Source organism: Gopherus evgoodei, chromosome 24 (assembly GCF_007399415.2).
Source record: "Gopherus evgoodei ecotype Sinaloan lineage chromosome 24, rGopEvg1_v1.p, whole genome shotgun sequence".
In the NCBI taxonomy this organism is placed as follows: Eukaryota; Metazoa; Chordata; order Testudines; family Testudinidae; genus Gopherus; species Gopherus evgoodei.
In genome coordinates, this window is record NC_044345.1 from 2,347,232 (window position 1) to 2,419,320 (window position 72,089).

The window sequence follows — 72,089 nt, forward strand, 5'->3', positions numbered from 1 at the left end:
AGGCAGCACCATTTACACAACATTGTTTCATTTCCTTGATTTAACAGGCAGGAAGTGTCCCATCAAAGCCTGAAAGGAGCTCCTAATATGAACAGTCCCACCTCGAGAAAACTCCCTTAAAAGCGTACGCCTACAGGGGGGTTTCCACCTCCAGGGAGGTGTGCACGGATCTGTCAATAGGCCGTAGCTAATGCTAACACTTTAGCTGGACTGTCTAATAACCATAACTACACATTGCTTGTTGCCTTGATCACTTTAATGAGGAACTAGGCCAGATCTTCCCTCTTGGCTTCTGCTAAACATGTCTCTCTAGTTAAAGGGTGGTGCACTGAAAGCCAGTTAGAGATCTTTGGTGATTCTTTCTCTTGTTTTCTAACACTTTCAGGGCTGCATTTTGCCATGTATTTCTGGACGGCCTGACCCCAGGGGCATCCCAGGAATCTATATTTCTCTCCTAGCTCCTCTCATGCTCCTGGGTGCTGGGTGTGATTCACCACTAGCCTTTGCCAGCAGGAAATCAAAATCCTTCACCCGCTGGCTCAGATGCACGGGCCAGGGAATAAGAGAGGGGTGTGTGTAACTAAGGTTCCACTCGTTGCTTGCCTACTTGCCCAGGCAGGTGCAGCCCCGTTTAACTCTGCACACTCAAACCTACAGTCCAGGTAGCTTGTCTTTCTTTGGCCAAGGAGTAATTCTGCACCTACTGGCTGTAGCAGGCATGTCGTGCTCTGACGTTCTGCCTGCAGGCTCAGTGCTGAAAAGCACCGTCCAGGGAGGTAAGAGAGGTTCTTGCTCTCTTTACGAGGGTGTAGTCCATGCATTAATCAAGCGCTCCAGGAGAATTAGCCCTCGATATCTAACAGGCACAGCCGTCCTGGGTCAGCAGTTGTTGCATGTGCTGGCCAAGTCTCTCTGGGAGCATGTGCTGTTTAATATGGAAAGGACTCTTTAATTAAAGGGTAAAACTGAGGACTAACAAGCTGAGTCACTGTTAGTTCAAGCACTCCAAAGGGCTTGTCTATGCTAGAGAGTTTTGCTGTGTTAACGTCACCAGTAAAGTGGCTGCCCTCCTGAGTGTGGATGGAGTGATGCTGGTATAAAAGTGCTTGTAGCTGTTCAGATTATTCCAGATCAGGAAGGGGAACAAGAGATCTCAGTAGAGGACACCTGTCTGGGTCCTCATTGGGGCCATTGCAGTACCAAATCACACACAACTGACACGGTTATACCAGTAGAACTTTTCTAGTGCAGACTAGGACTCAGTTTCCCCACACCATGAAGTGTCCTGAAAGGCCCCTCAGCCCATGTGCCAGCCTCTGTAGCATGCCCGGAAGGCCAGCGAACTCCCTCGTTCTCAGAGCAGAGAGAGAGAGAGAGCGGAGTAGGTTATCACACAAGGGATCCATCTTGCTGCCCTGCTCTGTTTAAAATCTAGGGGCTCTTAGCTTCAAAGGCTAAAGTGAACTGCAGTAGGAGAAATTTGTAGGAGAGCTGGAAGTTGAACTGGGACCTCCTGAGTCCCAGTCCTGCCTTACACTCATTGAGTAGCACTTACTCCAGGAGTAGCACTGGTGTCTTCAGTGAGAATACCTATGTGGTAAGGAACAATTCAATGTGTATCGGGGCTCGGAATCTGGTCCTTTCCCGTGTAGTCCTGGAGGAGATGCAGTAGATGCTGCGAGGCCATGTTAGGAAGCATGACAACACCCATTTATGTCAGCTGAGGATCGGACCTTCCGCCTTCTGGGATTTCTAAGTGACACAACAGCTGTGTTAATCAGAGGTCAGTTTCTAGTCCGACGGCAGGTGAACGGCTGGCAGGGGAGCAAAGACTAAAGCGAACACCCCGACACTCTGGTTTTCATGCACTAGACGTTTTATTTTTTTCTCACATGCATAATTGGAGATCAAAGCAGGGAACTGAGGAAAGGAATTTTTATCCCAGCCTTGAAGCACAATTCACATTTCTTGGGGGCATCGGCAATAGGTCAGTGATCCGGGGTTCAGCTGGCCAAGAGGAGAGAGAACCTGCAGCTTAGGACAGAAACAAGCCTGGCAAAGCGTTGGAAATTAAAACAGCTTCATGAGAACAAGGAGTCAATTGGCACGTTTATGTTCTGGGATTTTTTCCCTTGTTGCTTCCACGGCTGCTACTTCTTCAGGTTTGGGGGCCACCGGAAGGCTGCTTGGTCTGCTGCTGCTCCACGCATGGGATCACAGTGGGCATTTCTGCTGCATCGACTGCAGGGAACCTCCACTGCCGAAGTCATCTGAGCCACCACTGCAGTAGCCAGCTGAGCCTCCAGAGCCGTAGCTGGATCCCCCTCCAGTGCAGCCATTGGACGACCCCCCACTGCCACTGCCTGATCCCCCTCCAACACTGCAGCCGTATGATCCCGCACTCCCACCCCTTGATCCAGCTCCAGTGCAGCCACTGGATGACCCCCCACTGCCACTGCCTGATCCCCCTCCAACACTGCAGCCGTATGATCCCGCACTCCCACCCCTTGATCCAGCTCCAGTGCAGCCACTGGATGACCCCCCACTGCCACTGCCTGATCCCCCTCCAACACTGCAGTTGTATGATCCCACACTCCCACTGCCTGATCCCCCTCCAGTACAGCCACTGGATAACCCCCTACTGCCACTGCCTGATCCCCCTCCAACACTGCAGCCATATGACCCTGCACTCCCACTGCCTGATCCCGCTCCAGTGCAGCCACTGGACGACCCCCCACTGCCACTGCCTGATCCCCCTCCAACACTGCAGCCATATGATCCTGCACTCCCACCACCTGATCCCGCTCCAGTGCAGCCACTGGACGATCCCCCACTGCCACTGACTGATCCCCCTCCAACACTGCAGCCGTATGATCCTGCACTCCCACTGCCTCATCCCCCTCCAGTGCAGCCACTGGACGACCCCCCATTGCCACCTCATGCGATGCTAATCTTTTGCCCTGATCCCCCACTCCCACCGTCTGATCCGCCTCCAATGCAGCACCCAGATGATCCCCCGCTCCCACCACCTGATCCCCCTCCAACACTGCAGCCGTACGATCCCTCACTCCCGCTATCTGACCAACCTCCAGTGCAGCTGCTGGACGACCCCCCACTGCCCCAGCCTGCAATGATAATCTTTTGACCTGATCCCCTGCTCCCACCACCTGATCCCCCTCCAACACTGCAGCCGTATGATCCCGCACTCCCACCACATGATCCCGCTCCAGTGCAGCTGCTGGACGACCCCCCACTGCCACCGCCTGCAATGATAATCTTTTGCCCTGATCCCCCACTCCCATCACCTGATCTCCCCCACTCCCACCACCTGATCCACCTCCAGTGCAACTGCCTGATGACCCCCCACTGCAACTGCCTGCTATTATAATCTTTTGCCCTGATCCCCCACTCCCACCACCTGATGCCCCTCCAATGCAGCACCCAGATGATCCCCCACTCTGACAGCCTGATCCCCCTCCAGTGCAGCTGCTGGACAACCCCCCACTGCCACCACCTACAATGATAATCTTTTGCCCTGATCCCCCACTCCCACCACCTGATCCCCCTCCAACACTGCAGCCGTACGATCCCTCGCTGCCACTGCTTGGGCTTCCACTGCCACCCCCAGCGATGATAATCTTCTGGCAGGACTCTGCGGAGCCGCAGCACGACAAGCCCCCTCCAACACCATAGCTCGAGGACCCTAGAATGTGCTGGCCCAGCAAAGCTCCATGGCCGCTGCCCGAGGACCCCCCACCACTCCCGTGGCATCCTCCAGTCTGAGCTGGGATCTCATGGCAGTCCTGTTTCTCTTGATAAGAATACATCTTCTAGCAGGCTAGGGAACCCTGAAAGGAACAAAAGCTCTCAGGGTTGGCAAAAGCAGGAGACACTGGCTTTTATTGTCCTGAGCTAATGTACAGTAGCAATTTTTTAAATTTTGCTCTACCTGTGGGCCATGAACTTGTCAGAGGGTCGCTAGCTGCTAGCTGTGTGGGTGCAGTGATGGGGATTTTCCCCAGCTGGTCTCTCTAGAGGCCAGATAGGATCGTACATATTGACACTCAGATGGACCAGTTGCAAGTGGCTGAATGGAAAGTCCCATTGCAAACAGAGTTAGAGGGATTGACAGATATGAAAAAAAAGTCACTGAAAACTTGTGAACCTCATTTTCCCATTGTGGATTCACAGCATCTTCAGCTGTTCTTAAGCCATGGGGGCTTTGAGGCCAAAAGCCGCAATAGAGTTGAGTTTTCTCAGTCGCTCTAAGTATGACAATGGAAGAGGCCGTCTTGCATTCCAACACTGCACATAAAATGTCAGAAGTAAAATAAAGCCCTCTGTGATGTAGACTGGGGTTGTGCTCGGAGCAGAACCTGGAGGCTGTGTTGGGGAGGAAGAGGCACTTGGCCACCTGTCCAGCCCCCTGACTCTACATCCAATCAGTGGACTTCAGGCCAGCTCAGCCCACCATGGAGAAGTTGAGCCTGGTGTGCCTGTGATGATGAATAGAGAACACAAAGTAATCAGAGAAGAAATAAGCATAGAATATTGTGAGAAACCTCTTGGGTCAGGCCTCCAGCAACATGAATGGGTTTTCTTGGATTGGGATTGGCTGAAAGCAGCTCGGATCAAATAATACACGGGATGCCAACAGGGTCTCCTGCCTCCACACAGGCAGCTCAGAGCGCCCCTCGCCCCCAGCCTGGTCCCTTCCTGTAGACCTTGCAGAATAAAGAGTTTGTTTTACTCTCCCAATGTGCCACATAAGCCACTTTCCCTAGACGTAAACTCTTTTGCAACCCCCTGCCTGGAGCCATGTTACACTCCCTGATAACAGCTGTTACTTCTTGCCAGCTGCCAAGCCGGCACCTGTCTTGACACCCCTCCTGCTTTGTGGTCAGATCACAGAAGGCGATGGAGCCCAGGGGGTCAGCCCGGTCTGGTGCAGACCAATGCCACCCTCAGGAATGCCTGTCCCAGGAAGCTTCACCGAGTTACACTGAGTTACACGGGAGGTAATTACTGCAATACCAGTAACTGGACTGGGTGCTGTTATGCTCTACTGACCAGCCCATTGAAGTGGGCGGGAATGGCTTCCCTGCTTCCCCTTCCCTCTCTGCCCCCTTCTCATCCACCTGCTTGAGTGGAGACTGAATCCAGAGCACGTGCCCCCCATCCTTCCCCAGTGTTTGTAGCTACCATGGAGACAGTGCTCATGGCATTGTGTGTGTGTCTATTGGTGGCATCTCGCTCCCAGGAGTGATCCTGCGGGGCCGGGCCACAATCCTTTATTGAAGGGTCTAGAGAGGCTGGCCCCTCTCCCCACACAGGCCATGTAAAGAAATGCTGTAGGCATTGTAGAGTGCCTAGATGTTGTAGAGATTAATGCTGTCCCTTGGATAAAGAGAGCCAGCGAGATTTTAGCCCTGCTGTCTTTAGTATGTGGCATCCAGCTGGGATCCCGCATGCCCCTGGATATTAAAGATGCCATAGAGCTGTTCTCCAAGCGTGGGGTTGTTGGCTGCGGCATCCGGATTGATTTCCAGCTCAGGCCACATGTATTCGGAACTGCCCAGGCACCCTCCGCTTTGCATAGGGATCTCCATTATCTGTCTGCCGTTGTTGGGCTGGGGGAACAGAGCCCTCTGGGTCCGTTTACCCTGCAGCTGGAAGCCGTAATGTCCAGCTCCAGGAGACATACCCGTTCTTGCTCTGATCGAGCTCATGTGCTAAAAATGGCGGTTGTGGTGGCGTGACGGGCTAGCTGCCCCTAGTACATAACAAGTAGTTTTTAAGCAAGTGAGGTGTAACTTGGGTGTACACAAGACAAATCAGCCTCCTGAAAGGGCTACAGTAGTCTGGAAAGGTTGAGAGCATCTGGATGGAAGAGGAACCTGATGGAGGTGATGGGGCAGATCACCATTCCAGACCACTGAGGCCTGAAGGTGGGAAGAGGTGGAGATGTTACAATGCTGGGTCTTGCTGTGAGGATGTGCTTCCGGGACGGTGAGTTGTGCACTGTCGGGTTAACGCTAACAGACCAGGATCATGTGCAAGAGCAGCATGGAAAAGAGAAGATTTTCTTTGTTTTTGCTGTCTCTCTTGTCTCATGTCTGTTCCCATCCTTCCTTTTGCTTGTGGCTCATTGTCCCTTCTCATGGTAAAAGCAGCAAAGAATCCTGTGGCACCTTATAGACTAACAGACGTTTTGGAGCATGAGCTTTCGTGGGTGAATACCCACTTCCTCAGATGCATGTAATGGAAATATCCAGGGGCAGGTATATATATGTGTGCTAGCAAGCAAGCTAGAGATAACGAGGTCAGTTCAATCAGGGAGGATGAGGCCCTGTTCTAGCAGTTGAGGTGTGAAAACCAAGAGAGGAGAAACTGGTTCTGTAATTGGCAAGCCATTCACAGTCTTTGTTCAATCCTGAGCTGATGGTGTCAAATTTGACACCATCAGCTCAGGATTGAACAAAGACTGTGAATGGCTTGCCAATTACAGAACCAGTTTCTCCTCTCTTGGTTTTCACACCTCAACTGCTAGAACAGGGCCTCATCCTCCCTGATTGAACTGACCTCGTTATCTCTAGCTTGCTTGCTAGCACACATATATATACCTGCCCCTGGATATTTCCATTACATGCATCTGAGGAAGTGGGTATTCACCCACGAAAGCTCATGCTCCAAAACGTCTGTTAGTCTATAAGGTGCCACAGGATTCTTTGCTGCTTTTACAGATCCAGACTAACACGGCTACCCTCTGATACCTTCTCATGGTAACGGCCTTAGCTTGTCAACTTCCCTCAAAAATTTAGGAAAGAGATTTTAAACTAGCTTCAGGGCTTAAGCTGATCTCTGGCTATCAGAGACCAGGATGAGACTGTGTCTACACATGGAAGCTATTCCAGAATGAAGCACAAAGCCCTCCAAATATGTCTCAAGTGGGAATGAAATGCTGGTCCCAAACTACCCCCTCCATGTGTTACTGAATGTGGTGCCTCCAAAGAAGCTCTGCATGTCATTGACAGCAGAGTGGAGCCAGGATCTGGGAAGTATTAAGAACCCCTGGAAGAGGCCTACATAATCGTGAAGAAGAAGGAGGCTCTGGGGAATTTAGAACTGCATTTGCTCTGGCAAGTTCATTTTTTCCATTGCAATTAAACCATTTGGTTTCCCGGCAGGCCCGGCTCCAGGCAGTAGCTTAGCAAGCAGGTGCTTGGGGTGGCCACTCCGGAGAGGGGCAGCACGTCCAGGTATTCGGCAGCAATTCAGCGGAGGGTCCCTCGCTCCTGCTCGGAGAGAAGGACCTCCCGCTGAATTGCTGCTGACCGTGATTGCGGCTTTTCTCTTTTTTGGGGGGCTGCTTGGGGCGGCAAAACCCCTGGAGCCAGCCCTGTTTCCTGGTCTAAGGCAATAAGGCTATCGGGCCTGACCATGGGAACACAGGAAAACACTTTTTCATGACCATTTTAGGCAGAAACGCTCCTAGTTCAGGTGAGAGAGGTTTGCCTGAGTTGCCTAACTTGAGTGTACTAGCATCCCTCCTGGGGTGAAGACGAGCCCCGAGTCTGCTGAACTGAGCTGGAGACCTTGTGATCAAAGGTTTTCTTGTGAAGTTACTGGTACTTCCCACTGCCTTAGAGCCACAGAAATTCAAATTTGTCCGGAGGCAGAAAAAAACCTTGTGAACCCTTCAGAACTTTTAAGATCAAATTGTGCTGGCCTTACTCACATAAGCAGGCCCAATGATTTCAGTGGTATTACTCATGTGAGTAAAACAAGCATAATTCCTCCTTAAGGAAGGCTGAGTCTGAGTTCAGTTCTAGAACCTTGATTAGGGCAATGGGAGTTACTCTACCAATTCATTATCTAGTTAAATTACATTTTCTCTCACTGCATCTCCTAGCACTAATGGGCTGGTGCTTGTGGTGAATTATTAATTTGAACAGACAACCTGCCATGGAAAAAGGAAGTAATATAGTGGGGCTGATTTGTTGTCACTGGCTGGAATATCTGCCCTTGGGGTAGTCTAGCCTTCAAACAGTGACATGAACGCAGATGTAAACTAGCATCATCAAACCCATGCCACGCGGCCCATGAAACACTCGTAGGGCATGAAGGATGGGAAGCCATGTCCAACGTCCCCTGGTCCGAATTCAGAGGTGGTGTAATGCGGGTGCTGCTCCATGGAAGTCAATGCATGGGTTTGCCTCACTGTGTTGTGATAGCATCAGGGTTACAGGGCTCGGTCTCTGAGGGCAGCTGCTCAAGTCTAAGAGTGGAGGTGTGGATTCTTGCAATACCTCCACTCCTAGACTGTGACCCAGGTATGCTGCCCCATGTACCAAAGGATGATCACCTAGCATGTCTGACTGGCTTTTGGTCACCTGCATTTCGCCCTTCAAGAACCTGTGACCAGGGTGGTAACAAACAGCTTCCTTGAAACAAAGGATTTTTATTTAGCAGTTGGAACAAAACAGAGAAAACAGAATGATCGACCCACAGCCTGCATGACCTTTTCAGTTCATCTGGTCTTCTGCTACTCCAAGAGCTAAGCGAGATCTGCTATCCCAGATCCTGTGAATCTCTCATTTAGGTTATCCCCTCTGATTTACTCTGTTCAAACTGGTTTCAGTGGACAGTGGGTCAGTGCCATTCCTTGCTCTGACATGGTCCCTTGAAGAGTAAACCGTTAGGTGATGAGTAGAAAGGGAGTAGTGTTTTTTTCTCCCTCTTCTCCTAAGGGGCCATGCTGGCTCTGCTACCCTATGGTGAAAGAGCCAGGCCGTGAGACAGTACGGGCACATCACGCAAATGACAGACATTGTATTAGATTTTTAAAGAGCATTTCAGAACCGTTGGTCCTCTGGGCAGAGATCCAACAGAAGGAATATGCACCACTCAGGACCATTTAAACCAGTGGTCCCCAAACTTTTTACCTTGTGCCCCCCCGTTTGCATCTCCTTTCCCCCTGGGGTTGGGAGCGGGGCTGCAGTTCTAGGAGGGGGAAACGCAGACAAGGGTAAAGGGGGGGGGCAAGGCTGGGACCACAGCAGAGGTTAGGGCTGCCTCAGGAGCAGGGCTGGCAGAGGAGAGGAGCTGGGTGGTGCTCCCTCCCACTGGTCTGGGTTCCAGTGATGCCCCCCTAAGTGTTCCTCCATGTCCGCTAGGGGGGCATGTCCCACAGTTTGCGGACCTCTGACTTAAACCTTATTTTGAAAACTTGAAGTGTTGCCTAGGCCTGATGCTGCCTTGTTGTGTGGGGTGGAATTTCACCTGCATTGTATAACGATGACTTTTCCAGCTGTAATCTCACTTCTGTAGGAGTATTTACTCCTCAGCTTCCCTCCCCTCTTTCCTCATCTGTTTGCATGTGACCCAGTTGGAGTCTTATGTATTCATGCGTCTGTGCTGGCTGATCCCAGGGCAGAATGGAGTCTTCCTCTGTGTTCTGGGCCTGCTATCCTGCTGTTTCACCTGGTTGCATATGACCTGTATTAATAATGTATCCAGCTAGGAGTCCATAGCGCTATGTACTTGCTCTTCTCCACCTGTAAAGTGCTGATCATGTCCCGCTGCAGTCTCTTGCGTATGGTTTTTTCTCCAACTAGCTCAACAGCTTCTGTCTAGTCTCAAATCCTCTGCTTCTTCCTTGGAATCCTTCCTCCTCCCCCCACAGATCCTGATTCAGGAACGTACTTGAGATTGTGCGTCCCTGCTGCCCTGGATAGTAACGCTTTCCTGACCCAAGTCGTGATGCTGTGTCACTTTTCCTCCATATCTGAGCTGCTCACGCTAAAGCTAGTTGCAATCCAATGTCATGACTACAGTGTAGAAACACCCTACGGTGCTTGTGTTTGAGTCTCCTGTGCTGTACTGGGCAGCGTAAAAATAAATAAATTACAGGTACAGGAACAGGAACTGATTCATAAATCCTAGAAAGCCAGATGGGGTGTTTCTGATGACCGCCATGAACCAGGAGATAAGCAGATAAGTTCTAAACTTTCATTTTGCCAGTATTAATCACAGACATAACCACAGAAGAATCTAAACCACGATTACTCAATTAACTCAGAGAATCCCCTGAGTTGTATGTAAAAGCTCAATAATGAAGGAAATTATAAAATGAGGGTAATGATGATGTATTAATGTAATTGTTCTTAATTTGTATTACCAGAAAAAGGAGCAAGGATTAGATGGCACAAGACATCGTATCATTGCGTGGTGGAGAGGAAGGTGCTGTTTATGTAAATGATGTTGTCATTCATCGGATGACATGGTTGACAGTACACTGTGTTCTCAGTACGGCTCCTACGAGAACACAAGATCTGGTAGCAATGGAGGACTCAAAGGACCCAGACATCTGTTGGAAAAGTTATATGGCAAAACTCAAAGTTTCCAACAAGCGCTGGGAAAGTAATGGGGACAAATTGTAGGCAAGGTGCCATGGGATGAAAATCTAAGGGACAAAAGAATTCAGAAAAACAGGCCGTTTCTCCAGGAGACAGTTTGCAGTTATGCCTTTAATAGGATCTTGCTGCAAAGCAACTCTAGGAAGAACAGTAAGAGGCCAATATGGTTTCACCAGGAACTTTCTGATGACTTGGAAATCAAAAAGCACTCTCACAAAAAGTGTAAATTTAGACAAATTGCTAAGGAGTATAAAACTAGCCCAAGCCTGCCAGGACAAAATCAGATAGGCTAAGGCACAAAATGAGTTGAACCTAGAAAAGGACATAAAAGGCAATAAGAAGTGCTTTAAATATATTTGGATTAAGAAAAAGACAAAGGAAAGTATGTAGATCCTCTGCTTAGCAGAGAAACAGGTCTAATGACACCAGGAAAACTGAGGTGTTTAATGCCTGTTTTTGCTTCAGTCTTCACTTAGAAAGGTTGATACTCAACATAATTAATATTAACAAGAAGGGAGAAGAAATGTAAGATAAAGCAGGAGCCGATTAAAGAATATTCAGATGTATTCAAGTTGGCAGAGCCTGATAAAATTCACCCTAAGGTACTTAAGGAACTAGCTGAAGCAATCTTGGAATGGTTAGCGATTCTCTTTGAGAACTTGTGGAAGCGGGATGAGGTCCAAGAGGACTGGAGAAGGGCAAACACAAGCACCTATCTTTAAAATGGTGAATAAAGAGGATCTGGGGAATTCTAGACCAGTCAGTCTAACTTGATACCTGGAAAGGTATTGGTACAAATCAGTAAAGAATCTGGAAGTGTAACACCAACAGACTCTGGTTGTCAGTGGGTGGGATTGAACATGGGACCTCTGGAACTTAGTGTGTGAGCCTCTACTGCATGAGCTAAAAGCCGACTGGCTGTTAGCTAAGGCTGTGGAGCAGACTCATTTTATCTCTCTCGCTGCTTGGTCTCGGTGCCACTAGATGGGACAGAACACCACACCCAGGAGGTGTGTGGCTTTACATAAGCAGCTAAGGGACAGACTATACATTTCCTTCTTTTGCAGGGTTATTGGCCTAATGGATGGGGGAAAGCTGTAGATGTGGTAAATCTTAGGAGGTTTTTTCAGTCAGGCTTTTGACAAAGTCCCCCATGACATTCTCATTAGCAAACTAAGAAAATGTGGTCTAGATAAGTTAATATACAATGGGTGCATAACTGGCTGAAAGACTGAAGGTGGAGTTAGCAATAGTTCGCTATCAAACTCAGAGGACTTATCTAGTAGGGTCCTGCAGGAGCGAGTCCTGGGTCCTGTACTGGTCAATATTTTCATTAATGACTTGGATAATGGAGTGGAGAATGTGCTTATAACATCTGCAGATGACACCCAGCTGGGAGGGTGATTATATTAGTCACAGATCTTCCCTGGTGAAGGTCTTTGGAGGTCAGGCTAGATGATGACAATGAGCCTTTTGGTACTGGCATCTATAAATCTATTTTTTAAAGAATTTATGCATTCTGCTAATAATAAATCAACTAGTAAAAATATGTTGCATGTAAATGGTGGAAAGGGAGAGATAATACCTTCTGCTCGCAATCATAACTTCAATTTCCATCTGCAGTGGCGCAAGGACTATAATGACCTTGACACAAGACACCTCCTCCGTGGAGCTGGCAGCACAGGAGGATAACAATGCCTGAGTTAATCATCAGATGATGCAGGCAGACCAATTTATAAGCCACCCAGCTCTTTACTCATGTTGATTCATGGCATTCACCCACCTTCCTCCTCATATGATCCAAATAGTTTGCATGTGTTTTAAGGGACATGCAGTCACCAAAGGGAAACTACTAATTGGCTCATTATCATCTCTGGCAGCATCCTGCCACTGGTTTATGGCAGAATACATACTTCAATGGTGAGGTCTTAGTTTATTTTCAGGATTATCCTGTTCATGAAGTACAGACACTAGGGATGGGAAGGTAGTTCTGATCCAATAAGGACTGGCCCAGAGCTTGACCAGCACTAGAACCAATCTGAGGCCCCCAATTCAGGATACCACTTAGGCACATGCTGAACATTAAGCTCTCCTGCATTAAGACCTGAAGTTCTAAAACATTCAGTACATTTTAAAAATGAAATGACATCCTCCATGGGAGAATAGTTCCTCAGCACAAGAAACCTCATGAAAAGGAGAGGATTTGCCTTTTACAGAGGAGTAAGAATCTCTGACTTGGCAAGATTTCCCAGACACTCCGTATCAATGAGAAGCATGGGCCCATATTTTCCCAAAGCAGGTGAAATTTAGTTGGGGATTGGTCCTGATTTAGTTGAGGATTGGTCCTACTTTGAGCAGGGGGTTGGACTAGATGAACTCCTGAGGTCCCTTCCAACCCTGATCTTCTATGATTCTATGAAATTAGTGGGAGTTAAGTACCTAAATACCTTTATATATCTGGCCCTAAGTGAGTTTGGAGCACAAGTCTCACTGGAAGCCAGTGGCGCTTGTGCTCCTAAGATCTTGTCCACTCACAAATTGTACCACTTAACCCTACTGGTGTAATTAAAGTGGCATTTGCCTAGTGTGGACACAGTTATGCCAGTGTGAATGTACTCACACCAGTATAGTTTGTACCCATATGGGAAGGGGTTAAGCTATACCAAAATAAGGCATCTTGACACTGGTGTTATTGTATTGAAACCAGGGCTTGTACTGATAACTAGATCAGTGTAAACTCCACCCCCCAAAAAAAACAAACATTCTCCTGCTTCACTTCCCTAACTCACAGCTACACTGTTCTCAAACCTGTGTAGACCAGGTCTATCTTTTTCTAGGCACCTATGTTTCAACATCCCAGGCACACATTTTTCAGGTACTCAGTTTGATGTTGGGTAATGTGTTTTTTAACAAGTATTATATCCTTGTTTCCTCTAACCCATCATTCTTCTGCATCTTGTACAATGTAACACAACTGCTTCCTTTAAAAGAAATATTTAAAAAATAAATAGTTCATGTCTTTCTGCCCCTCCTGGTGTCAGCTAGAGAGCACGGTGGGGACACCGAGTAAGGCTATTCTCGTGGGCATGTCCCAGATGAAACCAAGAGTTATATTTTTGGATTTATAGAAGTTTCAACAAGCCTATCCTACGCCTTTGTTCTTTCATCTGAAGGAGAAAGGGAAATGTCAATATGGTGCCCACATCTGGTGGAGAAGGGACAAGGAGAAGTCAGGATTCCCATCTCGGGGCTCAGCTGGAGGCAAGACCACCCTACTGCTCACTGAGGGGCTTTTGTAGGACAGGCGGACCTTGGTGGGCGCACCACTTCACAACTATTTGCAGAAGGTTTCCTTTGTATATGGCTCTCTAAGGGATGATTTCTACCCAAACGGCTTTCTCTTTGGTGATAAAAACAGACTCTTCCAGGCGACCCGTGTTTCAATGTAGATCATTCTCCTTTCCCCACTTCTCCTTAGACCACAGCTAAGGCCACGTCTATACTACAAGCAGTACGGCTGCACAGCTATGCCACTGTAGCACTATAGTGTAGATACTGCCTACAGAGACGGAACATTTTTTCGCCTTCCCGAGCAAAGGTACCTAGGTCGATGGAAGCATTCTACTGTCAGCCATCTGCATCTGTGTCAATGTAACTCCCTGCATCACTGTGGCAATCAAGGGTGTGGATTTTTCACACCCTTGAGAGCTGTTGCTATGTCATCCCAATCTAAGTGTAGATCAGGGCTAAGACGAAGTGTATCTAGGGTGGGGAAGGAGAGAATGAACACACCAATCCCAGACCCCGACCCCCGCAGAGCAAATTGTGCTAAGCTGCGTGCTGCACAAGTTGTGACATGTACACTTGTCCTTTCACAACCTCCAGCTGCTCATAACCCATGTGATCAAACTGGTGTAATGATTAGAAAAAGAGCCGCAGTCTTTCATCACTTTCTGAATGAACATAAAAGGTGTCAGGTGTAATAAGGAGCTGAAGGCTGAGTGCAATGTCAATTAATACCTGGATGTCACATGGGAGCAATGGTCTCCACGGGCTGTAGGTGTAATAAGCAAGCAAAACAGACAGTGTCAGAGTCTGCCATCCTTCCTGTGGAGTGGTGCCTTTCTGCACGGAAATCAACGGCTCATAGTTACATCTGTCCCATTTCATGGATGACTCCTCGCTTGGGTACTCCTTGTTGTAAGGAAGGTAGAATCTAGCCTCCAGGAGTTTTTGGCTCTTACAATAATAAAGTCAATTAGTAACGACTGTCAGTTTCCCGAGCCCAGTTTATTCATGCTTTGGCTTGATCCAGCCCAGCGTGGCTGTGAGTGCTGGTGAATAGTTAAGGTAAAGACGGCTGAACAAGATAGAATGTGTTAGTGAGAAGCCTGCTGCAAAGCCATGGAGTAACTCCTGCCAAGAAGCAGGACTTGGACCTGCCGTTCCTGTTGAATTTCTGGGCACTTCCACTGAAGTCAGAAGGAGAATAGCCTTGTGGCCAAAGGATGAGGCTGGGATTTCAGAGATGTGGCTTCACCCCAGACTCCTGCTATGACTTTGGAAAAGTCATTTAGGGTCAAATTTTTAAAGGTCTTTAGGCCCCTAAAGATGCAGGCAGGCTGATGTGCCTCATCCCCACTAAAATCAGTGCCCGTTAGGTGCCAAGGCAATTTCAAAAATTTCACTAGCTGTGGTTTAGACACCTAAATACAATTACAAATCTGGTCCCTTCAGTGTTCTGTTCCTTGGCGCCCCATCTGGAAAAGGGGACTGACGAGGTCACTGGGGCAAGGACTGTCTCTGGCTCTACCAGTGCACCGCCCACCACGATGGGACCTCAATCTCGTTTGGGCCCCCCCAGGCACTATGGGAATAGAAATAACAAGAGCAGTAAGTGTTAAGATGCTTTTTAAATCATTCTCCTGGCATCTTGGATTGAGTCCCTTTTGAGTATACTGGTCTCAGGAACTGGACCCCTTTATTTTCACTGCTAATAGGAAACAGGGTTAGCATTAGGGTAACCAATTAGCAAGTGTGAAAAATTGGGGCAGGGGGGTAGGGTGTAATAGGAGGCTATATAAGACAAAGCCTCAAAAATTAGGGCTGTCTTTATAAAATCAGGACATCTGGTCACTCTAGTTAGCACTGCTTTCCTTTTAAACATGACCTATTTTTCTGCTGTTTCACCTAGTTGCACATGACCTGTATTAATAATGTATCCACCTAGGAGTTCATAACACTTGCTCTTCTCCACCTTCACAACTGGCCAGTGTTGCAACAATTTACCTCTGTATTTTCTGCCTACAGTTTTCCAGCTGCATGAAACATAGCTATAACAACTCTACTACAAGAATGTTCTCTTCTGTTTTGTCTTCTCTCACTTACATTCATTCTTCACCTGCTGAAACCACCTTGTGCAATATTCCAGCATCTCCTGTGCAAATGCAAGAGGGAAATTTATGTATGATTCAACTGTGTGTGTGGCATAGTGCGTCTTACTGAGGGTGGTTTCAAGGTCTGAGCCTAGGAATGCTGGGTTTGTAACTAGAAAAACAATTTCACAGGAGAAATTCTAATATATAAAAGATCATAGAATCATAGAAGATCAGGGTTGGAAGAGACCTCAGAAGGTCATCTAGTCCAACCCCCTGGTCAAAGCAGGACCAACCCAAACTAAATCATCCCAGACAGGGCTTTATCAAGCCGGGCCTCAAAAACCTCTAAGGATGGAGATTGCACTACCTCCCTAGGGAACCCATTCCAGTGCTTCACCCACCTCCTAGTGAAAAAGTTTTTCCTAATATCCAACCAAGACCTCCCCCATTGCAATTTGAGACTATTACTCCTCATTCTATCTTGAGAGATCGCGCTCTCCCTTCATCTCTGCTGGATTTCAGCCACAGCATGCTCTGAGACAGCCTTTATAAGCCTTACTAGGTTGGATTGAGTCAGTTTAATTAGTTGTATTTGTGGTCTGCTTTGAAGGTGAGACGCACGCTAAAATGTGCTGTATATCTTTATTTATGAATATTCCTGCTTGGATAGGAGACCTCTGAAGGATGCTTGAAAGATGTAAAAATTTGCATTAGTGAGTCAGTCGGGGGCGTTCTTTCATCTAATTCCATTCTGATTCAGGCCCATAGTGAGCATGCCATTAGTCAGATGAGATGGAAAACCAACGCCTAATCTCTTGTGATCTCCAAGGATCCCATGACAACTTTTGCAAGAGCCTGGCAGTTAATTCTCATGCTCCAGTCAAATTCCAATCTGGATAATTATATTTGCAGCACCCTAAACTCCTCCTGCAGTTTCAGTTCATTGCTGGTGGCTTCTTCACTTTCTGAGCTAAACACTTGTGCGATGCTTCTGTGCCCTGTTTAAACAGTTGCCCACCCCAGAGGTGGCTGCATTTCATAGGTGAATTAAGCCCTTATTACTTACACACTCTGTCCGTCTGTCTCTCTAGTTTTAGGAATGAAAGGCTCAGCATATATGCAGAGTGCTTATTGGGTGTAACTAATATTGTAGACTGAGCATGCTCAAATTAGCTTTCAGGTCCATCCCTTTTATTTTTAAATTTCATGCCCCAAACTGACCGAGTTAAGGCATCCCCTTTCTAGCTTGTGGCCAGGTAGACTCCTTCCACCATGTGGCTATATTGAGATGCATGTTTCAAACTGCAAACACTTCTGCAATAGTCTTGTTAAAAAAAATTGGAATCTCTTACACTGGGAAAACTGTGCACGTACATACAAAATATCACTTTTCTAGAATTCAGAGACAGCTCATGGGATATGCTGCTCGGCTGTCCAGAATCATTCCCTGTTGATCAGAGACCACAGGACAGGGTCTGATCTAGAGAGACCTTCACAGGAGACCCCAGGGTAAGCAAAGGAAATCCTTATGATAGGGTTTGTGGGTCATATTCTTGTTTGGATCTCAAAAGCAGTAAAATCTCTAGCCATATTCTCGTACTGCATCCTAGTCTACTGTAGGTTCTTATATCACAGTTATCACCCTAATATCTGACAATCTCAGATAACCCACTGGGGGCTAGGACCAGGGCTAGTTCAGAGTCCTTCGGTCAGTGCCACATTGATCACAAAGGATTTATATGCAGAAGGGGTTCTCAAGAGGGGCCAGACAATCTCAGCTACCTCCAGAGCTTCCAAACCTGGATTCTAACCCGCAAACCCCCTCCTTCTCCCACAGCCCCTTGAGTAAAGTTCTGAGCCCGGCCTCAGTTGCCCCTAAGTGCTTCATCTCAGGGAGTCTCTGCTGTTGAAATGTGGGGCAGGGAAGCAGGGGAAGACCTTGCTGGCACCTAATCCCTCCAGATCTATGTGAATGCCTGTCTTGAGAAGGGCTTCTACTAGGTGGTACTGTTGGGCAGGTGAGGCCGGGTTGAGCAATCGGCTCTAGGAGGCAGCAAAGAGCCAGAACCACTCAAGGATGGGACTTTTCATCCCATATGGTGAATGTTTGAAAACAATGAGTCCGAATAGAAGGAGATTTAATCAAAACTTGTAGTGGACTCAGAATTCTCAGACTCATTCCAAGGCACTCCAGGGTGAGCTGGAGGGAGGCCATTAGCTGGCAGAAATTTGTTAAAACAAGCTGTATACTGCTGTTGGCTCAAAATTTGGACAATGTTGATGAAATTTCCAAAATCTGAGGAAAGAATTTGAATGAAATCTTGGTAAATTTCCCTCCTACTTCTTGATGAGTTATATTGCCAGTCAAAATTTTTTGTAGTTTTGAAATTCAAAGGGGAAGGGGCAGGAGGGGGGTATTTTTGGATTTTTTTTTCCCTTTTAAAAAACCAGTTCAGTTGTGTGAACCAGCTAGAGCTGGGCAAAACTTTTCACACAACTTGTTTTCAGTGGAAAAATGCAGATTGGAGACACAAACATTTTGTAGATTCATGTTAATTTTGCCAATTTTTTTATTTAAAAAACAGAAAAACTTGAAACGGGCAGTTTTGCAAATTTTCAATATGAAACTTTCTGATTTTGCAGTTTGATATGAGTTTTATTTGTGACATTTCAAAAAAACTTTGAAAAGCTCCTTCATGCTATTAGAGCAGCTAATGGGGGCCTGAGTGAAATCCAGGCCCCACCATTCTGAACTGGCAGAATTTTATACTCACTTTGCACTAGTCTCTGGTGACTCCAGGTACAGAGCAACAGACTCAGACCCACAGCCTCCGTCAAATCACTTTCAAGTGGTGCGATGGCTGATGCAGGGCTTTCTCCTAATCCCATTGTTTGGGTGACATAAACAGTTAATTATATAATTAAAAAAGCCCAAACATGGCTACTTGACAGGGGACCATGAATAAATTCATCTTCACAAAGCTCTTTGAAAATGCAAAGCAGCCTAAAATGTTAATATTCTCAAGGGGGCACATCCACGCTTTCGCCACCCAGGATGCATAATGCTTAGTCAGCTACAAACATCATGCAGCTTTGAATCGTAGGCATATGGTATTATGTGGAGTCTCCCGAGGGCTCTTTCTTCATTCAGAATTCTGAGCATCTTTTAGGTGGCAGCTTTCCAAACTCCAGGGTTAAACTGCCGTAATTACAACTGCTTAGCTCATCAGTTTGTCTGTTAAATGCTCTTGTGCCACTTTGAATCAGGCCAAATGTTTTAAAAAGTGAATATTTAATTTGACAACTTGCATGAAGGAAAAGTTGAATGAATTGTTCAGGAAACGCCTTGCAGAGATGGTGGAATTATATGGCCAAATGTCATTGACTACAAATGCCAACATTTTTAAAAGTCTTTAATGAGCATGAATTTAGCTGGCTATACTCCCACTTCAACCTCAGTCAGTTGGCTGCAGTGACTTATAGTAACTCAATAATGCTGCATAGGATGTCTAAATCCCCTGCCACTGCGGGGGCTTCAGGTATTGGTTCACCTCAATCCCTCCTTTGCTCTGCTTATGGCACATAATAATTTACTCTCATTAGCTGCTGATTGCTGGGTTTAGTGTGCAGGTGGATAGCTTTGGTGGCCTCGGACAGACAAGAGGTCAGACTATCTGGTGGTCCCTTCTGGCTTTATATGTTGAGACTATGAAATGGGTCTTATTGTAAAAATGTAGCAAGAGGCACTAGCTGTCACTGTCTTGCACTCAGAGGATAGCTCGCTGCTCTGGGAACCGGTGAATGTGGGTTCTATTCCTAGCTTTGGCTGTGGGGCATGTGGCATGACTTAGTTTCACCACGGAGTTAAGGATGCTGTTATAGGGTGGGTGTAATGGCTGACCTTCATGTATGAGAGCTGTAAGAAATAATTAAGCTGCTTTGTAGCAGCCCTCATCTAAAACAAAGGCTGCTCAGGAGTCAGAACTGTGTGGGTGGGTACGCTTTGATGGGTGTTTTTTTGAGTAACAATGTGGGTTGTGGGGGAGAAGCACAAAAGAACAGACTCAGAAAGAAGTGGCAGACAAAGTCGGGACAGGCCCAGCGTGGAGGTTCTAAGAGAAGCCCTCAAAGGTTTGGGGCTGGATGCTGTGAGCTTGGAAACTGTCTCCTGTTTGGTTCCTCCTCTGTTCTGGGAAATGGGCCTTTGTAAATAAACAAGAGCGAGTCAAAGAAATACTTGACTCCATCACCTGTTTCTCCTCTCAGTGGGAACACCCTGCAGGACCCTACATTTCTGTTAGCAGCTCATGTCAAAAGATGTTATATACTGACCTTCCTTCGTAAAGGGGCTTTAAGATCTATGGATGCAAAGCAGCTGTAGAAAGTTGTGTTATCATGAGAACACGCACAGACCAAAGTCTCACCAGCTGTAAGTTTTCACTTTTCGCATGCAGTTGGAGACTTGCCATCCTGCACTTAAGCAGGGTGGGCAAAGGAGCAAGAAAGTTGAAAAGACGACATGGTGTAGGTTAGATAGCTGTTGGGTGTAAACAGTGCAACAGAAGAACAAACTCAGCCAATCGCAATAATAAGACACTGAAGTCTGGCAATTCGTCTGTTTTTATTCTAGCTGTTATCACTGGATATCAGTTTAGGAGATTCCTGTTTTACTCTGATTTGTTCATGTCCTAGGAATTTCCAGAGCTTTGTCTAGACACAATCAAATGCATACATGTGTGCTCAGAACTATACAACTTCTGAATTATGTATTTAAAGGCCAATACACTCCCATGGGTTGCTGCCCTAACCTATTAACAGAACCAATTCTGAACTTTATAAAGGCAAGATGCATAAAGCTAAAGCAATTAAAAGTTACATGACTTGGCTTACTGCGTTTGGGATTTGCTTTTTCCTTGCAAGGCTGCTGCGGATTGTATTTATAATGCTGCTGTTTCTAGCACTGCTGTACAGGTGGTCATTTTGGAGAACACGTCTCCGCCCATTTTGGAGGATGTGACTTTGTGCACTGCTGGGGACATGGCTCTGTGCACTGCTGGGGACACCGATCTGTGGTTTTAGGATGATCTGGCTGTTTGCACGGAGGTGGCATGCTTGGCTGTTTACATTGCTGCTGATGTTGGTGGCAACACATCTTTCAGTGCAATGGCGCTAAACCTGAAACAAATGTTAGGACAGCTTTTACATACATTTTACTGCATCGGCCACTGGTGAAATAAAAGGCTAGTGGGCAGATCTTCCACTGGCCTGTGAAATGTTTTGATGGCTCTTTAATAAACAGTGAGAGGAAAACACCATTGAAACCCACTGGGGCTCTCCAATTAGAGCATAGGTGCTCTCCAGGTATTGGGTGGGATCTCTGCTCACAGATGATGTTCCTCCTTCCATGTGTGTTAACTCCATTGCCTTCAGTGCAGTTTCTCCTGACTGACACTCACACAAGTGGAGAAACGAGCTCATTAAATTTTGCCATCATTAACGGCCACTTAAACCAACCAGGATCTGTCCTCCCAAGAACTAGATGCCCATAGTCTGAACTATAGGAAACACTAGCCATGAACTTAGAGCTCTACATTATTTTAAAAACAATTAACATTGACTTACCTGGTTCGATGCCACAGAGAAACACAACGAGGAGAACACAGGAGGCCTCTGAGGGAAAGACCTTTTATATAGTCCCTGAGCTCGCCTCCTTGCAACAGAGAAATGTGTGGCATTTTCAGTCTTACTTTTACTATTAATTTTTATTAGAAACTCTCTCTTGAGTCACTGCTTGTGACGCTGCTGAATGAAAACACTCAGTTGGCAGCTGCTCTTTCTAGGTTAACTTTCTTATCCCCTCCAAAAAGTTGCTCTAACTAAAGAAAATGACTGATCTAGGGTGAAGTTTACAGAAGTACTGTAAGCATTTAGCAGCCAAAGTCCCATTCACTTAAAACGCTTAAGTGCCTAAGTCACTTTCAAAAACAAGAGCCAGGCTTCTAAGTGTTGTAGGCCCTTTTGGTGGGGGATCTTAGTGCAATGAAGACAAAGCATTCCATATTTTTAATTATGAATATTCCTACTGGGACAGGAGACATCTGAAGAATACCTGGAAGAGGCAAAATGCCAGGATAAATGACTTTTCAGGCTCAAGCTTTCAAACTTGTAGCTAAAGTTAGGCACCAAACCTCATATTTAGGAATTCACATTGACTTTGGTGATCTTTGGATTAGGACTGTAGATGTGGGATCTGATTTCCAGCTCCCATTGCCAGCTAGGTTCTCTTTCATAGGTATTGATAGGGTGACCAGATAGCAACTGTGAAAAAATGGGTTGGGGTTGGGGGTGTAATAGGTGTCTATATAAGAAAAAGTCTCCCAAAATGGAACTGTCCCTTTAAAAATGGGACATCTGGTCACCCTAGGTCAGTGGTTCCCAAACTGGGGTTCGCAAAATATTCCAAGGGGTTCTCGGGAAAAAATTCCTTACCGGCGGATGGAGCTGTCCCTAGGGACTCCAGCAGCAGGGGGCCAGCAGCCCGGAGTCCCTGAACTTCCAAGAGCGAAGCAGATCAAAGCGAGCATCTCTGTCACACTGAGGAGATTCTAACTTCAAGACTCCTTATAAGAAATGGAAAGGGAGGTTGATATTTTTTGCTGTTTTTAAAATTACATAGGCAGCTAGTATTGTTTTAAAAATTATTATGAAGAACACTTTAAGCTTTGTTGTAACGTGTGTTGTTTGCCGGCACCCCTCAAGACTTGAATGCTTGTGTAGGAGGAACTCTTTGAGTTGGCTTCTTAAATACCTTCCTGCTGTTTCACATCTGCTACTCCTTGCTGAAACATAGGCGCCTTGTCTAATAACAGGCTTATTCAAAGTGATACAGGCTACGAAAGTGAGAACTTGACAGAGTGTTGCCGTTTTCATAATGTAATAATAGTACTATAATGATAAATAATTAATAATAAACAGTGTGTAATAAGCATGTCATAAAAACAAATTTTATATTTCCAAGATCACTGAATTTATAATTTATACTCAAGTAAAGGAGAAAATCCCTGGAAAGATTCATTATTTTTGGGCAGGGGGTCACGAGCCTTGACATTTTAGTGAAAGGGGTTCACAGGTTGTTAAAGTTTGGGAATCACTGCCCTAGGTACTGAACACTTCTGAAATTTGGGCCTCTTTGTTTTGTTTTCTTTTGTTTAGGTGCCTGAATTTAGGCACTCAACTCTGAAAATCTCTGCCTGAGTTCCTGTGCGCTTTTATGACACTCGAACCCAATAGCCGGCTCCTGGAATTCATTTCTGCGGAGATATCCTTGTACATGCCCAAAGCTGAGCAGTTATAGGAATTGCTAGACTGGATCAGAGCAGGGATCCAGGTATTCGAGGTTCCTGGCTTCAACAGTCACCAGTACCAGATACTTTCAGAATAAGGTTAATGCGCCCTGCATTAGGCAGTTCTGGGACCATCTCCTCCCCAGGATTCTTCCTAACTCCCCTAAAACAGAAGTTGGTTTATCTCCTGAATGATGGAAGTTTAGCTCCCTTCCAAAACTCTTGTATGTTTTTTGTTTTATAATCTTATTATACTTTGGGATATCCTTGAATTTCCTAACCGTAGGCTAGATTCCTGCTACCCTTATTCACTGTAACTCCACTGTAGTCCTGTTAGGTAAGGGTATCTGAATTGCACTGTGTTCTTTAGCTAAAGAGTCAGTTGTGTGTATATGATGGGCCAGATCCTCATCTCATAGAAACTGACATGCCTCCATTGACTTCAGTGGAGCTGTGCTGATTTACATCACTTGGGGACCTGGCTCCCTAATTCTAAATAGCCTTTCTCTATATTCAGAATATGATAAATAAAAATATTTCTATGCGGAATATTCCAAACAGGTGTCTCTTTTTTTTTTTTTTTTACTAATGCACTTCATTAGCACACAGGATTTATCTTCCTTGCTGACAAAGATGCTGGCATCACGGGAGCCGCTTGGTGTAATTTTCAAGGTGTGGAGGGAGGGATTATTGTGCAAACAGCCTCTGAAGGGATCCTTTGTTCAGGTTGTTAAAAGAAACACAAGTTGCTGATGTTGCAGCACTGTAGCTATACCAACGAACGGCAAAAATGCTCAGTTTATTGGTAACACATACAAAGCTCAGCTCTACTTTTTAACCTGACCGCGTGAGCAGATTCAAGCTACCTGCACACAGCTTTGCTCTGCAGCCACTGGTGGAGATCATTGTTTATCCTTTCCGTCACGGTGGGTCAGATCCTCAGCTGGCGTACGTCATAGTAGGTCCACTGACTTCACTGGAGTCATGCCAACTAGCTTTGGCCGACGACTTTAGGTCAGGTTCATGAGGGTGTGGGGAGATTAGACAACAAAAAAGCGAAAGCAGGTCATTTTCTCTCTGGGTGAAACTGAATTCTGACACTGGGCCTATTGCTTATTAAATCCTCAAACCAGGGGTTAAGCTGCATTTAAGTCTTGCAAGAGACCTTTATGTTGGACCTCTGCCTTGGAGTCAGTTTCCTTTGTGTGCAATATAAAAAGCAAGAATGCTTTCTGGCCTAGCTAAGGGCTAAGCCTCTGCATGCAATTCCACTTTGCAGTGGGGAGGAATTGACCTGTGTTAATGATGAAAGAAAGGAACTGCACGCAAGTATGTTCTGTAACAACAAGAATACCTAGCTCTCCCAGCAGCAGATTGCAAAGCGCTTCGCACAGGAGGTATCACTTGCTGCTTTTTAGATAGGGAAACCTAGGCACAGAACAGGAGTGACTTGCCCCAGGTCACTAAGTAGGCTGGTCGCAGGGCTGGGACTAGTCTAGAACCCTAGGCTTCAAAGTCCCACATCGGTGCTCTAGCTGCTAAACACTGCTGCCTTTATAAGGCCTGGAAGTTTCATATATGGGGCCACTACAGGAACTTTTATGATTAATGGGGATAGTATAAGACTGTCCCAGTTAAAAGGCAACCGTGTCTGTATCCTGCCACTTATGATCCAGCAAGGGCACCCACGCATAGGTTCCCGGCCCCCCAACTGTCACCACTCTGGGGCAGAGACACATGTCATGGTGTCCCTCCTGAGCAGATATTTCCAGGCTGCACTGTTCTCTGCTTACACTGTGAATTCCCCCAGCAACATCAGCCTGCCTCAGCCAGCCTGCTCTGCTTTCCTCCCTCACAGGCCCTAATCAGCGTAATTGCTACAATTTAATGACCACCTAGCTCTTTCGAAACACATCCACTTATTTTGATGGTAAAAGCGCTATGGAGAACTGCATTAATATCAATCGAAGAGACGACATGCAGGCGAATATGCTTCCCAGCGATCACTTCAACTCCAGCACAGGCTTTGGTGGATTAACAGTCCTTCAACACCCTCCCACCCCAGTCCAAGGCGTTTTTCTGTGATTACAAGTTCAGAACTGCCTTGACATAGGACAAGCACCCCCATGAACTGAGGATCATTCTCTTGTCCAATTTGGGCCTCTGATTTTGTCCTCACATAATAGATGATCAGCAGACAATGGGTGTCTCAAGGTGCAGTTTCTAAAGGATGGGTCCAGCCTGAGGTGGGTAATTTGTATCTCTCCTAGAAAACTCACTTAACTAAACATTCAGTTTTGTCTGGCCCTGTCATGGTATAATTCCTCACTCTGAACCTTAGGCCATGTCTACATCTAAAATTTTGCAGCGCTGGTTGTTACAGCTGTATTAGTACAGCTGTATAGGGCCAGCGCTGCAGAGTGGCCACACTTACAGCAACCAGCGCTGCAAGTGGTGTTAGATGTGGCCACACTGCAGCGCTGTTGGGCGGCTTCAAGGGGGGTTCCGGGAACGCGAGAGCAAACCGGGAAAGGCGACCAGCTTCGCCGCGGTTTGCTGTCGCGTTCCCGGAGCCACCCAGCAAACCGCAGGGAAGGAGACCTGCTTGCTCGGGGTTCCGGGAACGAGAGAGCAAACCGGGGAAGGAGACCAGCTTCGCCGCGGTTTGCTCTCGCGTTCCCGGAGCCACCCAGCAAACCGCAGGGAAGGAGACCTGCTTGCTCGGGGTTCCGGGACCGAGAGAGCAAACCGGGGAAGGAGACCAGCTTCGCCGCGGTTTGCTCTCGCGTTCCCGGAGCCACCCAGCAAACCGCAGAGAAGGAGACCTGCTTGCTCGGGGTTCCGGGAACGAGAGAGCAAACCGGGAAAGGAGACCAGCTTCGCCGCGGTTTGCTCTCGCGTTCCCGGAGCCACCCAGCAAACCGCAGGGAAGGAGACCTGCTTGCTCGGGGTTCCGGGAACGAGAGAGCACACCGGGAACGCCGCGGTTTGCTCTCTCGGTCCCGGAGCCACCCAGCAAACCGCAGGGAAGGAGACCTGCTTGCTCGGGGTTCCGGGACCGAGAGAGCAAGCCGGGAAAGGAGATCAGCTTGATTACCAGAGGCTTCCTCCTTCCACGGAGGTCAAGAAAAGCGCTGGTAAGTGTTTACATTGGATTACCAGCGCTGGATCACCAGCGCTGGATCCTCTACACCCGAGACAAAACGGGAGTACGGCCAGCGCTGCAAACAGGGAGTTGCAGCGCTGGTGGTGCCCTGCAGATGTGTACACCTTCAAAGTTGCAGCGCTGTAACTCCCTCACCAGCGCTGCAACTTTCTGATGTAGACAAGCCCTTAGTGTCCAAAAGATGGGGTACCAGCATGAATTCTTCTAAGCTCAATTACCAGCTTAGAACCTGTAGCACTGCCACCAACCAGGAATTCCAGTGCCTGGTACACTCTGGTCCCCCCAAAACCTTGCCCAGGGACCCCCAAGACCCGGTCCCTCTGGATCTTAACACAAGGAAAGTAAGCCGTTTCCCCCACTGTTGCCTCTCCCAGGCTTCCCCTCCCTGGGTTACCCTGGAAGATCACTGTGATTCAAACTCCTTGAATCTTTAAACAGAGAGGAAAATGCATCTTCCCCCCTCCTTCTCTCTCCCCCTCCCAGACTCTCCCTGAGACAGACAGTAATCCTGACACAGAGAGAAAATTAACCTCTCTCTCCCCCTTCCCTCCTTTCTCCCCACCAATTCCCTGGTGGATCCAGACCCCGTCCCCTGGGGTCTCACCAGAATAAAAAACAATCAGGTTCTTAAACAAGAAAAGCTTTTAATAAAAGAAGGAAAAAACAGTAAAAATTATCTTTGTAAATTTAAGATGGAATATGTTACAGGGTCTTTCAGCTATAGACACTAGGAATACCCTCCCAGCCTAAGGATACAAGTACAAATTAAAATCCTTTCAGCCAAATACACATTTGAACTCCCCCCAGTCAAATACACATTTGCAAATAAAGAAAACAAACATAAGCCTAACTCGCCTTATCTACCTAGTACTCACTATTCTCGACATAGAAGAGCCTGTATCGGAGAGATTGGAGAGAAACCTGGTTGCATGTCTGGTCCCTCTGAGCCCCCAGAGTGAACAACCACCAAAACTAACAGCACACACAAAAGTTCCCTCCCTCAAGATTTGAAAGTATCCTGTCCCCTGATTGGTCCTCTGGTCAGGTGACAGCCAGGCTCACTGATCTTGTTAATCCTTTGCAGGCAAAAGAGATATGAAGTACTTCTGTTCCATTAACTCTTAACTATCCCTTTATGACAGGCCCATTTAAAAAAAAATAATTCGAAGCTCATAATCCTTCATAGGGTTTACCTTATCCAGGTCTTTCTGCTCCTGACGCCCCAGATGTTACGCACAATAGTACAGCAACATGTGCATTTTTAATACAACGAGCTCCTAAGATACTCAAACTTAATTCAATAAGGTCTGGCCAGGATATTGCAAGAAACTGTCCTATCTGTCCCAAAAGCAAATGTAAATTATTATTACAAATAGCAGCCAAGGGTCCCACTGAGCTGAGGGCTGGACATATACCTAGTAAGAGATGCTCCTTGACCTGGAGAGCTTAGGGTGGGGTTCACAAAGGCACTTAGCTCCTACTGAAATCCATGGAAGATTTACACTTGTAAATCTCACCTTTGCAGTCTAAATAGTCAAGGCAGAAAGGGAGCTTGTATTGCAAGCCCTCTGGTGTAAGGGGCCATCTCTTTGTTCTGTGGGGTTGGTGGGCTCTACCGTATCCAAATCATTATTATCCTTATGGTAGAGGTGGAGAACTGAAGCACACGGATCAAGTGGTTGGCTGAAGTCCCACAGGAAACTAAGGATGGAGCAAGGAACTGTCTGGTGCCTTAAGCACAAAAGCATCCTGCTTTGCATAGAGTGCTCCTTGTGAGGTCTGCTGAATAACAGCTTTGCAGGAGCTGCTCCTGACATCTCCAAATCCATTGTTTCACTATTGCGCACGTAGTGAAGTGGTCATAATAGAGTTAACTGGGTTACCCAGAACATTATGGAATGGAGCCACCTTCCACCCTTCCCTCGCTCCCTCTCGAGTTAGGAGATTCCCCTGCTCTGGGATGCGGTTAAGGGTCCCAGGCTGCAGTCCTGTGAGTGCATTTATTTTTGTTGCATTGAGAGCTCCTTTTACAAATGTCTTATCTGTGAAGATTAGAGAGCCCTGGGGAACGGCTTCAAGGCTGGAGGGGAAGAAAAATAGTAGCTGGGCTGCAGTGTTTGGATGTCATAAGCCTGCTAATTTTCTCAGACACAGGGACATGTGGGACTATGCTGTCCACTGAAAACTATTAGACAATGTTACATCATCACTATATAGTGTATCAATCTATTTATATAACACATGGAAGGCTTGGCTTCCGAAGGTGCTGTCTGTGTGGGAGTCCACGTATGACATTCTCCTTTGATCAGTTACGGATCCCATCCATTGCTAAGATAACAAATCCAGAAACCCACATTGGTTGTGCCTTAGTTACGTGTAAGGCTCACAAATTCATTCATTTGCATAACTGAACTGACACCAGGACAGTATTAAATTCCAAAGAGCAGTTTCTCTGCAGGATAACAGACACTCTTCCGAGCCTTCTGACCTGCCATTGTGTGACACAAGCCATTGAAATGTGACAAATGACTGAAATGTGGAAAGTGTTTTGTTGCCACATGCTGTGACAGTTTATACATGGTGTTTTAAGTATCAAACTTGTTTCTAAGGATGCTTTCTCACTGTGAATCAAAGAAAAAACTGATTGGAATTAGACAAATTTCATTTGTGGGTGCGGAGCTAGTCTGTGACTGATGGAAAAACTAGTTTATTGGGTTGGCAATGCTATAATATTTCAAAGTGAAAGCTGCTCTTTTTTTCTGTTCTCTTGTGATCTTATAGCTAAGTGTCATTTGTTCATGAAAATTCTTGCTCTACTAATGTTCACCAGTATGAGTAGTTTCCTTTTGTTTACTGCATCTGGATTTTGGTCAACAGAGGTCTGGATGGAGCAGGAAATGCAAAATGAAGGAAACACCCGTTGGTAGTCTAACATGATTTCATTGTAATAGCAAAGAGAGGTGGAGGATATAGTTTTTGCAGCTAAACCAATGCAGCACCCTGTCATGCATCTGCAAAGAGCTAGACAAGGGACAATAGGTATAAAATCTCATGTTAGAAGAGACTGCTGGAGACACACTTTTCCCTCCTTCCTTGCTGTAGAATTTTTAAACTGCCTTGCTTTCGTCCTTGTACAGTCTCTGGGTTTAAGGTGCAGAAGGTCATTGGAAGGCTAAAGCATATGCTGAGAACAAAGTCTCTTTTGCAGGATCTCATCAAGAAACCAGAAACAATTTGTTCTTATTATTCAGTAACATATAGAATCATAGAATATCAGGGTTGGTAGAGTATTACAATCAGGATAAATGCATGGGGATGGAGAAGCTCAGGAAGCAGTTACAGGGAAGAATCCTAAACCTAATACAAGGAGATGTCACAATTCATGAACTCTGGGTGGCTTCAGCATGTATCTTAGGGTTTGTGTGGCCCCCGCTTGCCATCCTCAATGCCAGCTCTGCACTTGTGACCCTCATAAACTCATCCTGCGAACCCCCTGCGGTTGCCCTCACCAGGTTGAGAACACTGATATGGTATATAGAGCAGTATAAACAGGTCACTGTGTGAAATTTTAGTTTGTACTGACTTTGCTAGTGCTTTTTATGTAGCCTGATGTAAAACCAGGCAGATATCTAGCTGAGGTGACGTACCCCTTGGAGGACCGGTATGCGTACCGCTGGTTGAGAACCACTGCTCTAGACAGCTCCAAATCTCTAATCTAGTGGTTCTCAACCTATTTACCATTGTGGGCTGCATCCAATACTACCTTTATTGCCCTGAGGATGTCACATGGGCCGCAGGTTGAGAACCACTGCTCTAATCGATCGTTAGAGTCTTCCTAGCTGGGTGTGACCACAGAGACAGAGCCTAAAGTGTCCCCAGGTTAAGGAATGCTCGTTGTCGAGGTGACCGCAGTGGGGTGGGCAGTTAGAGGTGGGAGTGCCCTGGCCGGTTTGGCAGGTGTGACTCTGGATTTACACCAGCACGAGCGAGAGGAGAATCAGGCCCCAGCTCTTGAAACTGGGCCCACGTGGGATTTAGTGGCACGTAATAATAATAATACACAGCCCACGTAGACTTGGCCACAGGCCCCCATTGTTGTCGTACTCGAGTGCCTGGCCCACCTTCCCAGCTCCCGTGAGGCATGGCTGTTATGCCTGTTGTACAGATGGGCAGACCCAAAAAGTCTGTCAGAGCCTGGGCTTGGACCCAGGTCTCCCAACCCCTTGCCTAGTTCCCTAACCCCTCCGACCATCCTTCCTTTGCTAGACCTTGGCAACAGGAGTTTGGCTTTGTGAACAGAGCACTGGACTGGGAGTCGGGAGAACTGGGTTTTATTCCCAGCTCTGCTGCTGGCTCGTTGAGTGACCGTGGGCCAGTCACTTCACTGCTCTGTGCCTCAGTTTCTCCGTCTGTAAACTGGGGAGAATGACACTGCCCTCCTTAGTAAAGTGCTTTAAGGCCTACCGATGAAAAGTGTTGTATGAGCGGTAAGGCTTAGTATTAGTGTGATGTGAGGTGGTGCATGAGCCACCTCCTGGCCCTTCTGCGAACGGGATTTCCAGCTGTGGTGAACTGTAAATAAGGAACACAGGAGGAAGCGACAGCAGGTGCCGTGAAGCAATGTGAGTTTTAATGCATAAGAAGTGGAGTATACAATGTGCAGAATGAAGTAATGCGAAGTACAGAGAACACATTTTCAGGTTTCCAGTCATATACCAGAGCTACAAAGTCAACTGGCACTTCCCTCTGAGGTAAGTCACTTCACTCAAGATGCTCTTTCTTTGTTGCAGCTGTAGAGTTGAGCAATCAAATTCTGTTTTTTCCGCCATTTTAGGCTCCTTGTTTTACCCCCTGTGGGCTTCATATAGGACAAAGCCCAATATATGCACAGAATTAAAAACAGCGTCTGCACAAAACATCTTCTGTAGCCACATTAACAAACAAAAACCAATGGTACATATTCTTAGAAAGCCAAGAACATACAAGGCCGAATTCTCATGATACTAAGGCTATTTTACGCCCGTCTGGTCCTTGAAGGGATCTTGTAGTGTGTGTAAACACAACATAGGCCCACCTTAGGGCCCTGACCTCCTTGATGCTGGCAAAGCGGTTGTCAAAGTGCCTTAGTGTAATGAACTCAAGCCCACTGTGTGAATAATAAAAGGAGCAAGTAGCTATTGTGCCACTACAGTAAATAGTCAGAAATCTAAGGTAAAGGATAGTGTGGTAAAGAGTGACGGCCCTGTTCTTCAGTAACACTGAGTGCCCACTCTCGTTGGCTTCAACTGGCATTGTGGGAGCTCAGCAGGTCTGAAGGCCATGCCCATATACTCAGCTGTGAATCTGTATCTAGCTTTTTCATTTCTTGGTTGGCTTTTGTTCTGTGGCCGTCACTTCTGGGTTTAGCATGGCCCACAGTTTCCATAGCCCCACGTGTCTGGCCACTGGGGAGCATAAGGGTATGGATAGTTTGGAAAAGACGGCACATATGTTGGGCCACATGCCTGAGGGTATCCCGTAACATAGGGAGGCACATATGGTGGAGCGCATGGATTCCATCTCTCTGGGAATGGTTGAGGGGGTATTAAACTATACGGCTCATGATACCTCGTGACACATGGTGTTGAGCATTTCACACCTGCTGGCTCAGAGAATTTGGGGATATACTGCACTGGGTGTTTCTGGGCATGTGGCTCAAAACACTTGGTAGCACATGGGACCGAGGGCTTCCCAGCACATGGGTCTCTGTACTTGGTGGTGCATGGTGCTGGGTGCTTCACATCACATGGCTCTGCGCACTTGGTAACGCGTGGAGCTGGGCCTTTAACCACGCAGGGTTCGGCATACGGCATGAGGCGTGTCGTTGAGTAGGGTGTGTAGTTCCGTTGTTTGTACTGGTAGGCAAAGTAAGACATCTTCCTGTGGAGTTGGTCAGCCTGAAACACACCAGAAGGAATAGAGTGCAACACAACAGAACCAATAGGTTAAGAGGCTTCAAGCTCAGATCCTATGATGGAGGTCGTGTAAGAACCTAGGTGTGTAGACAGACTGGTATGTATGACCGTGATTAAATAGATATGGAAGGAAGGAAGATAGGCAGGTAGGCAAAGGGCAAAGAGAGCACATCAAGGGCACACACACGTCTGTAAAGCCTTCATTGATAACCTCCCCTAGAGATCACTGCTGCTTGCACCATCTCCAACCTCTGCCTCTCTTGTCCTCCCGCTCTGTTTCTTGAGCCCACTCTTTTGCAGCTCCTAACCCTTTTCTTTACAGCTTCAACCACTAATAAATGTATTACCCACTGCTTGCATGGCAACGTGCTTGTTCACTGCTATGTGCAGCCATTAGTCCTCACAACAGCCGTGTTATAGCTAGGGGAAAACTGAGGCCCAGAAGCATCTTTCCCCAGGTTGCTTAGTGAGCCAATGGCTAGAGTTCCCAATTGAGAGGCAGTATTGTCTAGTGGCTAGAGCACTGGACCCCAGTGAAGACCTAGGTTCCATTCCCAGGTTTGCCACTAGGCTGCTGGGTGACTGTAAGTATCACTTCACTGCTTCCTGCCTCTATTTCACTGTCCATAAAATGGGCATAATGATCGAGACCTCCTTGTAAAGTGCTTTGAGATCTACTGATGAAGAGCTATAGACAAACTGGGTGTTGTTACTATGCTGAGCACTATACACACACAGTAAGAGAAGGTCCCGGCTTGGAATAATTTACACACTAAATAGACAAAACAAAGGAAAGTTTATCCCCTATTTGCACCTGAGGCACTGGGACATTAAGGGTCAGATTATTACTCCATCTGAGTATATTGAGCAGTGACTTTCTTGCAAAATCTGGCTCCAGTTGATTTGCCCAAGGACATGCATGAAGTCATAGCAGATGCAAGAATTGAACTCGGATTTCCGGTCCCAAACCAGTTCTTCAGATCCAAGGTCCTTGTTCCATTGTTGGTGCACTGTGCTATATTGCCTCGTCTTTTAGTCTCTCTTCTGCTCTCTCATGCAATGACTTAGAATTGTTCTAGTAAAGCCACAGAAGAAAGCAAAGGCCAAAAAGTGGGTTAAAGAAGTAAACCCTCAATCTAGAATATTTCTATTATGGACAGCTGGTATTTTCACCCCAGCATATGGTGGTGACAATTTTAATAATGCTACTTTCCTAATTCAAATTTAACCTTTGCTTGCAAACTAGTTCTGTCCAGCATCACAGAGCTACACTTTGGTTTCCAGATCTTACTTCATTAGCAAGTATTGCTGACTTGTAACAGAAGATATTCTTTTGTGAAAATAAAACCCAAATGGGCCAGATCCTTAGCTGCTGAAAATGAACGCAGCTGAGCTGGTTTTTCAAAGGAGCAGCTGAGGACCTAGCCCTAAAATTGCTAACTTATATGCACGTAAAGAGGAGAATTTTCAGACTAGTAGTCTGCCTCCTCCAGTGTCTCATCTCCCATACTGCGCTATACCAACTCCTTCAAAGGAAGGCACAAGAACCAGTAAGTGGGGAGTTCTATGGGAGTTCGGCACGCAAATCCCATAGATAATCCCAGCCCTTTATCTTACAGAAAATAACAGTAAAATTACACTTTGCTATTTAGATATGAAATCTGAGCTTCCTATCTTTGTAGCTGGGGAAGGGCTAGGGCCAGATTCATAGCTGGTGTAAATTGGTGTAAGTCTATTGAACTCAGCTGAGTATCTGGCCAGACAGATATTAAAAAATTCACTAAATAGGACTCTTGAGCATAAAAGTTACTGGGGCTGAGATTTTTCAAAGCTGGCTAAGGGATATGGGTAACCAATTTTCTAAGTAAAATGAATGGGAACTGGGTGTCCTAAATGCTGAAAATTCCAGCCTTACCTTCTAATGCCTGAATCCACCAGTGCCTGCAACTGAATAACTATAAAAAAGAGACTCTTACGGAAAGAAACCCCTTAACATTCTAAGAGTCAGGGGTATTTGGCAACATTCAGTTAAGGTTAAAACCCTTGAGAAAAAGCGATATTCTGATACTTACGAAGAGATTGAGTCAATTCAGACTTGCCCAGTGCACGGCAGAGAATAAGTCCACAGAAGTGCTTAAAAGAGCTCCCAGTTGCGAGTTCTTTTATATGGTTTCTCAGACTGCTAGCAGGATGAGAGACATCTTTTTTGCATAAGGTCCTAATTAATTACTACATGAAATTGTTTTACAGGCATTACTCTTCCATTTGATGCTATTCTTTTACAGTGGTTATTAGTCTGTTTTCCTCCCCAGTGTTCATGACACACCCTGCAGCTTCCTTTCATTTGAAAACTTTATTGGCCAATGATACTTGGCATCATTCCACTGACCACACTGGAGTTACTGCAGGAATGAATCTTGCTCCATGTTTTAGATCTTTGTTTAGCAAATTAAAAATAGAAAAGTGGCTCAAAGAGGTGTATGGGTAGAGCAAGCCGATGTCCTGCAAGATTCCATTTTGGTCCTTTTAATCCTGGCTTGTAGCTTGTTGGGAGTATTGGGAAATTTACCTTTGCAGTTCTGGGGCAGATGGGAGTCTTTGCATGCTTAGCAGTCCCATCCCACACTACTCACTCTGCATGAGATCCAATGATCATTAAAGTCAATGGGAACTTCAGTTCAGGCCCTTGGGGTTGAAATTCACTCCTGCAATGAAGGTCAACACAAGGCTTATGTCCTATTTAAGAACCCCCACAGGAAAATAAGACAAAACTATGCTATCACCGGTGGGTGAACACTTTTCACACAGAGATTGCTCTATAGCTGACCTCTCAGTCCTCACCCTCAAAGGAAACCTGCATAAGGACTTCAAAAGACAAGCCTGGGATCTTACATTCATAACTTTGCTAGACACTAAAAATCATAGTCTTAATAAAACCCCTGGATTTATGGCTTATTCCAACAATCTGTAACCCACTAACTCCCCTTCTTTAGCCTATTACTACAGGGGTGTAAATGGGCCACTTCACCTTGAATTGTCCCATGGAATATATGCTAATTAGTTATACTAAACAATCTGTCACAGCTAAATACAAGATGGGACGCTCTTGGTACCTTTGCCAGACCTGAAGAAGAGCTCTGTGTTGCTTGAAAGCTTGCCTCTTTCACCAACAGAAATTAGTCCAATGAAAGTTATTATCTCACCCACCGCGGATATCCTGGGATCAACAGGGCTACAACAACACTGCATTAACAAAGTTCTGTCTTCCCTTTAGCATAGGAGGAAGCTGAAGAGAAGAGGTTATTGCTTTATACAAGATCATTCAAGATGTCTGTGGCCAAACCCAAGGCCAAGGTGTTCAAAAGAGACTGATGGCTTTAGATGTCCAACCTGAATCACCTCAAAGGAGCCTGATTTTCAGAAAGTCCTGAGCACCTGCCCTCTGAAGATCAGGACTCTTCAAGGTGTTGCAAGTTGGCTGCTCACGATTGCTAATCGCTTTTGAAAAATGTGGCCTTCCATTCTCCAAGCCTTCTGCCTTAATCCCCAAGCCATCCCTCCTCCTCCTGTTTTTACAGATCAGAGCTAAATCTGGAGGGAAGCAGGAAATGATTGAAAGTCCAGGAAGCTATAAGCTGTAGGCAGGTGAGCCTGCAAAATAAATGTGCAAACGTTCCTGAAAGACACAGAGGCTGTTTTTTACACCCCAGAAAAGGGAGAGAACAGGTCACTGACAGATGGAGCATCCTATGAAAACCAAATTTGAAATACAGCCTTGATCCTCAGCTGGTATAAATCAACATACAGTGATTGAAGTTGATGCAGCGGTGCTGATTCACACCAGCACAAGATCAGGGCTCAACTTTTTTAAAGTTACTGCTTAATGAAAATCAAATAGCCCCAAATTCTGAGGCTATAAATCATGAGCTGCTCTGGGGAGCAACGTGAGACTTTTTGACATGACTCTTTTTTTGAAGTGATGCTAATATTCAGTCCATGAGTTACATGTTACTTCAGTAACGCGCTACTAACATTGTAATAATACAGCACTTTGCACATATGAATCAGCAGTGAATATCTGCAAACAGCCTTGAAATCCTTTGTTGTGATGATACCTCAGAATGGCCCTCAGGCCTGCGAATATTCTTCTAAAAAGATACACACCAAGGTGAATGTCATACAGGGAGGGAGAGGCAAAGCCAGAAACAGGACCCAGGTGTTCTGAAGTTCTTTGTTCCGGCCCTTGGTGCTGCCCCATATTACACTGTGTTACAAGAGGACATTAGCAACACATATTATTAAATAGTGCTTAACATCCTTGGCTTCCAAATGTGTCGCTAACATGAGAGGAGTTGTTAGAGACGCTTGTTTGGCTGTGCTTGTGAAATTCTGAATGACTCAAATTTGCTAGGTGCATCTTTTGCCTAAACGATGGCATACAAGAGAATGCCCAGGGCTACTGTAGCTTTGCTTTTTTTAGTTACACATGAGGAAAATGATTCTCCCAAAGATAGACCAAGGCCTGTTTTCCGTACTTGTTCGTTGGTGGCGTCGCTTGGGTGATCTCAATACGTAGCCTGGAATTTTGGTAATACTATTGCAGTCTCACTGAGTGGCTCATAGACTCATAGACTCATAGACTCTAGGACTGGCAGGGACCTCGAGAGGTCATCGAGTCCAGTCCCCTGCCCTCATGGCAGGACCAAATACTGTCTAGACCATCCCCGATAGACATTTATCTAACCTACTCTTAAATATCTCCAGAGATGGAGATTCCACAACTTCCCTAGGCAATCTATTCCAGTGTTTAACTACCCTGACAGTTAGGAACTTTTTCCTAATGTCCAACCTAAATCTCCCTTGCTGCAGTTTAAGCCCATTGCTTCTTGTTCTATCATTGGAGGCTAAGGTGAACAAGTTTTCTCCCTCCTCCTGATGACACCCTTTTAGATACCTGAAAACTGCTATCACGTCCCCTCTCAGTCTTCTCTTTTCCAAACTAAACAAACCCAATTCCTTCAGCCTTCCTTCATAGGTCATGTTCTCAAGACCTTTAATCATTCTTGTTGCTCTTCTCTGGACCCTCTCCAATTATTATTATTATTATTATTATTTTCTATTCTACATCACAGAGGGCTTAGGAGGGATTCAGAGATGGGTGACAAGAATGATTAGGAAAACTCTCATAGGAAACGATTGGGGTTGGTTACCTTAGAAATAATAGAACACTAACGTTTTACTACAGTAGTGCCCAACCCTGTTATATAGCAAGGCCACGTAAACCTAAACCCAATCTTGCATGGGCCAAATAAATTCTACCTATTTTAATAAGATTTAAAGTCATTTATATTTCAAGTTCAGCTTGTTTTGTTATGTATTTAGACAGGTTGTTTCTATGTACAGTATTGTCTATTTACACACTTGTGTAAACTACAATGATGTAAACATGACAACAAAATGCTCATAAATGGGCTGCTAAAGTGTGTATCGAAGGAGGACATTGGTCTTATGAAATGCTTTGGTGGCCATAGGACTGCCCTGTTCCAACAGACTATATCTCATGACAAAACTATTTGAGCCCAATGTAGAAAGTGTGAGACTCACCTTGTGACCAATTTCCCACTTTCCCAGAGCTTCAGAGGTTTTCTCTGGTAAGAAACATATTTTGTAACCTCAGCAGAACCACAAGGTGAGCAAGGAAACCAAGTTTCCATTTCTTTTCCGATACAGTGCTGTGTATTATTCCATCCCTTCACAACTCATATATTTTATATGTTCAAAGTACTACAAGAATATCAACTAATTATTAGATCTGGTTGGAAAACATTGGTTGGAAGCATTCTCCTTTAGAAAAATGTTTTTGGACAAGCCCCTGTTTAGGACCAAAAATAGAAATAAATCTCCAAATTTTTCATGAGATGGAAAATGTATTTAAAGATTCATCTTTGTAGGATGTCAGGTATGTGGGTGATGTTGCCTTACTTTGAAAGACGACTGACTGTTAGTACTGCTAAGGGTTATTGCTGCTAGTGCTGCTGTTTCTTAGAGCTCCCGAATTTAGCTGCCCCAGAGTAGCTTTCTGATTCAGCAGAGCTCAATGTTACTCATAAAGTCAGACAACAGGCTTGATTTGGTGGTGAAGACACTAGTTCAGGGTTAGTGCTGGCAAAGCATGGTCCTAGTGTCCTGGCTTAGTGGTTACAGGTACGCCCACGACAAGGTACCACCTCAACAATGTTCCTCCTATGACTTCTCCTTTGAGACACTGATACAAACCAAGTTTTGTGTTACACTCCAGATGCTGTTAGTTAGTTACCCTTGTACCTGCTAGTTCAAACAGAACATCCTCATCCATTGTCTTGTCTTTCTTCCTTATCTTACCAGGGGTCTATGTGTCCCTGCATCATCTTCTAGGAATGTGTTTACTTAGTTAGTTGAGAACTCTGGGTGTTTTTGCACCATTCTCTAAGGTCACGAATGTGCTTACTTGGTTGGCTAATGCCTGGTGCATTGCTATTTTGCCAAGGCTCTACCTATTCTGGTTCACAGGCTTTTGCTCACACTGTTAGTTAGCAAGGCCTACGCTGGAGGCGCGCATAGCTTTTGTTTTATCACCATTGATCTTACGTCCCATAGATTCTGTAGGGGGGCTTGTTTTTGTTTTTTAACACCTCTTCCAGCTTTTTACAAAGGAAATCAGTATGATCAGCTACATTTTACAGCTGGGGAAACTGAAGTATAGGGAGAGGCAATGACTTACCCAAGGCCACCTGCAGGCCAGTGGCAAAGTCGGGAATAGGATCCAGTGTCCCAGTCCAGTGTTCTAGCCACTAGTTTTTCATGGCTTGAGAGAGCTCCCCCACTTGACATGACATTTTTTATAGCATCAGGAGGGTGACAAAGTGAGCCAGAAAAACAAGTTCATCAATCCCCTCTGACATGCAGGGCCGCCCGGGGCGGGGGTGGTGGTAGGAAGGGGTCCCCATGAGAGTATTGTATTCTATAGTATTGCAACTCTTTTTAATGGAAGGGCCCCCCAAAATTGCTTTGCCCTAGACCCCCTGAATTCTCTGGGCAGCCCTGCTGATATGGTGCTGTGCTTTAGGCCATTCAATAGCAGGCATGGAAATACATTTATTAGAACTCCTGTATTATTTTACACATTTAAAATGCTGCAGAAAACCTTACCAATGACTCCACAGAGCTCCTGTGTGATGCAAGTAACTCTTTTGTTCCCTGTTCTACCAAAGGGGGAAGCTGAAGCACAGCAGGGGATGTCAGTTTCATAAAGTCACACGATAAATCACTGGCCTAACTGGGATTATGTGATCATGTCTTCAGACCAGACTCCCAGCCCTGTGACCAAGTCTTCAGACCAGACTGCCCCCGGAGGAAATGCCATAATGGTTTTCTGCTGGTTGCAGATTTTAATTCTGGGCTGTAGGGTTTGTTTAAAGGGAATACAGCTCTATCCTTAAATACTAGATCCTTGATATGGCCCCATCCTCTAGAGCGTAGGAATATTATTATCCTTGTTTAATGTGCAAATAAAGAGACGCAGAGGCAGGTGACAGTTATACAGGGAGTTCATGTCAGAGCTGGAAATACGACCCAATAGTGCTGGCTCTTTGTGCTCCATGGTAACCACTACTCCCAGCCCCATTAGGTTGCATTACAAGACTCATGTTACTTAACATACTTGGCTTCCGAAAATGTCATTAACATCAGAGTAATTCTTAGAGACTCACTGAAGTTGGGGTGTGTTTTTTTGCTGTGTTTTTGTTTCTACTTTCAAAAAGGGGTGTATGTACACACACACACAACACACACGGCAATTGGCACCTTCATCCTGATGGATGCTATAAAACAAAATCTTAACTGCAACCTTAGTAACTGTGACTTGTGCTCAAGCCCAAGACCCACATGAGGGGAGTTCGGGAAAATGTTTTGAGGAAAATATGAAGTCACAGTTAAGATTTTCCTTTTATAGCACCAATCAGATGCAGAGGGATGGGATGAGGACGTCCGAGGGCAGGGACTGGAGATCGAGGAAATCAGGGGGTATAGGAGGACAAGTGCGGGACAGGAGCTCTAGGGATTTGAGGGATGGAGGGGCAGTGAGATGAAGACAACACTTGTGTGGGGTACAGTGGCTCTAAGGAACAGGGGATGGCTGTGGGTTGTGGTCTGGTGTGGAAGGGGAGAGTAACAGGAAGGTGATCCAGGAGGTGAAGGGCCGGAACCATGAGAAGGAGAGGAAGGAGAGTGCTTGGGACCTATATTCCCTGGAATTGAGGTGGTATTGGTGATCCCGTGCTATAGGGAGAGAAGAGCTGGGGAAAACTGGAATCCGTGGGAGGGAAGGGAGTTGGGGGACTAAGGAACTGCACTCCAGGGAACTGGGGCACACTGGGAGGGAAGGAAGGACGTATGGTATGCTTGCGGGTTGGAGCTATGGAGGTCTGGGAGTAGGGAAGGTCTGGAGCGCTGTGAAGACAGGTAGGTTAACAACCTCCTACCAAATCGTTATCACAGAGTTCATACAGTGCTCTGATAGGCACCAGTGTCAGAGATGGTTTAGGGTATATTGAATAATTTTGTTCTTCGGCGCTGTGTTTGCTTTCTGAATTCTTATTGAGAAGTGTGCTCTAAAATACACTTGGTGATTGTCTCCCAGCTCCCCGCCGCGTCAGAGATGTCCCCGGTTTAATTTACAGGTGCTTTGGGATACTGCACACATCAGTCTGTCTGGATTGCCAAAGTCGTGCAGCGCCCGATCTCTCTCTTGGGAGATACACCGAACCAGGAGAAAAAATGAAACTAAATTAAACTAGGCCCCCAAACCTGGAGGCAAGCTAGTGAGAGGCCTTTGTGATATGAAAATTATCATGAGTGGAACAAAAAGAGAAACTAGAAGGCCAATACTATGGTGCAACGGGATTTTTAATTTGAATGAAAAGAGGAGAACACAGTGGAACACAGACATAATGCCGAGGAGAGTGAATATATTTTTAGGGGTTCAGAAAGGGCTGTAAACAGTCACTTACAGCAAGATGATACAATTAAAACAAGATGTTCTTCTTTCTTGGTTGCACCTGTGACGTTTGCCCGTCAAATTTGTTTTCTTTTCAGGCATTTTAAGTTAGCTGTTTCTCCCCACAGAGTGACAAATGAGACAAAGCGCAACATAAGCAGAGGACCAAATGGCATCTGCCTTATACATCTTGTGTGGCAAACTTAAAAGCCAGCTACAAATGGTACCTATTCGGGGAAAGGCTAGAACCTAAAGTGCCTAATTTCTTTTTGATGCTAAAGGCCCATTCCACCTCTCTAGCAACAGAAAGTGGCTTTAAACAGAATGGAAACGGAATTTGTGCCCACTTTAAGGCTCCAGATTCTTACTTGCTGGAGTGATGTAAAGGGCTCTCAGTGGAACTGAGAATTAGGCCCCCACTGCTAATAAAAGAAGCAGTCAATTGTTGGGGAGACCTTAGAGGGAAGAATCAAACAATAACATGAAAGATGCGTCTGTGTATCACAGCTCCCATTGACTTCAGCAGGAGTTGGGGGTGCAAAGCACTTCTGAAAGCCACAACTATAAGTTCTACTGTGAATCTGTACCCTGCTTTTCATTCCCTGGCTGTTACTTCTGGATTTAACATGGCCCACATGGGCCATAGTTTCCATGGCCCACTCCGAAAGCCCCCGAACCAGATGTGCCCCCATAGCCACTTGCGACTACAGGAGCTCCTACGGACTCCACTACGCTTTCCTGTGGGTAAGTGGTGAGGATAGGTCCCGGGAAGGTCACGACAACTGGTGGTGGGTAGATTATCACTCTCGAGTCGGGGCACTGCGTGACACATGGTTGGTTGCAGCTGTCAGTATATGGCTTGGGGCGTGCCACACCACATGCTGAGCCCCCAGCAGTGCACACGTTTGCCCCGCATGACATCTTTCCGAGATGAAGGTAACCCTGAAACACACATTAAGCAGCAGTCTAAACATAAGGCACAAATGTTAGTGGAGTAAAAGAGGAAAGCTCAGATACTATTGGAATGGTGTCTAAACAGATAGGCTAGAATTTACACACTTTTCAGTCAGAATCAATGCCTAAATCCCTCTAAATTCTTAGGAAGTCTTTCCCATAGATCCTAAAATGAAAACCACAAGGATGTTATACTTCAGTTTGTTATAAATGAAAGCTGACATCTATAGATTCATGGAATTGGCTGAGGCCACGTCCTAAACTGGTGTTGCTCCATCAAATAATCGAAAGTTTGGCCGTGTTAATATTTTTTTAAAATGCCCCAAAACAATCTGTCTAGTGTAAAAACATTTAGGTTCTGATTTTTTTAAAGCTAATGAAGAGATTAGGATGTTACTTCCCTCAGAATATTAATGGAAATACGGCATCCAAACTACGTGGAAAAATCTCATTTTAGTGTCTAAAGGCTTGATTCACCAACGTCTGCAACAGTACAACTACGAAAGAGTTCTTCTATGGAAATGCTGAAAATTACAGAATATTTGGGCAGGGTTCAGTCCTGAGTTAAAAGTGCCAGTTCAAAACATTTTAATAGTTTTAAAGAGATGAAGCCAAATCAGACTTACCTAGTTCACTGAGAATAACTCGAGAAGTGGTTAGAAGAATCCTGGGTTGAGAGCTTTTATACTCCTTTGTAGAGCTGCTGGAGCAGTGACATCCTTTGTGCAAGAGAGTCTAATTAGTTACCAAAGAAAATTTGTTAGAGATGTAACTCCTCCAGATGATTACATTATATTACCCCACTGCTTGTGATTTTTTTTTGAGTCTGTCTCCGCCCTAGATAATATGATGTGCGTTACACCCATAGGTTCCTTCATTTTAAAGCTTTATGGGTCAACATCATTTTTGTGACATTCCATTGACCTTACTGGAGTTACAGCATGAATGAATCTAGCTTTGAGCATTTAGTTCTTTGATTATCTGCATAAGATTGTCAGCCGTGTTTGGGTAGCGACCTATGGGGTCAGACTCATAATTCCGATTTGGTCCTTGAAATTCAGGTTGGAGTAATGATGGCATTTAAGCTTGCAGTTCCTAGGGAAGGGAAATTTTGTTTTGAACACTCAGAATCTCCACCCCAGAGGTTCTGATCCAATGCCCATTGAAATCAAAGAGTGGTTTGCTTGTGGGAAACTGCTGCTAGCAAAGCCCAGGACAACAGCAAAGGCAAGATGGAGACGAGGCATTCTTGGCTAAGAGGAGATGGCTGGGGGCTGAGATGAGACTAATTTAAAGATTGACCAATTTTAGGAAGTGCTATGAGATCCTTCTCCCACAGAAACCTTTCCAGCCATACACAGAATTATTTTTAAAGTACAAGGTACACCGCAAACTGGTTAGTGGAATTGTTCCAATACACACCAGCTGAGGAACTGGTCCATGAACATGAATAGGAATTTTTATCAAAAAAAGGGGAAATAAACAAAGTGACTTTTTAATGAATAACAAAGATCCCCTCGTTCTGAGGTTATATTATGGCCTGATTGAGAAATGAATGAGCAACCTTGACATCTAATGCAGGTGTCAAGCTATTAATATAATAGACTCCATCACTTTGGAGATATAAAACATTAATGAATGTTTGTGAAGTGCTTTGATATCCTTTGAAGTTCTGAGAAAGCCTCAGGACATCCAGCACTAGTGTTATTATCCTTGTTTTATAAGCAAATCAAGACAGACATGTTGCATTGAAATGCATACACCGACTTAGTGGTAGAGTCATAAATACAGCCCCATGGTACAGACTTCTGTTCCACATGGTTACTATTAGTCCTAACCCTTATTAGAGTTTGTCACAAGGGAAGAGTAATAATGTCTTCTTTAAAATGTTTAGCATTCTTGGCTTCCAAATAAGTCATTATAACAAGAGCAACAATTATAGAGGGAGATTCAGGTTTGGGTGGTTTTTTAAAAATTATTCATCTTCTGGATAAATCGTCTTTTGATCTAAGCAGAAACAATGACCAACTAGATATGTCACTTTGCCGTCTTTATCCAGGGTGACAATGATTTTCCAAAGGAATGACCAGTGTGTAAACTTCAGGCTTCCTCATGGGTTGTGTAGGGTTGTAAATTGCCACATTTAATGAAATAACAAAACCATTGGGGTAAGAAACTTAAGCTTACTCAGATGCAAATTCCCACCACTAAGTGAAATCCTTAAAAGGAAAGAAATTTGGAGTTAAGGGTAAAGCCTACTCTGTGTCCTGCTCCATACCTCTGATATTATTCATTGTCAATGGAACATTGTGACCCAAAGTAGAGAAGTCTTTCCCCTTACAGAAAGATACTTGCTCTGCACTTGGCACATTCATCCTTACTGGTGCTGTATAACAAAATATTAACTGCGACCTCAGCCAATGTACCTTGTGCATGGAACAGGTCCAAGGTCCATATGGCTGGAGCAGATGGGAAAATGTTTTGAGGACAAGAAGGTCCAAGTGAAAGTTTTGCTTTATAACACCAGTGAGATGAAGACGGCTAGAGCTGTGAGGATGTCAGAACAGATGTTCCTGGGCGGAGGAACTCTGGGGGCTTTGGGACTGCAGGGAGAATATGTGCTGGGACAGGCGTTCTGGGGTGGGGCTGTGACAAGAGATGCTGGTGTTGAGGACTGTGGCTCGGAGGAGCAGAGGAGGACTTGGGGAATGGGTTTGTGGAAAAAGGAAGAGGAAAGGAGAAGTGTTCAGGGAGGGGAGAAGCAGAGGCTGGCTGAAGCCGTGAGGTGGAGAAGAGAGGAAGTGCTGGGGACAAGTATTCTGAGGAGTTGTGGTGCTGGTGATTGAGTGCTCTGGGGAGACTGGAGTCAGTGGGAGGAAGAGAAGTTGGGGGAACCAGGGACTAGGGGACCATGAGAGGCAGATAAGTTTGTGCGCATGTGGGTGGGTGCTGTTGGCAGCTGGGAGTGGAACCTTGTGAGGAGAGGTCAGGGCGGCTCCAGGCACCAGCACTCCAAGCGCGTGCCTGGGGCAGCAAGCCACTGGGGACGCTCTGCCAGTTGCTGCTAGGGCGGCAGGCAGGGTGCCTTCGGCGGCTAGCCTGCGGAGAGTCCACTGGTCCCACGGCCTCAGCAGACCTCCTGCAGGTGTGCGGGAGGTCCACCGAAGCCGCGGGACCAGCGGACCCTCTGTGCCTGGGGCAGCAAAATGTCTAGAGCCGCCCCTGCCAAGAGTCTGTGTTCACAATTGTCTACCCAGTCTCTGAATGATCATCATCATAGAGTTAATATAGAGCTTTCAAATGGGCACATTGCCGATGAGTTATAAAATAAAACTATTCAGAGAGAGAGATGATGTGCATGGGGATGGATAGGTAGGGCGATTGTCCATGTGGGGATGGATGGATAGATAGATAGTTTAGAGTAAATTGAATAATGTACTTTTCTTTAACCCTGTCCTGTCTCATTGATCCAGGATATGGTTCGTGAGGTCTTGGGTTCTTATTAGTGAGAACTAAAACTCACCTTGTGACCAATTCTACAGTTTCCAACAGCCTCAGACGTTTTCCCCCAGTAAGAAACATATTTTGTAGCCTCAGCAGGATCACAAGGTGAGCAAGGAAACCAAGTTTCCATTTCTTTTCTGATACATCTTTTCTGATGCATTATCCCATCCCTTCATCGAGGAGGAAATAATTTTCATTACAACTCATATATTTTTATATGTTCAAAATATTACAAAAATATCAACTAGTTATTAGAGCTGGTTGGAAAACTTTGGAAGCATTATCCATTGGAAAATTCTGTTTTGACAAACCCCTGGTTGAGACCAAAAAAAAAAAAAAAAAAAGAAGAAAAATCTCCAAATTTTTCCTGGGATGGAAAGTCCATTTTCTGACTAACTCTACTAATTATATCTCACATCCCCTCTATTATGCTAGTAACTATTTTCATTCCTATTTTACTGATGGGGAAACAGAGTCAGCGAAGATGGAAATGCCTTAATATTTTGCTGGTAAGATGAGTTCTCTTTCTTGGGACATAGGTTTTGTTTAAAGATAATATCAGCTCTATCCTAAAATATGGGAAAGGTGATACGGCCCCTTCCTCTAGAAAACAGAATCATAGGAATCTCCGTATTTGAGCAGACTAGTGGTCCATGTAGTCCAGGATCCTGTCTCTAACAGGGGTCAATGCCAGCTGCTTCAGGAGAACGTGTAAGGAACCCAGCGGAAGGCAGTTATAGGATAATCTGCTCATAGGGGAAGCTTCTGCCAACCCCCCCAACAGTTAAACCAAACATCGATTGCTGACTGGGGCCCTGATGCAGGAGGGTTTCTGTCCCCTCCAAATCTGGCCAAGTGGAGTAACTCCATATCAGTTTACAAATTCTCTGGAGTGCTGCACACACCATTCTGTCCTGTGTGTCACAGTCTCATAGACTCATAGACTCATAGGTCAGAAGGGACCAATCTGATCATCTAGTCTGAGCTCCTGCACAAGGCAGGCCACAGAACCCCACCCATCCAATTTTATAACAACCCCTATCCCAGGACCGAGTTATTGAAATCCTCAAAATTGGTTTGAAGACCTCAAGCTGCAGAGAAACCACCAGCAAGCGACCCGTGCCCCATGCAGCAGGGGAAGGCGAAAAACCTCCAGGGCCCCTGCCAATCCGCCCTGGAGGAAAATTCCTTCCCGACCCCAAATATGTGCACCAGCTAAACCCTGAGCATGTGGGCAAGACTCACCAGCCAGCACCCAAGAAGGAATTCTCTGCAGTAACTCAGTTCCCATGCCATCCAACATCTCCCCGCAGACCATTGAGCAGACTTATCTGGTGGTAATCCAAGATCAATTGCCCAAATTAACAATCCTATCAAAACATCCCCTCCATATACTTATCAAGCTTTGTCTTAAAGCCAGGAAAGTCTTTTGCCCCGACTACTTCCCTCGGAAGGCTGTTCCAGAACTTCACTCCCCTAATGGTTAGAAACCTTCGTCTAATTTCAAGTCTAAACTTCCTAGTATCCAGTTTATACCCATTCGTCCTCGTGCCTACATTAGTACTAAACTTAAATAATTCCTCTCCCTCCCTAACGTTAACCCCCCTGATATATTTATATAGAGCAAGCATATCCCCCCGCAGCCTTCTTTTGGCCAGGCTAAACAAGCCAAGCTCTTTGAGTCTCCTTTCATAAGGCAGTTTTTCCATTCCTCGGATCATCCTTGTAGCCCGTCTCTGAACCTGTTCCAGTTTGAATTCATCCTTCTTGAACATGGGACACCAGAACTGCACACAGTATTCCAGATGGGGTCTCACCAACGCCTTGTATAACGGTACTAACACCTCCTTATCCTTGCAGGAAATACCCCGCCTGATGCATCCCAAAATCGCATTTGCTTTTTTAACAGTCTAGCCCCCTGCCTTCACTAGCAGGACCAAGTACTGATTTTTGCCCCACATCCCTAAGTGGCCCCCTCAAGGATTAAACTCACAACCCTGGGTTTAGCAGGTCAATGCTCAAACCACTGAGCTATCCCTACCAGTCATGTAGCAGCTGAGCATTTTGAGCAACACCTCACACTAAGAGGTACAAAATTAAGTAGGCTTTGAAAACTTAAGGCACCCAGATTGGGTGATGGGAAAATCACCAAGAATGGCACAAAAAGAAAAACCAGAAAGCCAATCCTGTGAAGCAACATGATTTTTAATGTGGATGAAAAGAGGGATATACAGTGGCAGAACGAAATAAAGCAAAGGACAGAAATTTAGGGTTTCAAAAAGGCTACAACCAAACACTTGCTCCAAGGAGATGCAATTGGAGCGAGATGTTCTTTTCCCTTTGGTGCAGCTGTGAAATTTGCCTGTCAAGTGTTTTTTTTCAGACAATTTAAGTTAGCAGTATCACCCCAGTGAAAAACAAAGGAGACAAAGTACAACATAAGATGAGGAATAAATGACTTCTGCATTGTACATCAGAAGCTAGCAACAAATGGTCTCTCTATTCAAGGAATGGCTAGAACCTAAAGTGCGGAATTTTTCTCTGACACTACGGCCCCATTACACTTCTCTGGCAATGGAAAGTGGCTTTAAATTGAATGTAAATGGAATTTATACCCACTTTAGGGCTCCAATTTCCTTTACTTTGCCAGAAGAGTGTAAAGAACCTGCAGTGGAACTGAGACTTAGAAGCAGCAGATAGTTGGGAAGACGTCAGAGGAAAGAATAATAAAGAATTACATGACAGATGTGTCTGTGCCTCCTTTTCAGATGTTCTGAGCACTCACAGCTCCCACTGACTTCAGCAGGAGTTGTGGGTGCAGAGCACTTCTGAAAGCCACGACTATAAGTTCTACTGTGAATCTGTACCCTGCTTTCCATTCCCTGGCTGTTACTTCTGGATTTAACATGGGCCACACAGGTCACGGTTTCCATGGCCCACTCCGAAAGCCCCCGAACCAGATGTGCCCCCATAGCCACTTGCGACTACAGGAGCTCCTACAGATTCCACTACATTTTCCTGTGGGAAAGTGGTGAGGATAGGTCCCGGGAAGGTCACGACAACTGGTGGTGGGTAGATTATCACTCTCGAGTCGGGGCACTGCGTGACACATGGTTGGTTGCAGCTGTCAGTATATGGCCTGGGGCGTGCCACACCACATGCTGAGCCCCCAGCAGTGCACACCTTTCTGGAACAAGGCATCTTTCTGAGGTGGAGGTAACCCTGAAACACACGTTATGGACTAGAGTGAACATAAGGTACGAGTGTAAGTGGAATACAGGATGAAATTTCAGTACTATAGTAACAGAGGCTAGCTAGCTAGAATGCTAGAATTTGCACAGGAACCTGAGATAGGTTCAGTTGCAATGAGTGCCTAAATCCCTCTAAATTCACAAAGAAATTGTACCCCTCTAGCCTATGTGGAAAACATCAATAATGTTACACTTCAGTGGTGATAAATAAGACGATCTCTGTAATTTCATGGAAATGGCTATGGCCAGAGCAGAGATAAAGCAATGCTCTTCAGTAGCAAAAGATTTTCAGAGCCACTGAAGAGATTTGGCTGTTTACTTCCCCTCAAAATTAATAGGAATTATGGGCATACAAATCTCATTCCAAATCCCATCCTTCCCACCTAAAGTCTCACCGATACCTGCAACTGAAAACTGAATAACTAAAAAATGATTTTTTTATGTTAACAAATCCCTTGAGGTTGTTACAAATATTTATGCAGGACTCAGCCATAAGTTCAAAATATCAGTAAATCACATTTTAATCATTATAAAGAGAGGAAGTTGAATCAGACTTACCCAGGTCACAGGGAAGGACAAATGAAGAGAAGTGGTAAGAAAAACCCCAAGTTGTTAAAGCTTTTATATTCATTCTCTGACAGCCTGAAATGTATGAGACATCCTTGGTGCATGAGGGCTTAATTAGTTCCCAATCAAAATTTCTGGACTGCATAACTCCTCTACATTATGTAACTGTTTTACTCATGGCTTGTGATTATTAGTGTGTTCTCCATGGCACATAGCACGACATACTCGTAACGTGTTCCTTTCCTTGTAAAACTTCATGGGTGCAATTCATGTGATGTATCATTCCACTGACCTCAAGTCGAGATAGATTCACTCCTGTGGGATCTCCATATGTTTAGATCTTTTTATTTGTTTTAAAAGATTAGCAGTAGGGAGGCAGCGTAGAGGCGCATGAGTAGAACAATCAGCATGTTTAGAAAAGTCGCAAAGAGGACTTCAGCTTGGTCCTTTAACTCTTCTCTGGTACTGGTTGGGCGTATGGAGGAGTTGACACTTGCAATTTGTAGCAAACAGGAATACCTTTTTTCCATCTGCTCAGCACCACCATCCCCAACCGGGGGGGGGGGGCTGGAACAATTTTTATAGTGAAGGTGCTGAGAACCATTGAACTAAAAGTAAAATAGCCCCAGATTCTGAGGCTATAAGTCATGACCTGAGTAGGGAAACAACATGACCTTGAGATGTATTTGGAAAATGACTCAGTTGTTCTCTATGAGGACTCTGAATTCCGGTTTCGCACTGTTAATACTATAATAATACGACATCACTGACAGGGGTGTGAAGTGCTTTGAAATCCTAAGTTTATAGGAAACCTCAGAATGTCCTCCGGGACTGCTATTATCCTTGTTTTATATGCCGATAGCCGGAAGAGTATTGAGGTCAAGGTCACACAGGCAGTAAGCGGCAGAGACCAATAGAATCGAGACATCTTGACTCCTTGTGCTACGGGCTAACCACTGGTCCTGATTCCATTAGGCTGCATTACAAGACAGTATTAATAACATGTTTTGTTAAATAACCCTTCATGGTCCCGTTTGAAAATGGGGCATTAACAAGAGAATAACAGAGATTCATGCAGCTTTGTGTGTGACATTCAGGATGAATTACCTTCTGATGCAATCTTCACAATGACAAACTATGTAATTTTGCAATCTACTTTAGCCTTGGCTTCTTCATATCAGGCTCACAATTCTCTAAATATGCAATGCACAAATTTCAAGTTTGTTTCTGGCTGGTGCAAGATTGTAAATCTCAGTACAGAATTCAGCCAGAATGAACAATTTTGGTACAAATTGCTTAAAGTCGCTCAAGTGCAAATTCCTTCCGCTGCCAGAACCTTAAAAGGTGGGAAATCTGGCGTAAAGGGGAAAACTTCTCTTGTGCTCTGATACACATCGTTGAAATTATTCTTTGTCACTTGGATATCGTGATTATAGCTGGGTGAATAATGGAGCTTTCAGTTCACTGGCAATTCTGAAAAATGGGGTGGGGGGGACTTTTTCGTTTCAGTGAAAGTAAATTTTTTTCAAAATTTTTCAGGAAATTGAAAAGTGGAAAAATTTTTGAGTTGGGTTGAAAGAAAATGTCACTTTGTCAAATTGTCATTTATAGGGTCAAGTCATAGTCCCCAGGCCAGGGAAAGGGTGAAAATGAATATTGCCTGGTAGGTAGAATGCTCACCTGGAATGGATACCCAAGTTCAAGTCCCTCCGCCAATGACTAATTACTTTATACCAAATGGACAACTTCATCAGAAGAGGCTGAGAAAGCTCCATAGTAGGCTGTCCCATAGCCCTGTAATTCTCCAAGGAGTAAAGCTGCTCCTTGTCTTAAGACATACAGTACTTATGAAGGTGGTCATTGTGGCTTCTAGTGTTTGCTTTGAAAGGGACTACTTTATAATACCAAAAGCAAATGCGTAAAGGCTTAGTTTGATGTTCTTCCACAGCCGATCTTTGGATTTACAAAGGAGAAATAGAGAAATAAGGTGGCTGAGGTCAGATTGAACCTCAGCTTCTGGTGGGGAGAGAGACCAGCTTTCAAGTTACACAGAGCTCTTCTTCAGAGCTGGGAGAGGTATTCCCAGCATCACAGCTAAATACAAGATGGAGCACATATTCCAAGAGACCATTCAAGGTAGAGTGGCCCATTAACACCTCTGCAGTCAGAGGACAAAAAGGAGAGTTAGTGGGTTCAGAGTGCTATAATAAGCCATAAATCCCATGTCTGTTCAGTCCATGATTTAAAGTGTCTCATAGAGTTAGGAATTTAAGCTCCCAGGCTCATCTTTTGAAAGTGTTGTGCAGGTTTCCTTTGACGATGAGGGCTGACAGGTCAGACAGCGAATGATCGCTTTATGAAAAGCGTTCACCCACAGGTGACAGGATGTTTTTGTCTTTTATCATTTTCCTGTGTGAGTTCCTTCAGGAGCTCATTGATTGTGTGGTTTTGCCCACATCATCGTCGGGATATTTAGTGCACTGGCTGTGCTATACCGCATATTGTGGTAGGCATGTGTAAAGCATGGCTTAGTTAAAATCCAAAATATGGTGTCTTGATGTCTCACTAGAAAGAGTTCAGAATCAGGAAGGAACTTTTGGTTACTGATATTAAAGAACACAAAGAAGAATCTAATTGCTGAAATTAAATTTTACCGTTTCTTCTTCTTACTGCTGGCTAGAGCCATGTGAATAATGGATTTCTTTTTGGTTTGCTGGCAATCCTGGAAAAAGAAAAAAAAACCTCATGTTGGCCTGAAAACACAATTTTTCAAAATTTGTAGTTAACTGAAAAGTCAACACAAAATTTGTTTTAGGCTGAATTAAACATTTTGTTTAGCCTGGAACAAAATGTTTTATTTCAATTAAATAAAATAAAATTTATGAATGAAAAGTCCTTTTGAATTGAAAAATCCAAACGTTTCATTTGGAAAATGTTCACATGAAATGTTTCAACTTTTTCAGTGATTTTTTTTTACGCCTCCCACCCTCCAACTGAAAAGATTTGGTGAAATCAGCATGAGTTTTGGTCTGCCTGAATCTGCATTTTCACTGGAGGGAAATGTCAAAATGTTTTGTCTAGCTCTAGTCCTGGTTACCCTATAGGGTGACCAGAGGTCCCAATTTTATAGGGACAGTCTCGATTTTTGGGTCTTTTTCTTATATAGGCTCCTATTACCCCCCACCCCCATCCCAATTTTTCACATTTACTGTCTGGTCACCCTATAACCCTAGAAGGGGAGCGTAAGTCCATGGGTCTGAGCAAGGGACTGGTTGCACTTCTGGATTCTGCAGCCTTGTGGTTTCAGCAAAAGTCTTCTAAATAGTCCTGCAACTCTAGAAGAGGGGAAAGGCTGTTCACATTGGTTCATCTAAGTCTGTGGTTCCTACAGTGACTTCAGCTTTACCTACCCCATTTCAGGATATGTAGGAAGGGAATCCTTTTACTTCCTAATTGCTAGCAGTTCTCAGTTTCTCTGCTGCTCAATATCCAGTAGATGGCATCAGCGAATAGCAAATTGCTTTGATCCTTTTCTTGTCGGAGGCTTTTTATGTTTTTTGTTTTGCCTCCTTCAGGCCTTGGAATAGGATAGGAGACATTTCACTGGAGGAACAAGACTACTTATTGCCTGACAGGGAAACATATCTCTGATTCCAAAGGCAGATGACCATACGCTTTCTAATTCAGGAGGAAGGATAAATGGTAACAGGCAGTTTTCCCTACTTGAGCTTCAGTTTTCTGCACACAGCAAATTATTCCTTAGATAGTATTTGACTTATAGTGTCAGCCCCTGACCCCTCATTCTGGTAACGAATTTCTTGTAGCCAGACAGCAAGATGGGAATTCTAAGCAATGCACATCATGAGAGGTTCTTGTCTAAGGCGTTAACGATAGTGTGAAGACTTTGTTCAGCATTGGAGCTTAGACGATGTGGATGACAGCCTCAGGTTATCTGAGATCCTTTGGTCAAGGTGCCTCACACTTTGAACCATGTATGTTTGTCTCCCGAGACAAACATACAAGCCTGGAAAAAATGATGCCTGGACTCCTAGTTGTTATGGAAAGGACGGTTGCTTCCGGCTTATGTGGGCAGAGAGAGAATGGCAGCAACATTACCAACACATATTGGAAGGACACAAGGTGGGTGAGGTAATATCTTTTATTGGACCAACTTCTGCTGTGAAAGAGACAAGTTTTCACGCTCCACAGGTCTGGGAAAGGTACGAAGAGTGTCTTTTATGCCCAAATAAATTTGTTAGTCTCTAAAGTGCCACAAGTACTCCTTGTTCTTTCTAGAGCTCAAGGTATTACCTCACCCACCTTCTTTCTCTCATATTTGGGGACCAGCACAGCTACACCACCACCACAAACAACATCTGTTCTAGGCACATTTGAATTATTTCATCCTTCTTCTCGCTCTTGGTCTTTTTCAGACACCAAGGAACCTTTTGCCCGTCCCCTCCCCATGAGACACTGCTCATCTACAAAGCCTTCATTGCTGACCTTTCCTAGTTAGTGACAAAGGCTCCTCAAAATGCTTCAATATTGTATCCATGCATCCTAAACTGCAAACAGGAGAAAAGTTTTGCTTCCATTGTTGTACATAGGGGCTGATCTCCCTGGTTTCATGGAACTAGTTAAAACAGGATCCTCAGCTAGTGTAAATCAGCGCAGCTCCATTGAATCTGGCCCATAATGTTTGAAAAGGTTTTTTTATATGTAAAAAAGAGAAACATACAGCTACTGTGTAATGAAAGTCAAATAGACTCAAATTCTCAGGCTATCAATCATGCCATTACTAGAGGAGAGACATGAGAGAGCCCAACATGCACTTTTTAAGGTGACTATTCAGGACGAGGGTGACTAATTCCAGTAACAAACTATTACTGCATGTGTAAACCGTTAATGAGTGTTGGTGAAGTGCTGTGAAATCCATAGTTCTGAAGAAATGTGACTGTTGTTTCTCTTGTTTTGTATGCAGATAAACCAGGTGTGTTGAGGAGAAGAATGAGTAGCAGAGATAGAAATAGTATCCGGGGCTCCTGACTCCTTATGCCATGGACTAACCACTGGTTGCAAGCCCTATTTAGCTGCCTTAAATACCGGAATTAGACTCACTCAGGGGGTAGGTTTTTTTGTTTGGCTGGTTTTTTGTGAGCTTTTGCATTAGTCATATTTGATCTAAGCCTAAATAATGACTAATGTTGTTGTCTACTCTACCTTTGCCTTCTTTATACATGATGATAGTAATTCTCCAAAGAAAGACAAATGTGTACATTTTCTATTTGGTGGTGGTTGTTGTAGAATCATAAATCTCAGTCTATCATTCAATAGCAAAATCTTTGATAAGACACTTCAGGTTGCTCAAGCGTTAATTCCCATCACAAATCTGAAATGGAGGGAAATTTGGAGCTATGGGGGAAGCCAACTGCATGCCATGCTCCACACACCTGAAATTATTCAGTGTCAGTGGGACACTGTGACCCTCCATGGAGAAGTGTTTGCACCATGAGGGGAGACTAGTGGGAAGTGAACTCTGTCACAGGAGGTAAGAACAATGGTCTCAGAGCTACCAGGGAGTTAGTTCTCAAAAAGAGCCATGATTTCAAGAGAAAATGCACATTGGTAGATTGCACAAGGCTTTATTCCACAGGAATCCAGGCCTGTAATGCAGCTTCTGTAAATGTGTTATTCATTCCTGTATCTCGAAGGGGAGTGAGAAGTCGGTGCGTGCCCTGGGCAATCCAGACATAATGATGTGTTCAGTATCCTTGAGCACCGGTGGACTGGAATGGATTTATTCCACTTTGTTTGGCAGGGTTATAAACTTTCCTGCCTCAGGGCATTAGCCAATAATGGAGATTAGGTCTGAGTAATTAATGGAAAAGAGTCAGAACCTTCTCCTATGGGTAGGTTATCCCACAACTGCCTTCTGCAGGGTTTCTTGTGCCTTTCTCTGAAGCAGCTGTTGTTGGCTATTGTTTTGCTGGGAGTCTACTACAGGCCACCTAATCAGGCGGAAGAGGTGGATGAGGCTTTCTTCAAACAACTAACAAAATCATCCAAGATTTGGTGGTGATGGGGGACTTCAACTATCCAGATATATGTTGGGAAAATAACACCGCGGGGCACAGACTATCCAATAAGTTCCTGGACTGCATTGCAGACAACTTTTTATTTCAGAAAATTGATAAAGCTACTAGGGGGGAAGCTGTTCTAGACTTGATTTTAACCAACAGGGAGGAACTTGTTGATAATTTAAAAGTAGAAGGAAGCTTGGGTGAAAGTGATCATGAAATCATAGAATTTGCAATTCTAAGGAAGGGTAGAAAGGAGTACAGCAGAATAGAGACAATGGATTTCAGGAAGGCGGATTTTGGTAAGCTCAGAGAGCTGATAGGCAAGGTCCCATGGGAATTAAAACTGAGGGGAAAAACAACTGAGGAAAGTTGGCAGTTTTTCAAAGGGATGCTATTAAGGGCCCAGAAGCAAGTTATTCCGATGGTTAGGAAAGATAGAAAATGTGGCAAAAGACCACCTTGGCTTACCCTTGAGATCTTGCGTGACCTACAAAATAAAAAGGCGGCATATAAAAAATGCAAACTAGGTCAGATCACGAAGGATGAATATAGGCAAATAACACAGGAATGCAGAGGCAAGATTAGAAAAGCAAAGGCACAAAATGAACTCAACTAGCTATGGGAATAAAGGGAAACAAGAAGACTTTTATCAATACATTAGAAGCAAGAGGAAGACTAAGGACAGGGTAGGCCCACTGCTCAGTGAGGAGGGGGTAACAGTAACGGGAGACTTGGAAATGGCAGAGATGCTTAATGACTTCTTTGTTTCGGTCTTCACTGAGAAGTCTGAAGGAATGTCTAGTATAGTGAATGCTTACGGGAAGAGGGTAGGTTTAGAAGAGAAAATAAGGAAAGAGCAAGTAAAAAAGCACTTAGAAAAGTTAGATGCCTGCAAGTCACCAGGGCCTGATGAAATGCATCCTAGAATACTCAAGGAGTTAATAGAGGAGGTATCTGAGCCTCTAGCTATTATCTTTGGGAAATCATGGGAGACGGGGGAGATTCCAGAAGACTGGAAGAGGGCAAATATAGTGCCCATCTATAAAAAGGGAAATAAAAACAACCCAGGAAACTACAGACCAGTTAGTTTAACTTCTGTGCCAGGGAAGATAATGGAGCAGGTAATCAAAGAAATCATCTGCAAGCACTTGGAAGGTGGTAAGGTGATAGGGAATAGCCAGCATGGATTTGTAAAGAACAAATCATGTCAAACTAATCTGATAACGTTCTTTGATAGGATAACGAGCCTTGTGGATAAGGGAGAAGCGGTGGATGTGATATACCTAGACTTTAGTAAGGCATTTGATACAGTTTCGCATGATATTCTTATAGATAAGCTAGGAAAGTACAATTTAGATGGGGCTACTATAAGGTGGGTGCATAACTGGCTGGATAACCGTACTCAGAGAGTAGTTGTTAATGGCTCCCAATCCTGCTGGAAAGGTATAACAAGTGGGGTTCCGCAGGGGTCTGTTTTGGGACCGGTTCTGTTCAATATCTTCATCAACGATTTAGATGTTGGCATAGAAAGTACGCTTATTAAGTTTGCGGACGATACCAAACTGGGAGGGATTGCAACTGCTCTGGAGGACAGGGTCAAAATTCAAAATGATCTGGACAAATTGGAGAAATGGTCTGAGGTAAACAGGATGAAGTTCAATAAAGATAAATGCAAAGTGCTCCACTTAGGAAGGAACAATCAGTTTCACACATACAGAATGGGAAGAGACTGTCTAGGAAGGAGTATGGCAGAAAGAGATCTAGGGGTCATAGTGGACCACAAGCTTAATATGAGTGAACAGTGTGATACTGTTGCAAAAAAAGCAAACATGATTCTGGGATGCATTAACAGGTGTGTTGTAAACAAGACACGAGAAGTCATTCTTCCGCTTTACTCTGCGCTGGTTAGGCCTCAACTGGAGTATTGTGTCCAGTTCTGGGCACCGCATTTCAAGAAAGATGTGGAGAAATTGGAGAGGGTCCAGAGAAGAGCAACAAGAATGATTAAAGGTCTTGAGAACATGACCTATGAAGGAAGGCTGAAGGAATTGGATTTATTTAGTTTGGAAAAGAGAAGACTGAGAGGGGACCTGATATCAGTTTTCAGGTATCTAAAAGGGTGTCATCAGGAGGAGGGAGAAAACTTTTTCACCTTAGCCTCCAATGATAGAACAAGAAGCAATGGGCTTAAACTGCAGCAAGGGAGATTTAGGTTGGACATTAGGAAAAAGTTCCTAACTGTCAGGGTAGTTAAACACTGGAATAGATTGCCTAGGGAAGTTGTGGAATCTCCATCGCTGGAGATATTTAAGAGTAGGTTAGATAAATGTCTATTAGGGATGGTTTAGACAGTATTTGGTCCTGCCATGAGGGCAGGGGACTGGACTCGATGACCTCTCGAGGTCCCTTCCAGTCCTAGAGTCTATGAGTCTATGAGTCTATTGTCAGAGGCATGATACTGGACTAGACAGGTCATTGGTAGGATCAAAATTGAAATTCCTGTGTTTGTGTTGCAAAATATGGGGGAATCATAAGGGTTCTGTATTAGCAGGCAGAGGTATCTTTTCTTTAAACCAAATTTATGGCTGGAGAGTTATAACTTGTCTCGCCAGCAAGACATGAGGGGGTTTCCAGGAAGGGGCAACAGAGTCTGAGGAAGCCATCCAAAAGGCCTGGAGTGTGGAATCTGTGAGTTTTAATCTCAGTTCTGCCAAGGCCTCACTGTGTGAACTTGAGGAAATCACTTCCTGCCTCTGTGTCTCAGTTTCCCTATCTGTGGAATGTGAACAGAAGCAGTTACTGGTGTCACAGAGGAGTTGCGAGGAGGAATGAGTCAAGATTTATGCTGCAATTTGAACATCTAAATAAGAATGTGTTCTATATATACCTGAAATTCTTCCTTTACCTCCTATGGAAGGTACAAAGCATAGCATTAGATCAGGCTGGAACGATGAACTCGCTAGGCTTGCTATAAAATTTCTGAGCCTTACTAGGGAATATTTTTAAGTATGGGAAACTGGGTGTCAGTCACAGGTGTGTTATAACTCACACTCACCCATGAATGACCAGTAAGAAAAGAAGCATCTCCTGCTTTGGTATATAAAGAAATGGGACTTCTTTAGTTTTCTCAAAGCTGAATGTTTATCAATGCTCCGTTTTTCTTTTCATAATGGGTTTGAGATGCACCATTGAAAAGGCCCCATAATAATCAAGGATGTGGTTGGTTGCTAGAAGAGCTGGTCTCAGGTTGTTAGCTCAGTACCTCTTACCCTTCCTCCCAGTTCTCCCAGACATCCCTCTCCTTGCTGTCCAGAGCACCAACCTCCCAGTCACACACCATCCCATCTCTCGCACTGCCCAGAAATCTCTCTGTCTTGGATTCCTGAAACAGCCCTTGATTGGCATCCTTGCCCTCTGGAGCTCCTGTCCCTGATGCACCAACTCCACTCCCTTTCAGTGACTCTTGTAAATTGCCTAAGGAATTTTTATGAAAGCACAAGCGAGGCCACGGTTTAATGGAAAATAACCCCCTGAGGGCTATAAATCAAGACCTGATTCAGAGAGCCATATGAGTGGTGTGTTTGCAGCATCCGCCATGAATGAATTTTTCCATTCATAAACACACCAGGATAAAGAATAAGAAGAGCATTCACTTAATTTAGATTTATTGGAACCTCAAATCTCTATTTATTATTTGTATTAATATAGCAACTACGATCCCTTGTCCTTGACCCCATGGTGTTAGGGGCTGTACAAGCACAGAACAAGACGATGGTCTCTGCCACACGGAGTTTACCATTTAAGTATAGGAGAGAGACAACAGATGGGTACAGAGGTGGGAGTACAAGGAAACAAGGAGACAATACTGGTTGGTGGAATCGGTCTTGATCACCGCACACCAGCAGCCTAACCACGCAGCTAAAATATTTTAGTCCCATTTAACATTGCTCTGGATCTTGAAAAAACATACATCAATGCCAGCTGAGGGCAAAGTGGCTGTAGAGGATCTGATCTGATAGAATCTTATATTCACTTGAGAATCCAGAGTGACTTCTGCTTGTCTGGCCTCTTTGGGCCGCTAGAGGGCCTGGCAGGACCGGGACAGAAGAATGAAATTGAAAGTTGGTATGGAGGCGTGTCAGCAGTTAAGGTTCAGAACAGCATTCCTAAGTCACTTGAGGGGTGAGGGCAAAGTTTCCTCTCATTAATAGTGGAATGGCTTTGACAATGAACGTATTTGACTTGTGCAAATTTCAGCGGCAATCAGGGCCAGATGTAGACAGGTGCTTAACTTGAGCTATGTGGTTGGTCTTACTGAAATCAAAGGGCAGCTCATATATGGTTCACCTTAACCATGCATAAGTCTCTTTTGAGAATAGACTTTACTGAATCGTGTATAACAAGAGCGAACACTGAGTAAAGAGCACGTGCACCATGTTATTGGCTAGATCTCTTCATCTCTAAGCTTAATGTATATTATCACATTCTTATCTGAAGACTTGGCAAAACCTAGTTCTGAAATCGGCCGAGAATGGAGCTATCAAAAGACTTTCAAAAGCAGGGGAAAATTTACTGTTTCGGACTTCTTAAACTGTTCCTGCAGACGTAACCTTGGTGGCTGATGTAAGTTCATATTCTTAGTTTATACCCAAAATAATAGAGAGGCATTGTGCTTTGGTGGAAATAGAGCATTCACTCACCTCTGCCCTGAGTAAAGCAGCTGCAGCACAGCTAGGGAAGCCAAGCATTCTCCTTTTGCCCTGCCTTTAATGTTTTAAATTTATTCCAGCCTCTAATAGCCACAGCATATAATATTTGAGCACAGACTTTATTCTAAACACTCAATGTCTAAGATTTACTACAATTGTAACTTTCCTAATGGAAACTGGAAGAATTCTGGAAGAACATGACAGGAAAAGTCCATTGAAACAGACCATATTAGAGGATGGATGGTTGGGTTATCACTATGAAGAGACAAAGAATCTCTCTCCCATGAATGTTTAAGGATAAGAGCTTTAGTGTTTACATTAGCTTTACTACCTAGTGCTGACCAACTTCCAGTATAAAACCACATGGTTTTTGACTGAAGTAAAGTTGTAATTCCTTCCAAAAGGCCCTTTGATGATCCAACTTTTTCTTATTTAACAATTTTTATAATTCCTTCTAAAAGTAACTAATATCCTAATGGAATCTGGTGGCCCACTATTTCTAACAGCTCTTGCCACATTCTGGAAACAGCTTCTTAGGACTGAAACAATTCATATCTTACCAGACTCTCTTATCTTTCACAGGATTAAGCTATCCCTTCTCACTAGTTAAATCATCCTGTAACTTTTCACCAATGTCAGTTAATACTATATAGACTTGTAATGCATCCATATAATCCCTGTAGTCTGTTCTTCTAAACTAACAGGTCATTAGAAGTACGTTTCTGTTTAATTTTAACTAAGAGGTTCCATTTAATTCACTTTAAATTGACAACTTCAAATTCAGGGTTGGAATACTCTGCCTGAGATGGTTCCCCCGAATAGGAGAGACACATACACTTGAAGGGGCGAAATAGTAAAAACAGGGCTACCTTAAAATTAGTACTGTTCAATACTCTCAGGCAGCTCCCTCTGTTTGAGGTCAGTGTGAAATGGCATTCCACATTATCACATCCTTCACCAACAGCTCCAACCCAAATCTATTTCAAATTACAGAATTCATGCAATGCAAGGTTTTTCTTACCTTTCCCATAGATTGTGTAGGGGAAATGAAAGGAAAAACTCTTTGTCTTATGATAGATAACTTCCCCAGAGCGGGGCGCTATAGTATGATAGTATGCCTATGTACAGGGTATTGTGTAGGAATGTCCAGAACTCTGCTTTCAATAGGCAAACGTGAAGAGGAAGCCTCCGTGTTGCAATGTTTTCTTTTTTGATACTTGAACCCTGAAAACCTTTTCCCGAGTTTGTGGAAAGATTAAGAATTTCTGTGTCCCCAGGACCCAGTCAAGCATGAAAATCTCTCCAAAGTACAAAGTTAGTGAATGGGTCCTTTTCCATACGGGAGTCGATATTACCCAGAGAGGAGAGCCTGATGGGGGTTAAGGAAACCAATTTATCTGGGAAGCTAAAGACCTGGTGTTGACTTGAGAGGAGTAACATTAAATTGAATGGGAACATAAAGGGCCAGCTTTTCGCACACTTAGCACCCTCTTCTCAAAGCCTAGAGGCCAAAATCTCTCATCCTTAGCTAGAAAAGCTTCTTGAAGGAAAACCAGATAAAATGGAGATAAATCATTCCTACATTCCATATCCTGAGACTTGCTTTTGCGACAAGCAATGGTCTACGAGAGAACCTTGATCAAAATTGATCAGATCCAACTAGTCATTCTTCATCCTTCTGCACTGAAAGACTGTCCTGGTAAACACTGCCACTCACTTCCTAATAAGGCCTATTTCTCCAACATTATAACGCTGTATCCTTTGGTTAGCTCAAGGATCTTGGGCAATTGGGTATAATATGAGGCCATTGGCTTTCATCATACCAACAGCAGATAGGCTGACAGGATATGCTTGAATACCCTGGCCATTCATTTTATTCCCGGGGGGGCAGCAAATGTTCCCTACAATTAGAGAAATGTAGATTGTTTATCTTTAAGCTTTTCTATCAGGAGAGCGTTCTTACCCTAGATTTCCTTAACAACCCTCAGCAGACCAGTCCTTAAATTCCACCTACATTGACTCTTGCTGTCGTGCCTTAGGAAGCCTCTTTCTCTTCAGAATTTATTTGTAGGTAGAAACAAATGCACCACTTACTTCGATAACACATGTAATTGCAGGGCTGCAGTCAGAATCGCGATTCCCCTTTTTCCCGAGAAGCATTGTTAAAAACCAGGACCACGTCCCTGTTAAGCTTCTGATTTCTTACACTTGAATCTGAAGCCCATGGAATTAAAATGTGCTGAGAGGTCAGAGTACCTTGTGGGGAGGACACCAGGCTCCCTCTCAGCTCAGGGTGTAGGAGACAATTGGAGGAAACGGTCAAGTTCTCACATTGCTCATTTGGAACAAACCAGGCTCCTTTTGTTGGGTATTTAACTGTTGCTGACAAGGTCGAGCTGTTCCCAATGAGAAGGGATTCTGAACACCCGACTGGCGTTACTTGGTACTAGCAGGGGAACTGCAGGGTAACATCTCTCCTGATTAACAGCCTCTTGCCGGACCTGATTCTCTTTTGACCATGAGCTTGTAAGTAGTGAGCAGGCACTGAGTCCCTTTGCAGGAGTGAATTGTTATTCAGAAGGCCAGATTCATGAAGTATTTAGGCACTCAACTAACAGGAATGCAGCAGAAGGGAAACCAGAGAATTTATAACATGTTGCAGAATCCCTTTAATGCTAATATGATAGGAATACATAGGAACAGACAGAATGCAGAGTAGGAAATACATTTCCAGGATGTCAAGAAGAATGACAACATATCAGCTGCTCCCAGGTGATGCAATTCCCATCAGATGTTCTTCTCTCTTTGGCACAGCTGCAGAGTTTGACAATCAAGTCCTGTTTGCAGCCATTTTCAGTTAAGTGTTTTATCCCAGCCCTGGTCTAATTCGACTAAGCACAATATCAGCAGAGGAATAACCTCTTTCTCTGTTGTACATCTTCTGTAGCAGTGGTGGAACTGGAAACAATTGATCCATGTTCACGGAAAGGCTAGAAAACATAGGTCCCAATTCTCATTGACATTTATGGCCCTCGACATTACTCTGTCAGAAGCCTTCAAATGAGTGTAAATATAATTTGCATGAACCCAGAAGCCCCTGCTGCATTGACACTGTCAGAGCGGCCTGAAGGGGCCATCACGAAACTGAGATTTGGGCCTTCAGATAGCTAGAGAAAAACAGAGAGTATCAGAAACATTAGAGGAAACTGTCCTAAAGTGTCCCCTGGCAAATCCAAATTTGGTGCAGATTTCCTGAGGTGCTGAGAACTCACAGCTCCCATGGGAGTTGTGGGCACTCAGCATTTCCAAAAGCCATTGTCCATGAGCTCAGCCATGAATCTGTATCATGCTTTTCATTTCCTGGTTGTTCCTTGTCCCATGGCTATTCCTCCTCAGCTAAACATGGATACTGGTATCGTGGGACACAGGGGTAGGGGTAGGGGTAGAGGTAGGGGTAGCAGCAGTGTTTGGGATATGGGTAGCAGGGTTTGGGATAGGGATAGCAGCCGGGATAGGGATAGGGGTACCAGCACTTGAATGGCTTTTTGCACCAGAATGGTGGGTAGTATCCACAATCGCCTCCATAATCGCTTGAGCCCCCATAACCCCACGGTTTGTAGCACCAAGGTTTACAAATCTGATGGTGTGGTTTGCAGCACCGAGGTTTACAAATCTGATGGTGTGGTTTGCAGCACCAAGGTTTACAAATCTGATGGTGTGGTTTGCAGCACCGAGGTTTACAAATCTGATGGTGTGGTTTGCAGCACCGAGGTTTACAAATCTGATGGTGTGGTTTGCAGCACCAAGGTTTACAAATCTGATGGTGTGGTTTGCAGCACCAAGGTTTACAAATCTGATGGTTTGGTTTGCAGCACCAAGGTTTACAAATCTGATGGTTTGGTTTGCAGCACCAAGGTTTACCAATCTTTTGGTGGTGGAACAACATCTCTGTACATTGGACGTAAACCTGGAACACACAGAAAGGAAAAGAGTCAACATAATGCCTTAGAGCCAGTGGAATAAACGGGCCAAAGCTCAGTTCCTATTGACATGGAGGCCAGGTGGAAAGAGAGCGAGCAGGGAAATGATGACCTAGTCCCTCAGTTCCTGGCTCCATTTTGCCTCCCATGGTGTCATCCTCCTAGTGGTTTTGCTCCACTCTCTCTTCGCCTCCCTCTTAATCAGTCCCTTTGATCCCTTCTCGATACCTTTGTCTTAAAAACACTGAGTGGAAGAAGGAAATATATGCCAGAGACTGTTTCTGTCAGGCAGGTGTGGGATTTGTATTGCACTTAGAAGGTCTTTGTTCAAAGCATGGCTGGGACAAATGTGTTCCGGTTAGTTTCCTGTAATGATTTCACTTCAGCATGCAGAGCACTTCTCTCCAGAATCAGAATGTGACACTTTGGCTTGTAAAGCTTATGAGTCAGCAATACTTGACCATGCATGAATGGAAAATATTCTTCGTCAATACAAAACGCTAAGGACCAGATCTTGAACCGGCGGAAATCCCCACTGTTTAACAGAGCTGAATGGTGCTAAGCTAACTTACAGCAGCTTGGGATCTGCATCTCACACTGCTAGTGAGCACATAAGAACACAGGAATTGCCTTACGGCCAGAGCAGAGATCCACCCAGTGTAGCAATCTGCCTGAGATGTTGTTGAGCACTAACTGCTGCAGAATAGATTGGAAGAACACAGAGGTGGTCTGTTGTTCAATAAACTGGGGTTAGGGGTTCTTCCTAACACCCCTTAGTTAAAAGTGGTTGATGAGTTTTTTCAAAGCTGCCTAAGGGATTTGAATGCCTATTTCATAGTGAATTTAAACAGAATTTGTGTCCCAAATGCCTATGTACCTCTGAAAAAAATTGCCACCTTGACTTCTGTACCATGAATCCACAAATGCCTGGAACTTTATAATCACATTTTTTAAATGGAGCACCCGTAACATAGACAGTAATCGGAGTGTATGTGCAAAATTAAGCCCGGAGTTAAAATGATTATTCAACCTACATCTTGATAGTTATAGAGAGATTCAGTCAAATCGCATCAGAGGGGTAGCCGTGTTAGTCTGGATCTGTAAAAGTAGCAAAGAATCCTATGGCACCTTATAGACTAACAGACGTTTTGGAGCATGAGCTTTCGTGGGTGAATACCCACTTCGTCAGATGCATGTAGTGGAAATTTCCAGGGGCAGGTATATATATGCAGGCAAGCTAGAGATAATGAGGTAGTTCAATCAGGGAGTATGAGGCCCTGTTCTAGCAGTTGAGGTGTGAAAACCAAGGGAGGAGAAACTGGTTCTGTAATTGGCAAGCCATTCACAGTCTTTGTTTAATCCTGAGCTGATGGTGTCAAATTTGCAGATGAACTGAAGCTCAGCAGTTTGTCTTTGAAGTCTGGTCCTGAAGGATGGCCACCTTAAGGTCTGCTATAGTGTGGCCAGGGAGGCTGAAGTGTTCTCCTACAGATTTTTGTATATTGCCATTCCTAATATCTGATTTGTGTCCGTTTATCCTTTTCCGTAGCGACTGTCCAGTCAAATCGTGGTTACCCAGTTCACTGAGGATAAGTCAAGAGAAGCGATTAAAGAAACCCGAGTCATGAGCACTTTGATATAGTTTCTTAGATTGCCTGGAGAATTGAGACACCCTTTTGCTTGAGGTCTTAATTAGAAAAAAATATTTTGCTGCAGTTGTCACTCCTTCAATTAATACAATTGGTTTCTTCAGTCTTCAGGATTATTGAGTCATGTACCTCACATGGGATGGCATGCATTGTAAAAGTTTTATTGAACAAATTCATTCCTGATATCAATCCAGTGACCCCATAAGAGTTATTGCAGGAATGAACTTGCTGTTAAGAACTGTATCTGTTGCACAATCTGTTGTCCTACAGAGGATTCCAGTTTGGTCTTATAAAGCTACATTGACATGTGTTGGTATTTCCTGGGGGCCAAGGGCAGTCTCCCCTATGGAATTTCCTAGGAGGAACGGAGCATTTAGGCTCTATGGTTTGAAATTTCAGTAGGTCAGAAGGACAGTGTAAGGCCTATGAACTGCGTTAGTCACACAGGCTTTCAAAAGAGATCTTAACAGGCACCAGAGATTTGCACAGGCATTTGTGCTGACCCTCTGCTTAGGGGTGAGTTTCCCCTTAGGTTAATTAGAAATTCAATTAGTTGTGGCACAAGAGCTGTGGGATCAGGGTAATCATCATGGGAGAAACTCACTGTGCCTCCTGTTGCAGGGCTGCTCTTGGTTTGAGGTGAGGGTTGGTAGTGGGTGAAAACAAGTTATGTTTTATAAAGGCTTTGAGATAACTCTTGGGATGTTTCTGGCATCAGTAAGATGATCTCCATCCGACAACAGCCAACACAAGCTTGCAGCACGCTTGTCTACTATGATGAGAATATTTTTTTAAGTGTACCAGAGTCTCCAGGAAGGTTTCCTGTAACCAGGCAAGGCTGAGAAGCCTTGCTGTGATTCGAAGGCTCAGAACACCTTCGAAGGTTATGGGGCCGTGCAGATCTCTGCCGGTCAATCTCTGAGGAATGTGTATAATGAAAGGAAATGCAAAGCTTCAAATTCTGAAGGGAAAATCACAATATTATTAGGGACAAAGTGTCCTGTGGAACTTTACAGACTGACAGACGTATTGGAGAATAAGCTTTCGTGGGTGAATACCCACTTTGTGAGACGCATCTGACAAAGTGGGTATTCACCCACGAAAGCTTATGCTCCAATACATCTGATAGTCTATTAAGTGCCACAGGACTCTGTTGCTTTTTACAGATCCAGACTAACACAGCTACCTTTCTGAATCTGATCAGGGGAATGACAGGAATGATTTAGATATTAATTCCTTGTAAAGTGACTCTGTTACTCAATAACAGGGTGTCTTCCAGCAACAAACTATTATCATCATAACAGAATATTTTAGACATCAAAAGCCTTAATGAGTGTTTGTGAAGAGGGTTGATACCCAGAGTGCCAAGGAAGTGGAACATCCATCACTAGTGCTACCATCCCTGTTTTATATGTGGATAAACAAAGGCACATTGAGAATAAGGTCTTACAGGAAGTAAGCTGCAGAGACAGAAGTAGACACTTTAGTCCTGACAACATGTGCCATGTACTTCCCACTGATCCTGAACCCTGTCAGACCCTTCACTTTGTTGGATTCTAAACAAATGACTGTTAAGAGAGTAATTCATAGAGAGATTCAAACATGGTTTTTTTGTTTTGACAAGTTTCTAGCAGTGACCGTATGTGTCTCATCACAAACTTTGATATTTGAGTTCTAAAATGAAGTTTTTGATCTACACCATCGATGACCAACTGTACTTATCATTCCTTTGCTGAATTATTATCTCTATGGATAAGGAAGGCCAACTTAAAGTGAAACACTACACTATATAGGTGAGGTTTGTTTTTGCTTAGATCAGAAGATTCATCTAGAAGCTCCCCAAACATAACAAGGAAATGACTGAGTTTCTCTAACAATTACAGTCATGTAAATTGCATGTTAAGAAGCCCAAACCACTAAAAGTTATGAAGAAGACACTTTACTAATGTTATCTTGCAATGCAGACTAATAGTGCGCAACCCTGGGAGTAGTATGTGGCACAAATTGTCAGGACATTTGGGTTTTATTTCTTTCTCTTCAGCTGACTTATTTTGTGACCTCCCACTCAATTTCCCGTTTATTTGCATCTAAAATGAGGATAACAACCTCCTACAGTATGTTCTGAGCTCATAACTCAGGATATAAAACCACTTCATAAACACTCATTAAAGTTCTAGATATGCAAAGTGTTGCATAATTATAATAATTTATTATTCTTGGAAGATGCCCATCTTTTGATTAATAGATTCTCTTTAAAAACATATATTTCTCTCTCTCTCCTGTTTACACCTTAATCAGGTCACGATTTCCAACCTCAGAATTAGTAGGTATTTGATGTTCATTGAATAGCAGCGATATATTTCTCTTTTGTATAAAATTCCATTGTAAAAGAATGATGCATCAGATCCTCGCTGGTGTAAATCTGTCCGACTGTGACTTTCATGACCTCTGCAAGCCAAAGAAATGGTTGTCCCTTTTCCCTGGTTAGGGGCAGCACTGGGATGTATATAACTTTATTGCTGGAACACTTTCTGCAAGAGAGGGATCTGGAAGCATGTCCTTTGGCTGGCCAGAGCCTGAATCTCCCTAATCAAAATCAGCATGAATTTAAAGGACCGGACTGGATTCCTATACGTGATCCGGTTGCACTGATCTAGCTCTGAATTTCCTTCAGATTCATTCCCATTGTAAGTCCTGTGAAGTCAAGAGAATGAAAACAGGAATGTAGTTCTCCCAGGAAAATTTTCATATCAAAGACTTCTGCAGGGCGTATCATGGATGTTGTTCCATATGAGATTGGCAATAGATCAATATTCATAAGGAAAACAATTACATCATCAGAAAGAATGTCAAGTGCAACGAAATGTGTTTGGTAACTAAGCAGGATCTCATACACACACGGTGTCTCAAATCCTCCCAGAGGTCTGTTAGACAGTATAAAAGCTCTTGTGAGGCCAGGCTTTTCAAACCCTTCTCTCGACTTCCTCTCCTTGGTGACTGGGTAAGTTTGATTTGAATCAATCTTTCTCTAACTATTGAGGTGTCATGTTAGTGACTGCTGTCATTTAGGACTTAATGTTGCATGTTGACTCTTATTCTCAGCAATGCTAAGGAGTTTTCCCATCAATTTTTTTTGTAGTTCTTAAGTTGCAGGCATTGGTGAATTGATGCTTGGGAAGAGGAGAGTGGGATTTGCAGAGCAACACATTTGTCTGATCCCCAGTTCTTATTACTCTTAATTGAAAATAGAGAAATGGCACCTCGTTAGTAGCGGGAATAACCCCATAGTGTAGCTTTAAATGAGAGTTTGGGGGAGGAAATGATTCTAGTTTATTCCATAAGGATCATTTTTGTGTTTGCCAACTTTATTCAGAAGCCGTTAGTACTCAACACTCTTTGAGACAGGAGACTGGATTAAACGGACACCAGTTTGACAAAGTCTGACAATTCGTCTATTCTGATGTGTGCAAGGAACAATTTAAGAGGCTGATCTTAGGTTGGTTTAACTCTGATGAAGTTAGCGTAACTAAGCTGATTTAACCCAGCCCAGTATCAGGTCCTTAGCATTTGGTATTGAGGAAAGAATATTTCCCATTCAATCATTAGCAGAAATTGCCAACTCACAAGCTCTAGAAGCCAAAGTGCCACCCTCTGGTTGTGGAGAGAAGTGGTTTGCGTGCCGAGCTAAAATCCTCACATGGAAAGGAACCTTCAGACATGTGTTCCTGCCATCCCTTCTAGAGACATTTTGTAAGAGCAATAAAAATCTCTTCCATGCATGGTAGCAATATATCATATCCCATGTTTATTTAATTCAGTCAGTGTTTTGAAACCAAGGGATTGAGAAGGGTTCAAAGTGGCTGGTTAGGAGGGTGTCTAACGTGGAGTAAAGAGGAGGAAACAGGAGACAAAATATAGCCAGGCATTGCGGGGCTAGATAATAATGTGCCTGTTCAGACTCTCTCTTTCTCTCCCATGGTGTATTCTGTTGACTCTTTTCCCTGCTGTGTGTTTCAGAGTTACCTCCGCAGCAGGAAGATGTATTTCTACCCAGAAGAGATCTGTTGTCCTGACTACCAGAACAGTTTCTTGTACAGGGGCTGGAAGCCATGGTCTTACCCCAAGCAAAACAGGGGTTGTTATGGCCGCCAATACCAATACCAATACCCTTACCAATACCAATACCCTTACCCTTACCCTTACCCTTACCCTTACCCTTACCCTTACCCTTACCGTTATCCTTGCCAGTGTCGTCCGAGGTACCAATATGGACAAATTGGTTTTGCTGAGGAGGAGTAGCCACGGAACCAGAAGTGAGCAGGCAACGAAAAGCAAGATCCGGATTCACAGATGAGCTTTTGGGCACTGGCTTTCAGGAATGCTGAACACCCTCGACTCTCCTGGGAGCTGTGGGTGCTCAGCGCTGTAACTGCATTTACTTCCAATGCCTCCCATCCTCATGGCTTCTTCTATAACGCTCTGTAGGCCTGAATCTCAATGCCCCGAAGGCCCCTTTAGGGACAAATAACATCTACACTCACTGGAAGGCTCCTTACAGAGCAGCCTGAAGGGGTCTTTGTGTTCTTGAGAATTAACCATGTGTGTTTTAGCCTTTACGTGACTATGTGCCATTAGGGTCTGGCTTTGACTTTGCTACAGAAGATGTATAATGGTGAAGCAGCTGTGCTCTGTCTATATTGTGCGTTGTTTTGTTTGCTCCTGAGTGGTATGAAACAAGTCCCTCTAAATGGTTGGAAACTGGACTTGGCTGTCAAACTCTACAGGTGCAATGAAGAAAGAGGAACATCTGGTGTGAAATTCATCACCTTGGAGAGAGCGATTCATTTTTGAGCACTTTGAAACACTGGAAATATTCTTTCTATGCTGCCTTCTTTCTCCCTGTCCCTGTGAACTCCTCTTTTCTGTCACATTAAAATGGTTGTGCATCATAAGATCAGTCTCCTGGTTTTCGGTTCTGCTCCATCTGTGACCCAGATTACTTCAGCGCCTAACTCCCATTGAAATCAGTATGTCAGGCACCAATCTACTTTTGTGAGTCTGGGACTGGGGGTTACAATTCACTGCTGTACCTGCTCATTACGTCCATCCCACTCGAACCTGGTGGTGCCAAGAGGCTGGAAATCATGAGCGGTATTAGCCTGCGATTCCCCTCTTTGTATCAGCTAACCCAGAGAGGGTGTTGGGTATTCCTTCTGATTCAGAACAGCCAGCCCTTTCAGTCAGGGTTCAATACCGTATCTCAGGAGCTGGGTATATTCCAGATGGGCAATGCCAGAGCTTAAACCATTCTTCCTATTTTCTCCTGTACCACTGAGGTGTGAGAGCAGCCTGCTGCCCCTCCCTGCCCCCAAAGGTAAGCCAAGCTCTCAACAGTTGCAGCTAAAAGAGTTTCCTACTTAAGGTTCACAGATCTGAAGCACGATTCCCCATCCGTGAAGGAGTGGGACCCCTAAATCCCCATTTGACCAGGTGCAGCACTGCAGATAAGCCCACTCTCTTTTCCTCACTTGGGTGTCAACCAATCCATTTGCACGAGTCAGAGCAATGAAAATACAAAACAAAGCACGCCAAAGAATGTTGTCTCCCTTCATGAAGACCTGGGCATGAGCACATGTAATAACAAACAGAAGGCCCCTAACTCGGCATCCAGGCTCATATCCAACAAACGAAATTCCAAACACATTTTGAGTGTAGCTCAGGCCACACTTCCAGAAATGGAAGAAGATCACAGCCTCTTGCAGGCTGCTCAGCTTCCTCTTCCTTTCTGAAAAGTTACTAGGGTGAAGCAGTCTGTTCTGTCTGGGAGCTCCAGGCTGACCCTTAAAGGGGTAGACAGTTCTTGGACTTGTAGTTTGGTACAGTTGGGGCCATGGAATTGGTGGAAGAAAGCTGGAGACCCAGCTGGAGGGTTGCATTACAAGGCAGAAAAACCACCACAGCACTGGAGTGAGCATTAGCAGGGGCTTTCCCCAGCAGAAAAGAGGCGAGGCCGTGCCTCGCCGCGAGGGGAGGTTAGTGAGGAGTGGAGTCTGTTTCAGGAGGTAAGAACAATGGTCTCAGAGCTACTAGGGCATTTGTTCT

General features: G+C 44.6%; 1 protein-coding gene and 1 long non-coding RNA gene across 2 annotated transcripts; both read right to left on the reverse strand.

Moving 5' to 3' along the window:
- Nucleotides 1-31,707: 31,707 nt before the first annotated feature.
- LOC115639395 (cornifin-A-like) lies at nucleotides 31,708-32,220 on the reverse strand. Its single transcript, XM_030542094.1, has one exon. The coding sequence runs from the start codon at nucleotides 32,218-32,220 to the stop codon at nucleotides 31,708-31,710; it is 513 nt and encodes a 170-aa protein (XP_030397954.1).
- Nucleotides 32,221-35,393: 3,173 nt separating this feature from the next.
- On the reverse strand, nucleotides 35,394-49,531 carry LOC115639278. The gene is made up of 3 exons (XR_003997642.1): nucleotides 49,520-49,531; nucleotides 46,149-46,152; nucleotides 35,394-35,476 (listed from the first exon to the last, which is right to left on the reverse strand). It is a non-coding gene; the product is annotated as an uncharacterized LOC115639278 (long non-coding RNA).
- Between the last annotated feature and the right edge of the window lie 22,558 nt (nucleotides 49,532-72,089).

What these genes read in the sequence shown, in the direction of transcription:
- LOC115639395 (XM_030542094.1), bottom strand. Translation starts at nt 32,220, where the DNA reads ATGTCTTACTTTGCCTACCAGTACAAACAACGGAACTACACACCCTAC.